General features: G+C 32.2%; 1 protein-coding gene, 1 non-coding gene and 1 pseudogene across 5 annotated transcripts; all 3 read left to right on the top strand.

Annotated features, from left to right (window-relative positions):
• The first annotated feature begins 12913 nt into the window (after nt 1-12913).
• Nucleotides 12914-48273, top strand: LOC117924934 (3-hydroxyisobutyryl-CoA hydrolase 1-like). Of its 4 annotated transcripts, none has more exons than XM_034843675.1 (14): nt 12914-13137; nt 14174-14254; nt 31511-31579; nt 31978-32041; nt 32303-32382; nt 32473-32556; nt 38599-38683; nt 39211-39296; nt 39414-39535; nt 39644-39704; nt 39820-39918; nt 40020-40121; nt 40202-40243; nt 47998-48273. In XM_034843675.1, the coding sequence occupies exons 1-14, from the start codon at nt 13021-13023 to the stop codon at nt 48133-48135; spliced, it is 1230 nt and encodes a 409-aa protein (XP_034699566.1). In that variant the 5' UTR covers nt 12914-13020; the 3' UTR covers nt 48136-48273. The 4 variants fall into 4 exon arrangements, with proteins under 4 accessions (XP_034699566.1, XP_034699569.1, XP_034699567.1 ...); XM_034843678.1 differs by lacking the exon at nt 47998-48273 and adding an exon at nt 41138-41470; XM_034843676.1 differs by lacking the exon at nt 47998-48273 and adding an exon at nt 40346-40732.
• LOC117925767 lies at nt 27377-27483 on the top strand. Its single transcript, XR_004653033.1, has one exon. It is a non-coding gene; the product is annotated as a small nucleolar RNA R71 (small nucleolar RNA).
• A 16264-nt stretch (nt 48274-64537) lies between the features above and the next one.
• Nucleotides 64538-72089, top strand: part of LOC117925382 — a 22378-nt pseudogene continuing 14826 nt past the window's right edge.

Below are 72089 nucleotides of genomic sequence, written 5' to 3' on the forward strand. Positions count from 1 at the left end.
GAGTCTCGCCGATCGAGTGGGGGCGCACGTGAAAAATGCGGGTCCACACTTAAGTATTAGGCACAAATAACACCAAATTGTTAAATCTAAATATCATTATAAATGATTTGTCCATGTGTGACAAAGACCACTGACTGCATACATTTTACATGAGTACATTATTATGGTTGCAACAATAAACAAAATAAAAGGAAGTCATGTTACATCATTTAATAAATGTCATAAAAAATGCAAAAAAACAAAAACAAAAAAAAACAAAAACAAAAATTAAAACCCTATAAAGGATATATATTTGCATGGAGAATAAATATCTAATTCAATAAATTTTAATAAAAATTATTTTTACTTTTCACAAAATTTTTAATGGTGCCTATTGTCTTAGGATTTTCTTTCAAGTTGCTTGTAGATGGGAATGGGCCTAGATAGAATTAAAAGAAAAATAAAAGAATTAAAAGAAAAAAAATGAGAAGTGAGATTTTTAATATTTACTAATATAACCTTGATAGATTTATTAATAAATTAGATTGACTTATAAATTATTTGTCAAGATAGCTTTTACCAAACTTGACATAAAAATATTTTACCTCCATATATTGACTTATAATTTTTCTATCAAGATTGTATTACTATAAATTAAATAAAATTTTAGCAAATTCCACATATGTCATTATTGCCTTTATTTAGATACCTTTACATATGAATATATTAATTTTATATTGACTTATAAATTCTCTGTCAAAGTTGCATCGTCATAAGTCATGGAATAATCACTGGAATTCATATATGTCATTATTTCTTTTAACTAAGTTTTATATGTCATAGTTGCCCATTTAAATAAAAGATATTGACATATACTACTTTAAGTAAAGATAATATATGTTAACAATGACCCTTTTTCTTGTAGTGCCTTATGTATGCGATGCTATGTACTCAACCAGATATTTTCTTTGCAATGGGTATGGTGAGTAGATATCAGTTTAATCCAGGTCCAAAACATTGGACTACTATCAAGCATATACTCAAGTATCTTAGAACAATGAGGGATTATATGCTTGTGCTCTAAAGTGTTGAGAATGTTTAAAGGGTGACATGATGGTTGACAAGATACCTTATGTGAAGAACTTGGTTGATTCATTCACCAAGACATTGACATGAAGAGTCTATATTGGTCACAGGGATAACATAGGTTTTAGATAAGTATCCGGCATGCTTTATAGGTATGATGCTTTGAGGGCTAGTGGGAGATTGTTAGGATAGAGCCCTTAAAAGCATGACATGATGTAATAAATTTGGAATTCATTATTTATTTCATGATGTTCCAATTTCACTTTTATTTATTCTTATTCCATGTATTATGCTTTATGAGTATTCTTGCCTACATGTTTTGCATTGTTTATGACTTAAGTGCATTAGGAGTTGCACAAAAGATCTAATTCATGAGTTCCTTGCAAATAGATTACTTATTCATAGTCGGTTCATGGGCCTAGGCAACTCATTAGAGGTTGTAGTGCACTACCTCCTAATTGGAGGGATGACTAGTCTTGGCTATTGGGATGGGTTTCCCATGATGAGTGCACTAGTGTGTATGGTTGCACATTAGACAGGACCTATGGTGAGTTATGACTTAAGGTTATCAAGTAGTCATGACTCTACCAAGTTGCTTCATTGTATTGTCTCTGAACCTTGAGAGAATATTGAGCTTGTGTTGAAGTTAGTAGTGGCTTTAACCTATGGGTGAGATCGTAAGTTGATCATATATTCCCTATGGATTGGGTCACTGTTGATGGAAGTCGGTAGCAATAAGTATTCTCAATAAAGGCACCATGATATCTCTTGGGATTGAGATGGCGTGTCTTCTTGAGTGATCCTAAAGAGGTGTGTGTTCATGGATACTATGGCCATAGTAGTTCCTTAAGGAAAACTTGACATAAGCTCTTTGAGAGCTAAGATATGTTAAATTGAACATATGGAGAATCTGTAACTCAATGATGGTAGAGGTAGTCTTGAAATTCTAATAGTTTTCACCTTGTTATACTACGGACACCAGTTCATGAGGAGATTGAACACAATGGATAGCAGGACACAGACCCGTGCACTTGGTGTCTCGTTGATATTTACATAGGATATTGGAGTTCAGTTGATTCTTTATAGTGGGATGTTGAATCAACTTTAGAATTGGATTATGAGGGAGACAGTATTCCTTTAGGTCCTAGTAGTCTCCGTTCTAAGCTCATATACCTTGTTGACATGGGTTATGACAGTCGGATTGGCTATAGGTTCACTTTTGTGCATAAGGGTGTTTTGGTAAATAATTAAAGTTGCATAAGGGTAAGTGAACAATGTCTTTGGATTAGGCTAATTGATTAATTAGTAGACCCTATTGAGTTAATTAATCAATTAAAACCCATTTTGGGTTAGATTAAGTGACCCAAGCCTATGTGGGCTCAAGTCACTTAAGCCCACTTAGGAACTCTATAAATACCCTTAAGGGTTAGGGTTTCTATAACTTTTTTCTTCCATCATCCAAGGATATAGAGAGCCATAGCCTCCACCATTTTTTCCTTCCCACCAGAAGTGTGCCAAGATTAAGGTTTGAGTCATCGGGTGGAAGACTTCGGGTTTACGAGACTTCTATGATTTCGATCTTCATCTTCACATGTATATTTGATTCCGGAACATTTGAATATGAGGTATGGTTTTCATTAACACTTTCTGAATCATTTCAAGGTATAAAAATGTTAATTTTTTTTTTCTATGCATAAGATTTAGAGAAAGTCTAGGATAGTTATGCATGTTCCTAACCTGATTCAGACTTGAAAAATGGAGAGATTCGAGTTTTTCCCATCATAATTAATTTGAAACAAGTGATTTAAAAAACAATGCAAGAAACATAACAACAACAACTTAGGCAAATCATCATGTTAAAAAAATTTCAAGATTAGCTTATATTACACATCAATCCATCAAGAATGTGGTTTAAGTTAAATGGTCAAATTTAATCATAATCTCAATTTTGAAACCCATTGCATAAGCATCAATGCATAAGAGAGCCAACATAGAAACAAAAGTATTGATGATCAAGGGAATACGACTTACTGTCTAGTTCTATATTTTGAAGTTTATCACTTAGAAGAGATCTAATCATGCCTTTGGTCAAATTAAAGTACATATCCAGTCAATTTGATCTAAGATTATCTGATTTCTATTTAATACGGCCTTGTTGAGCTACATACAACACAACTTGACTTCCCCTTAATTAGACATCATTTTTCTTTTTTCTTTTTCTTTTGAAAGTGAAGGTATTGTACACCATGATTATTATTGATTTTTCATTTTCTTTTTGTTCATTGTTAACTTTATATCAACTTTGGGGGTGTTTCCAAATGTTGCTAGTGAGTAGCTTATAGTTGAGAGCATGAATCTTGGAAAGAGTATGGGAATCATGCTTAATAAATGATTCAATATTTTACATTGACTACTTCGGGAAACAATTATAACGATTTTAGTCAAATAGGGTATGTGGATAATTAGATTTGAGCATGACAATGGATCCTTCCAAAGAAATCAAAGTCTACTTTATGAGTTAAACTTAAGAAGTCTCCCTCTTGATCAAGCACCAGATGTCACTAAAGTTGAAGTTCCACTATACAAAGACATTTAATTATTATGAATCAAATAAGTAAATAGTGATTAACAAATATCTATGATTCAATCCACATCAAGTCTTGTAGTTCACAAACTCGAGGTATTGCGAATCATCTAATATATCAAGTAAATAAAAAAAAATCATATGCCTAAGCTAATATTAAAAGAAGGCCAAAGGAAACAAATATAAAATAGATAATAAGCTCAAAAAATTTAAGGCCTAAAACTCATGAAGATTAGTCGATTAGGCATATGCCCAGGGATATTATGAGGAACTCAAACTTGAGAGAATCTAGGGGTTTCATTAGAATATCTGCCAATTGATGTTCAATGAGGACAAACTCTAGAGAGACAACATTTTCTTCAACAAGATCCTTAATGAAATGATGACAAATTTCAATATCTTTAGTACGAGAATGAAGAATAGGATTTTTTGAGATATTTATAGCACTAGAGTTCTCACAATGTATGTTCCTGGTCATTTGCTCAATTCCATAGTCTTTTAGCATTTGCTTAATCCACAGGATTTGTGTACAACAACTTCCAACAACAACATATTCAGCTTCAGTAGTAGATAAGGATATAACGTTTTGTTTCTTACTAAGTCAAGCTATAAGACAATCATCAATAACAAAACAAGAACTAGATGTGCTTTTTCTATCTTCAACATTTTTTACCCAGTTAGTATTGAAATATCCATGAATCACAAGAGAAGAATCATAGGGATACCACAAACTATAATCAAGAGTCCCATTTATATAACGTATAATTCTTTTAACAGTAGTTAAGTGTGACTCTTTGGGATTTACTTGGTACCTAGCACAAGCTCCAACACTAAAAGATATGTGAGGACAACTCACTATGAGGTATAATAAGCTTCCTATCATACTTGTATAGAGCTTTTGCTCAACATCTTTTCTAGATGTATCCTTGTTAAGCTTAGTGGTAGTGCTCATAAGTGTCCTAGAGTGTTTAGAGGATTCTAGATCGAATTTCTTAACTAAATCCATAGCATACTTGGATTGATAAAGAAGATTTCATTTTTTAGTTACTTAATTTGTAGTCCTAAGAAGAAGGTTAGTTCACCTACCATGCTTAATTCAAATTTAGTCTTCATTTCCTTGGAAAAACTAAGGGCAAGGTCATTGTAGGTGGCTCAAAAAATAATGTCATCTACATTAGTCTGAACCACCAGCAACTCATCTTTGGACCTATTAATAAACAAGATTCTATCAACTCCTTTTTTTCTCAAACTTTTTCTCTAAAAGATAAGCCATGAGCCTCTTATACCAAGATTTAGGAGCTTCTTTTAATCCGTAAAAGGGTTATCTTTAACCTTTAGACATGATTGGGGAATTTCAGATCCTCAAATCCCTTAGGTTACTCTACATAAAATTCTTCACTCAAAATCCCATTCAGAAAAGCACTCTTGACATCCATTTGATAAAGCTTTATCCTCAAGGAGAACGCTATTACCAAAAGTATCCTAATTGATTCTAATCTAGCTATAAGTGCAAGTGTCTCTTTATAATCAATGTCTCTATCTATGAGTATCCTTAGGCAACCAATCTTGCTTTGTTTGTCATAATGACCCAATTTTCATCTTGCTTGTTATTGAAAATCCATTCTGTACTTATGACATGTTTGTCTTTAAACTTAGGGACTAAGTACCACACACCATTCCTAGTGAATTGATTTAAATCTTCCTAGAGTGCAGTAGTAAAAGATTCATCAGCTAAGGCTTCCTCCACATTCTTTGGCTCTAATTGGGAAGTATAACATACAAGATCCATCTTATTTAATCTTGATTGTATCCTAGTAACCACATGTTCATTGACATTACCTATAACATTTGAGATTGGGTGGTTCTTCAATACTTTGGATCTATGTTTACTCCCTATTTCATCAAATGTGTCATTTAGAGGTACATTTTCATCCTTATTGGGATTGATGTCTCTTTCAAGGATATCTTAAGGTTATCTTTCATGATCTTTGCATTTTTAGGGTTATCCCCAATTTAATCTTAGGTTAAAATTTGCCTCTCAATTATACCCTGATCATATCCAGTATCATTTATAACCACTTTAGAAAATTCTTAGATAATCTGTGAATTTTGATTATAAACCTATAGGCTTTACTAGTAGTAAAGTAGCTTAGAAAGATACCTACATCAGATTTAGTATCAAACTTTCCAAGGTTCTCTCTATCAGGGTATATAACATTCATCGCCAAAAGTCTTAAAAATACTTAAGGTTAGGTTTTCTCCCAGTCAATAATTCATAAGATGTCTTCTTTGTTCTAAGCCTAAGAAAAACACTATTGGTAGTATAATATGCTATATTTATAGCTTCTACGGGTATAATGTATATGAATCATTACCCTAGCCATTTCTTGTAACACTCTATTTTTTCTTTTAGCCACTCCATTTTGTTGAGGAATTCTAGGAACTTAAAACTCATGTTTAATTCCTTTAGACTCACAAAAGAGGTCAACATCCACATTGTCAAACTATCTCCCCCTATCACTCCTAATTCTTACAATTGGATGAGCTATTTCCACTTGTATTCTATTGAATAATGACTTCAAATGTTCAACTGCCCATGATTTCTCTTTAAGAAAACTCACAAAGGAGTATCTTGAAAAATCATCCATAACCACAAGATCATATCTCTTATCACCTCTACTTTTAGTATGCATAAGGCCCACAAGATCCATGTGAAGAAGGCTTAACGGTCTAGTGGTCCTAATTTCCTTAACCCTTTTGTGAGAACTTTTAGTTTATTTACTTTTCATGCACTCTCCACAAATGGGTTTAGGTTCACCATAAGTTTAGGGATACCTTTAACTTTTTCGCTATTCACCAAGTGCACAAGGTCCGTACCTATAGTTTATATGACCTAACCTTTTATGCTAGAGTTTGATAGGATCTAGTTTTGCCTTACTACACACAAGAAGTGTTCTAGAGTTAGGATTTATTGTATAACAATTGTCAACTGTCCTATGTCCTATGATAAGAACCTTTCCCTATTTATTAACTACCTCACATAAGTCTTTGCAAAAATTCACCTTGTGGACTTTGTTGTACATTTGACTAATGCTTAGGAGGTTTTCCTTGAGTTTATTTACTTAGAGAACTCCATCTAACTTAGGACAACCAGGAATAAATATACTTCCCTCCTCTTTAACATGAGTTAAGCTCCCATCCCTAAATGTAATTGTCCTACCATTAAAATCCTTAAGAAATGTGAAAAAGGTTTGTCTCTTGTCATGTATCTAGAGCAGCTACTATCAAAGTACCACTCACCAGAAGTTTTAACTTTAAGAGCATTAAACATAACTTGACATTTAGCCCTATCCTTTCTCAACAAGACTTGTTTAGTCCTAGGTGGTGACTTAGAGGAATTAGGTTGACTTCTAGGCTTCCAATTAGTTTTATTCCCTTTCCGCTTATTCAAGATGTTATTTTTAAGAGAGTTAAAATCATTCATCAGCCTACTTATTTGAGATTCAAACCTTTCTAAAAACCTAGTATAACATTTAAACTAAGAGTGTCCAGTTTTCTTACAATGTGTGCATAGTGATGTCTTTTTAGGAGATTTTGCTTGGTTAGGGGTTACATCTTTACCTTTGACAAACATAGTTTCTCTACTAAAGGGAGTTTCATCTTTGGGGTATCACCATGGGTTTTGCATTTATCAAGTATTTCATTTAGCACTTTAGTTTCAAGGTGAAAATTTTCATTCATAGATAAAGAAGGCTTATTAGTCTTGATCTCTTGAGTCAGAGCATTATTCTTCTCAAGGAGAGAGTGATGTTAAGACTTAAGAAATCTAAATTTTTCATGCAAATTAGTCTTTTCTATATTAAGCATATCGATCTTGTTTTTATGAGCTTCAAGAATATCATGATCTTTTAAATAACTCTTAATTAACTTTTCATGCTCAACAACAAGATTACTCAAGAATTCAACCTTTTGTTCATTAATAAACTCATCATTACTATCACTATCACAATCACAATCATGCATAGATTCCACATATGCAACAAAAGCTAAAATGTCATTCGGATCATACCTTTCATCTTCAAAAGCTATGGAAACACTTTCTTTAGAGTCTGTATCACTCCATGTAGTTTGCATAGACTTTTTGATATCTTTTGGGCTAAGACAATTACTAACATAGTGTCCAGACTTTCATAGTTAAAGCACTCAACTTTCTTACCTTTAGAGGAACCTCTATCCATTTATTTGGACATTTGTTTGTTAGTTCTCTTCCATTTTCCAGATTCTTTGTTTTTGTAAAACCTTTTGTTAAATTTCATGACATTTTTTATTCTTTTAGCCATGTGTGTTGATTCATCCCTAGTTATATCATATGACATTTCAATATCTTTCTCCTTTTTCTCAGAACCTTCTCTAGAGAATGTGATTTCTTTCTAATCACTTAATGATCTTTTACCCTCAAAGGGTTAATAGAGAGGTATTTATAGGCAAAAAGCCTGAAGAGTTTCGGTTTTGGAAGAGTTCCAAATCAATTTATGTGAAAAATGCTCGGTAGAATGTGCATGACCGCTCGAGCCAACTTGCTCACTACTTGAGCGCCCCTAGCGCTTAAGCGGGATGGCTCACTTGAGCGGTCTTGCTCTATTTCAAAAGTCAATTTTAAATCATTTGTAGTTTAAAACAAAATTGATCCTCTTAATACCTCAACAAAGCCTAATTTTTCAGAAGTCAAACCTTATTTGATGTACTTGTGACTTTTCTGTTAGACGAACAAAACTCTTGATCTTTAATGAAGAGCAAGTTACTATCTAAAAAGACTTTTATGGTCAAACATTAAAAGGAATAAATTTGCTAACATATACATAAGACTCAATGTCCTGACAAACTAGACATAATGTGTTGGATTCATCAATGAACAAAAATTGGTCTAGAATAACTCTATTATTTCTATTTCACGTACAATCATTATTTTTTAATTTTTTCACCAGGTAAATAAACTCCAAATTAAACAAGACTTAATATGTTAAATTCATTAACAAGTTTAATAATTTTTAAAAATAATTTGAAATTGAAAAAATTGATCTAATCTTTAAAAAAAAAAAAAATTAGATCATAACCGATATATTATGAGTTATGACTTTACTATTTCTCCTATATACACAACTATATTTTTTGAATTTAGGTAAATAAATTATAAATTAAGACATAATTAATAATTTAAATTCTTTAATGAATTTTATTTTTAAAGAATCATTTTGAATTCAAAAAACCAATTTGATTAATTGCAAATTAAATCAAAATATTCTAAAATATTATATTTATAATTCAGCACTATATGTGTACATGAAATGAAAAACTTGATTCATTTACATGTAAGAAATGTTGAATTTTATCCATTATTCATATAAGGGAAAAGTGGGTTTTGACTCACTAATTTGAAAAAATATAGAAAAAAGAACACCAACTTTTATAAATCAGTTTTATCTTCATCAATTTAAAAATATTTTAAACTACATAAACCTTTTCATAACTCAAATAATTATTTATTGAAATGACCCTTTTATTTGTGATGTTAATAACGCCATTTTTTTATTGTGAGATTTTTTTTTGAGATGAATAAAATAAGAAATTTAAAAAATTAAAAAATACAATTAAAACTAAAAAAACTATAAATCTAAAAATATAAAAATAAAATATTAATTTTAACATAGTTAAAACACTCTGATAGAAAATATAAATATCGAGAAATAGTTGGAAATACAATGGGAGTAAAAAGATGGAGGATTAGGAGAAGACAGAGGATTTACATAATACATGATATAAAATCATTATTAACTAGAGATTAAAAAGATTTCATTTATAACTTGATGATCCTAGTGAATTTTTCCATAATGATTTATATCTCATATTATATAATAAAAAGTTTATAATGTATTTGTTTGTAAAACACTTTTATCAAATAAAAATGATAAATTAATTTTGGATAATTTTATTTAATATTATCAAGTAAAAAGATATTTCAGGAAATAATTATTTAACTCATGAAAAAGTGTATGTATTTTAAAATATTTTAAAATAGATGAAAGTAAAACCGATTTATAAAAGTTGGAGTTCTTTTATATATATATATATTATATATATTTTTATATATATTATATTAAATTAGTGAATCAAAACCCACTTTTTCTTACATTTAAAATTAAATATTTGTAAAAATTATTATTATTCATTTTTAACCAAAATTTACAAAAATATTAATATCTTTATGTTTATAACATATACTATAATAGTATTTCTTTTATAATTATAGGCGTATCCACTATTATAATGTTAATATTCCTTACATATATATATATATTATATATATATATATATATGTAGTATTTTTTTATGATCTGGTGGCAAGGACTCGCTGAGGTTTCTTGGGTTTTTCCTTCCGTTTCCATATCCACTGTTGCTCTGTATCCCTCACGACACCAATAGAGCTTTTCCTTCGTCTTCCATATCCACCTTTGTTCTCTCCATAAATGATGAATAGATTTGGGCTGGGCCAAATATAGAGCTGAAACTGGGCTCTCCCACTGCAGCCTAAAAAGATTGGTACGGATTGGCATTGAAATCAATTATTTTTTGGAAAATAATAAATTCGATGTTTATTTGGATAACAGGGTCCCTAGCCGTAAAGTTTGACTAGGTTGTCGTGATACGACATTGTTGGAAAATTCATTTAAGTTTGTTCTGGTTTCTTAATGGGCCTGAGCTCCCACACTGTCGGCAGCCCAACTCTGCAATTCCCATGGAAGTCCATTTCCTCTATTTCTCTTTATCTTGTGGGCAACACCCATAATATATGTTCACTCTTCGGATCCTCTCCACTTCAAGTTGGTGACCAAAATTTTCATATCCGTGACAAGCCATGTGTCACGTGGTGATTGGAAATTTTAATTCGACTTCTTTATTGTTTAATCCACAAGTTGGTCTCTATATTTTTTCCTTGCATGAAATATAACATCGAGTTCATCCATTGTTCAAAATTTCTAGAATTGTCGTTTCGTCAAGCATATACTCATCTCGAGGTTTTTCAGACATAAAATTTCTAGAATGGTTGCATAAGATCCCATGCCTCACCTAACTGTCACAGGATTTTCTAGTAAATGATTAAGGTGGTGTTTGTTTTTTTGGCTTTTTGTTTAAAACAATTTAGTTTTAGAATTTAGGTGGTTTGTTTTTTTACTTTTTCATAACTTATTATAAACTTTTTACTAAATAGAAAAAACCAAAATATATAGCTTTTTCTAAATAGAAAAAATAATATATTGTTTTTTTTTTACTTTTTAATACTTAATAGAAATAAAATATTACAAAAACAAACAACCTAATATTTAACACTATTAAGCATTAAGGTTCTATTTAAAATTAACTAAAAAAACAAACACCACATAAGTCCGTAACATAACGCTCCCTTGATTAGAGGCATGACCTCAACGGGTAGAGGCCTAGGACCTACCCAACTCATAAGGAACTCATCCCAATGACAGAGAAGTTACTACCACATTTTGCTTTACGTATAGGATTTTGGCGAGGAGGTAAAAACGGTAAACATGCAGTTGATATTTCTATCATATTCAATTCCATCATTAATAACAAGGTGGTGTCCCATATTTAATTCTTGATGCCTTGTTTTGCAAATTATGCTCAAGATGACATCCTCTTCTACTTTCCCTGCAATGCATTTAGAAGCTGTTCGTACAACTATAAATCTTTGGTAGGTGGTACAGTAGTAAATGCTTGCTCCTGTATAAATAAAAATATACATAAAAGGCCTTCTTCTCCTTGTCGGATCCAGAGACTAACCAGGTACGCCCTTTGCATGGATACTGTCATTCCATGGAGGCTTTTCTTTTATTTTATGCTATATATATTAGCTTTACTTTTGGCATAGTAGGCATATATTTTCTACCTGCAGGGAGATCATTAGAGTAACGCCTCATTATATTATCATCCCTACTAAGCCCATTATATTATCATCCCTACTTCTATAATTTTACTTTTGTTTTATTTTAACCCTTAATTTTTTGAAGCAAATTCCATCCTCAACTATGTTCAAATATATACTAAACCTCTATGTGTTAGGAATTTTTGTCCTTTGAATTTTGTTAAGTATCTGAAAACATTTTTTTTTTTTTTTATATTAAAAGAGTTTTCTAGATAACTACTAACTAATGGATTCTAAATTGTGACCCAAGCAAAAGTATAATATTAATTTTGTCATTTACCTCTAATGTTTATCCAACAGGAACTAATTTGTTAAGTGTGAAAATAACTCAAAGTAAGATAAAAAAAGACATGTTAAGCATTCTTTTATTTCTATTTTAGATTTTCTTTTCTATTACTTCTCAAATTTTGGTAAATCACTTTTCCCTCTCATCTCTTTAAAAATCCTAAAAAAGGGGTACCATATGTCCTTAGTTTCCAATGCCATGCATAAATACTTCTTCTTCCTTTTAATTTTAATTTTTTAAAGATATTTCTATTTTGATAAGTTATGACATTATACTTTGATATATATATATATATATATGTGGAGAAATTATTTTCTAAAAATTATCAACATTCATACAAATTATGATGTATGCAATAAAAGTAATTAGCCCTCTTTTTTTTTTTTTTTTTTTTTAAATAAAAAATTCTTAATCTTTATTGCTTTTAAAAATATTTACCCAACTATTATGTAATTATATTAAATTGTAGTTTTAAAAACCATTATCGATGATTGTGGTTTTAACCTTACAGCTAAAACCAAACTTATCAACTGTGGTTTTGATATAAAATAATAATAATAATAACAATAATAATAATAATAATAATAATAATAAAGTGAATGATGATTAGATGAAAAACTAGTTTAATTGGTGGATATTTTTGAAAGTATTCTAGAATTTTTTTTTTTTAAGGAATAGTTTTGTACCAAACTCCAATGAATCATCTTCTTTTCCTCAAATGGCATGGTCTTGCATTTTTCAGATTAGGGATCAAAAGGGAATAATAAATGAGGGGAAGAAGTAGGTGATGGAGCTGTTAATACACACTGCCTGAGTTTCTGCGTTTCATTAAAGACATGTCTCTCCTGTAGCTCTATTTGTTAATTTATTCTATCAAAAGTGAAAATCCAGCCAAAGTAACAAAGAAAACACCATTTAATTTGAGTTTTTGTAGCTTTCTTTTCTCTACCATATGTGCATGCCTTTACCTACTTAATCTTCTGCTTCCACGATTCTCTTGTAGGCAATTCCAGAAACCCTACCAGTCAATGCTATGCCCTGAAACCATCCATTATTGCTCTCGTAAAACAACCATAAATACTCTCGGTTCATATGCTACTAACTCTCATCCTCATTGGTTTGTATCTATCTCATTCTTCCAAGTCATCTAGCTTCTTCCCGTCATCTCTCATGGCTTCCCGCTTCTTGTCCCACCCGGAGCCTAACCAGGTAACTGGTTAATTCTTGTTAATCCATGGAGGGGTTTTTCCTTTTATTTTGCGACGTTATTTCTAATTTTTTTGGGCTTGGTTTTGAAGCAAATTTGTGGTCAACATATAAGAAAACTGTATGGTGTAGAAGGCTGCTGCCTCTAGCATTTTTACGTGGCATGACATAGAAATTAAACAGTTTGTAGAAGAAAGAATGACAGCTGCATGAAGTGGAATTGTTTTTAATTTGGATGTTTTCCTACCTTTCGGTTTTTTCTTAATTGAATAATTAATTAATTTTTTTAAGACAAAGTTATGCAACTTTATTTCTAGGAGATGAAATAAAAGATGCATTGTTTCCCCTTATTTTAAAAGCCTGGATCCTTTTGAGGATAGGTAAGTCTGGTATCAATGCCATGAGGAAAAGAATTCAAATAAGAAATCTGTCCATCCGGTATACATACAGTGGAAGATATCTTAAAAAATTCAACAAATTCAAGAGAGGAAATGATCTGGGCAAGTTTCACCCTTTCCCACTAAAGGACAAAGGTATCTAGCGAACACATGACATGCACATGTAACAGGGTTTTTCTTTCTTTCTTTTCCTTCCTTTTTAAGTTGGGGAGACTAAAATTTTAATATCATTTTGTCGAAATTTATATTTATTTATTTATTTGAAATAATGTTTGTGATAGGATTTCAAAATAAAATTTTATCACAAAAATTTTCTTCAATGAATCTAAAAATAAAAATAAAAAAATAAAAAAGATCCAAATTCTAAGTTTTTAAGTTTACTTCTAGAAAAGTTGGTGGCTTTCTTTATGCTATGTATGTAATAGAAATAGTATATTATATTATATGTTTTTGTCTTCTTCAATTCATTGGACTTCCTTTAACAAACGCAAATAAATAAATTAGAAAGAAAACTTTTGATTCAAAATTAACCCAACAAATTGATTTTAAAGAAATATTATTAAGTAGCCCATAGAGGTTGTATTCATCTTACAAACTTATATTGGCACTTGCTTATCTAATGATATATTTGCAATCTTAAGGTCCTTTTTGAGGAAAGTTCATGTGTCCGAAAGGTGATACTAAATAGACCCCACAAGCTAAACAGTCTCACTTATGAAATGGTATGGTTGTTTTTTTGCATATATTTATGAAATATTTGATGTTGATTAAATTCTTTAATTAAGTTTCATTATCTCATGGATCTTATGTTTTGTATTTGTTTATTTTTTATATCATATTGTTTTTATTCTTCTTGCTAGAATGTACTTATTTTGGAAGTTTAATATTAATTACTTAAGATTTCTTTTCTTTTCCTATATCAATTGATTACTTGCTCAAGTATCATAATGAATTGCCTTTTTGTACTTAATGATATCATTCCTCTTCTTGATTGTGACAAATAATTAATTAAGCTTTTTTATTAATATAGTTTCTTTTTTTGGTTATGCTTTTAATCTCTTGATGTTACAAAGTAAACTTGATTAGTTGGAATTCATCCATAATAATAATAATAATAATTGGAGTGGTGGTAGGATTATGTAGTTAATAATAATAGTTGTAGTTGTTGTAGTACTATATGAATAAATAAATAAAAAGTTAAAACATGTAAGATAAGCTTAATTAAACCAAGTTAATGAAATAAATAAAAAGTAAAATTGTATAGGATAAGCTTAATTAGACCAAGTTTACCTAAATTTTTATTAAAATTATAAAAAAGGAACGATCAATTAGGTGGTGTCGTGTATATAATTCATATCTCATTGTTTTATATTTAAGTTCCATTGCTTTATACCTATTCTATTGTTTTGTTCATTATCCATTTCTTTGTATTTAGTGTCATATGTTTATAACCCCGTTCAATGGACAAAATTTTACCTTATATATTAGGTGTTATTATTTTTAAAGGTAAAAAAACATAAATTATTTTGTAATTATGCTTTTAATTTTTATAAATATTAAATCTTTATAAAATCACAAAAGTTCAGGCTTTACCGCTTTTAGAAGAAAATAAATAATTTTACAATTATGTTTTAATTTTTATAATTATTAAATATTTATATAAATCATTTTACATTTATGCTTTTCATTTGTATAAATATTAAATATGTTCATTTACTCTAATTTTTATTTTTGTTTTTGAAACAAAAAAATAAGAAGTAGAAATTTATTTTAACAATTTTTTTTATGATTTTGTGTGCATGTAAATTTTTTTTCCTTGGTCATATGTAAAATATGTTGTTTGATAAAAAAAAGAATAAGATGTGGGTGAGTTGTATGTTGTTTGTCTTTCCATTTTGAAACTTGTTTTAAAAATTTTGAAATTAAAATTAAAAGCTTGATACCTCTATTATTTTTAATTTTTGTCATGAAATTTAAAAGTAAGAAGTTAAGAAAATTATGATTTTCATAATTATAATATATAAGTACAACTAAAAAGTGATTTACTCTTTGAAATGTTGTTCCAATTCCTTTACATCACTTGAAATAAGACGTTTCTTTGAATGTTCTATTTAACACAAAAAACACATTTCAAACACTATACGTGATATTTTCCTCAAGCCGCCCACTTGTGATATTGGTTCTAGTGTTACATGATTACTTGTCTAAATCTTTATTTCTTGAGGTGGATTTTAGGCTTCTTTGAATCTTGAAAACAACATGGAAAAGGAAAGAGGGTAGGATGAATGTGGATTTTTCTTCTTTGAAAATGATGAAAAATGAAAATGATAAGAAATATAATAGAAAATTAGAATTCTAGGAGAAATTTAATATTGTGAAACTCTCAAGTCTTTATAAAAGGTAAATGATACAATTTATTCATTTAATTTCCTTTCCCATTTTCCTTTTCTATTATCTTTTTATTGTACTTTATTAATTAAGATCTAGGTCTGAGTTATCGATGACATATCGATATCACACATATCGAGAGGGGAACCCATTCCCTCTTATTTGCTAGGGATGTTAGGGTTGAACTCCAACTTCATTATTGTTAAGAATGTATATGAAAATATACATATATACATCCTATACATATCTTTTAAACATTATGACATCATTTATAAATTATAAATATCTTTTATAAATTATAAATATAAATATATATTTTATACTCTATATTATAAATTAATTAAAATAAAATCATTATAAATAAGTTAATTTAAATTATCTTATTATATATTTTGTATATTAATTAAATATAAGACAAATATAAATTTGTAAATAAAAATTATTAATATTTTTAAATAAAAAACTTATCCAAATATTAATGTTCTTTTTAAATATATCTTCAATAAAAAATTCAATACATGTGTTATTACTATTTTATCATTTGTTATTTTATTTTTCAACATTTTGATCTTTCCGATATTTTATGTCAAAATATCTACCAATATTTCTCGATATATCATGATATATTTGTAAAATCAAGTTACCGATATATCTGTCGAAATTGACATTTTCATCCTTGATTGCAAGCCACTTTGTTTATCTCTAGTTGGATAGGTTAGGTAAGGGAGACTCTAATTAATCTATCTTGACTACAATCTCTAGTCTAATTAGGGCTTTCTAAATCTACCACATACATGCACAACTATTTCCCTAACAAGGAACAATAAATGACAAGTCCAAAAAGTAACAATCTATATGCAATTAAATTAAAATTACTAATAATCTACAAAACAAAAAATGAATTGAGAGTAGAATGAATTTACATAGTTGTGATATCAATCACAACCAAATAAATCATCACAAAAGTTCTCTATCACACCTTTTTAAATGCTCTTTTTCATTATGATGCCAAAAGATTTACCATTTTCCAAAATTCCTATGTGATATCCCCAAGTACATGGTTGTGATTGTAGTTTTAAAACCCATGAGCCATGTATTGAATCTTAGGAAGTGGTGAAGGTATAGGGGGAGTTGTACAATTTTAAAAAGTGAATTAAATGTGAAGTGAGGGAAAAAACTATTTGACTGAATTTTTAAGGTGACATTTGGAAGAAATAGAGAAGGTTAGCATTTTCTAGGATTTTGGAAAAATTTTAGAATAAGGCATGCAAAAGTTAATTATACCAAATAGGTTGAGGATTGGTGTTCATTTAAACATTCCCTAGGGTACTGATTCGTCCCCAATTGGTGTACCTTTGATTCAATCCTCAGATGGGAGTTATCAACAAAATTTATAAACCTAAATCACCATATACTAGGGTAGCATAGCTAGCATAGCATAGTGGTTCTAGGATCGTCCACAGAGATGGGTTTTCATTTCACACCTGATATTAGTTTAAAGAATTGGATTGGTGCTTTTTCTTTTACAAGTTAGCTTTAAAAGAAAACATAAAGTTGGTTGAAAAAGAGGTTGGTTTTAAGCTAACCAAAAATAATGACTGAGTTTAATTACAAAGTTAATGTTTCTTGGATTTTCAGGTCACTAGGTTCAGGCTCCTTATACAAAAAGGAAGATTCCGGATCTTTTCCTCGCATTGGGGATTTAACCTATAGTTATCCTCCCAACCGGTGTGTTACAACTGCTTCCCATTAATGGTTTTAATGCTAAATCCCTCTCACTGATGCATCTTGCAATGGCTCGTACCTCTCACCTAGCATTTTCCATTCAAGGTGATCCTTAACCTTGGATTACCCTTCAAAAGCTCACAGGAGATAACTAATGGATATCTCCAAGGAGTCCAAAAGCTTACCAAGTGTTGGCTATTCTAGATAATCCTACATTTAAACCACCTCCCAGAGGCTCGCAAGAGATAACTAATGGATCTCTATGGATTGAGTCTGAAAAGCTTACCAAGTGTTGGCCCAGGTGATTATAAGGGATTTTAAGTTAACAAAAAATATAAAAACCATTAACGGGTCACAACATCTTCAGAGGTTGTTTGGCTAGAAAGAAAAATACAATCAAAATGAGTAGGTAAGGCAAAGCAAAGCTCTGTATATTTCTTACTACAAATGTACAAGTGATCCCCAAGAATGTCTTCCGAGATTCTGAGATAGATATTATAGAAAGAGATATGTTAAGATATATGAAGAGAGATATTTTCAACCCCTCAATTAGATATCTTAAATATCTTAAAAGATCTTTAGCTGATTACAAGGAGAGAATAGATAATTACACAAAATATTTTGAGGTAAAAATCTAAAGGAGTAGGTATAAAATATCTGAAGATTACATGAAAATTTCGCAAGTCAGATATGGAGTTGCGAAAATTTCACAAGAGGAAAAGGAGTTGCAAAATTTTCGCAATGCTAAAAAGGAGTTGCGAAAATTTCGCAAGTGGTGAAAAGTGGCTGCAAAATTTCCTTCTGTCTTGCAAAAATTTCGCAAGTGGTTGCAAAATTCTTCAATGTTAGATTCCTTATCTGGTTCTCTTCCTTGCACACTTGATTGATTTGGCAAAGGCTTTGAAGCTCTCCAAAACTTGGATTCTTCATGTAATTTAGCTTCAATCTTGCTTTGCCATGGATTATACCAATTTCTCCCTCATTCTTGGCTTGTTTTAATGATAAAAAAGCTATCAAAAATATCAAAACTTGCCAAAAACTGATTAGTAACACTTGCAAGGATCCTTAATATGCCAATTGAGTTAAAAGGTAATAAATACTACTCAAAAGTGTTTAAAAGAGTTTATAAGAAGCTATGAAAGAGCACTTTTTGAGTAGTAATCACTCCCCCCAACCGACATATTGCTAGTCCCTTAGCAATGAAGGAAAGAAAAACAAAAATATAATCAGTAAATAATTTACAAAATCATGCTGATCACTCCAAAAAATCATAAGTGGCATGATATAAAGCATACTCTCACATGGAACATTAAAGAGGGAAAACTCAACTTTCAACAAGAGGATATCAAATCTCTTGCCTAATCACAATGTATAAAGAGTAGGCATTATGTAAATTTAAGCAGCAAAAGAATTTCCACTCCCAAAGGTCCAATCCTTACTCTTCCATCAAAATCTAAGTGTTAAGCTTATTAGTTTCTGAATATAGTACTCTGAACTAATCCCCCCTTCTCCAACCTAGTTCTTTTTCAGACTTTAGTTGACTGACCACTTCCAATAGGTTAAGAAGGCACCTCTTTTATTTCACAATTTTTCTTCTTGTAGGTGTGCAATGCTTAGGGTATTGTTTTCTAAAGTGTCCATGTAACGGGGATCCATTGATGACTCCCAACCAATCAAGGTTTAGGGCATCAAGCTTTAAGGATCTTTCGACCACTAACTCCTCAGATTTTACCCCGAACTTTTGAAATTGAAATTTAATACCCAAGCACATACAATATGTTAAACTCCACATATTCACCCTTGTAACGAGCATTAAGGTCGGTGACTCCCAACGAATAAAGGCTTAGGGCACCGGGCTTTAAAGATTTTCACCATATACCCCTCGGACCTTGCTCGGGTTTCAAAGCAAGTATAACACTTTGTTATTTTTCTTTTTTTTTTCAAAGGCTCATTGGCCTTATATTAGGTGTCTCAATAATATTAAAACGAGGTTAAAGGTACCAAGTCTACATTTTCCTAAGTTCAGGAGGTGAAATAGTTTTTCATCTTATAATCGAAACCTAATGTGCACAGTGTGTGGTAAGATTAAAGTGGAAGAAATAGGGTTGAATTCAATAGGAGTTTCAATAATTCATCAACCTCAATAAGCATAATACGACTCTAATATTCAAGTAAAAATGTAGGAATTCAATTTCTCCCATTTCATTTTGAGAATTTTTCCTTAATAACCATGGAAAGTAGAGTAAAAAGCAAAAAAATTTAAAATTAAGCAAAAAGTACTAAATTAACAAAATAACTTAGTATTATTAACAAAACTTCCTTCCTTTACTCTCCCCCCAACCAAGATCAACATTGCCCTCAATGTGGCAAGAACGATTGTCAATAAAAGGAGGAAGTGGTACCTCCTGAGTGACATGGAGTCTGAGTCGTATAGGAGAAACCACATGATTAAAAAAAAAATAAAAGATTAATGAGTAAAGGAGATAGAGAAGAAAATGCCAAGGATAAACCAAAATGATATATATATATATATATATTACTCTGAGAAAGTACAATGAGATGATCATGTAATACATCCAATCCCAGAATATAAAATATCAACACAAGTAATAATGTCTACTAATATATTAAGTAAATAATAAAATAAAGAAATGATCAAGGAGTGGGGTTCTCTGGTGGAGATGATGGCTCAATGGCTGCCTTGTGAGTGGCCTGGGACGAGACATCGACTCTGATGGTCTCCTCAACTGGAGCTTTGGGCTTTGATGGTCCAGGAATATCAGTCTGAGGTGGTGGCAGTCCCAGATGTCGTTGAATCTGACGAAGGATAGCAATATGTTGGTCCTGCTGAGCACGTATGCCTGCCATCTGCCGAAATAGAGCATTGTGAGTAGCGGTTAGTGTCCTGAACAACAGTACCATGGCACAAAAATCCGGGCCAGATATGGTGATAAAGTCCTCTGATGTAGGAAGTGCAGCTGGTGGAATAGGAGGTGTAGCAGGAGGATCAGTAGAGGTGGCCTGAGGCATAGATGGTGCAGCAGGGGCGGATGGAATAGACTCTGTGGGACGCTCGTCCTGTTGTGCCTACTCAGGCTGTATTGGTACCGGAGATGCTGGCCTGAGTGGGGCTGCTTCAGGTGTTGATTCCGTTAGATTCTTACCTGCCAGCTTTGTCCATTGGTCGAGAGTGAAATGCTCTTGACAATGGTGGCGGCGCTCAAGATGGAGCTTAGTAGGATAACCCATATGCTCTAATATATGGCAGAGTAGCCTCGGAAACAGCAATGAGATAGTGTCGGCTCGCTGTAGCTTCTTCCTATGAACTTTCTCCTCAAAGTATAGGAGAACGACCATAATCAAGTGATGTGGCCCAAAATAGAAGCCCTCAGATATCCTGAATAACGCGTCTAGGATGGGTCATTGCCTCTGCACTAGATGCTGAAGAGAGAAAATGTTGGACTGCAACAATAGGTCTACTAGAGCATCCCAGATGGAAGCTCCTTACGTAGAATGAATGAATCTCCAAAAGTCCCTCTTGATAGAATGCGGACCATGTCTCGTTGAGATATAGGAGACCACTGTCTGAAATGTGCTGGATCCTCTAGCTGAAATGGAATATAGAGAGCCTCAGCAATGTGCCTAGCCTCTAAGATACCCTGACACCCGTCTATGCTGAAATGAATGGCTGTGGGACTCTGGGCTCCCTGAGTAGTCATGGACTGATAGAAATCCATCGCCACTCTAGGGTAGAAAAACTCTCTAGGAGTCATCAGGCGCTCGAGATGTTACCTCTGGAGCAATCCAAATGAATCCCGAAGGTCCGACTGCTGTCATATAGCCTCAATGTCGAAATAAAGCTCAGAATGAAATGACCTAGCTCTACAATCTGAATTGCCCTCAATGGGCGGCACAGTAACCGTAGGCCTCTTGATGATGGCTTCTGGAGCAATGCCGGAAGATGTCGAGTATCTGCTGGGCCCTGAGAATTAGGTTGCGCATGCCTAGATGTCTCTCTAGGGCTTGAGGTATTGGCTCTCTTTGGTGGAATGCAGTGTATTGATGGCTCTGGGGGCGGAGAAGTTGGCGGTCTCCGTCTCGAGTATTGACGCTAGGGAGGGCTAGAGGGCACCCCCATCAGACTAGTCTATATGACCCCCTCTGATGTGCGCCATGGTTGAAATGGGTAAGAGGTGGAGGTCTCTTCTTCATCTTGGTGGCCACAGGGCGTGGAACGGCGAGGAAATTGCTTCGCAAGGTGGTAGTGAGCTTTTCGCAACAGAGAATGGCTCGTGCGAAATAAACAGAGGCTTTGGAGGTCTTTAAATAGGATTTTTAAGTGACCTTTAGCTTCCCTCCTAACTGTTGGTAGTTCGCACAAGAGACCATTGGAATTTCGCATGGGTTGTGCAAGGCAAAAATGGGTTGCGAAATTGCTGGTAGCCCTTGCAAAAATTTTTGCAAGTGGATTTGGGTGTTGCGAAATTTTTGCAAGTGACATTTGGTGCTGCGAAATATTTCGGAAGTGACTTTTGGTGTTGCGAAATTTTCGCAAGTGACTTTGGATGTTGTGAAATTTTTGCAAGTGGATTTTTGCCCTGCAAAATTCTCTGTTTTTCTTTTGTTTTGGAATTTCCCTACATTTGGTCAACAAAAATTTAATTAAGTCGCATAATAAAATAAAATTAAAGCAAGAAATTTCAATTTAAAACATATACTAAATCAATAAAACTTGAAATTAAAATTTAAAACAAAAAAAAAAACAAAACAAAAAAATATGGACTTAGTGTCTTTCGACAGACTAAGTCCATCTAACCATTTGTCTTTTCAGGCTTGATATGGTTCAATGAGGTTGATTTCCTCCATGTCTTTAGAAAATGGCTCCAGGAATGGCTTGAGATGTTGGCCATTGACTTTGAAACTCCCGGTACTATTGAGTAGCTCTACTACTCCATTTGAATACACTTGTTGGATAGTAAATGAACCTATCCACCTTGACTTCAACTTTCCTGGGAAGATGTGAAGCTTAGAGTCATAAAGCAAGACTCTTTGTCTCTTCTGGAATTCTTTGTGGGAGACTAACTGATCATGCCACCTTTTCAATCTTTGTTTTGCAATGTTTGAATTGATATAGGCGTCATTTCTCAATTCCTCCATCTCATTAAGGTCTAGAAATCTCTTCATGCCGGCTTTGTTCAAGTCCATGTTGAGCTTCTTGATTGCCCACCAAGCTTTGTATTGCACTTCAACAAGGAGATGACACACTTTGCCATAGACTAGGCAATAAGGAGACATTCCAAGAATGGTCTTGTAAGCTGTTCTGTAAGCCCATAGCGAATCATGAAGCGTAACAGACCAATCTCTACTGCTCGTATTCACCACCTTTATCAATATGTTCTTGATCTCCCGGTTGGCTAACTCAACTTGCCCAGAAGTCTGAGGGTGGTAAGGTGTAGCTACCTTATGCTTCACCTCGTACTTGGCTAAGAGAATTTCGAATGGCTTGTTACAAAAATGAGTACCCTCATAACTGATTATGGCTTTGGGTACTCCAAATCTAGAGAAGATGTTCTTTTTGAGAAATTTGAGAACAAATCCGTGATCATTTCGTTTGCACGGGATTGCTTCAACTCATTTAGAAACATAATCCACTCCCACCAAAATGTAGGAATAGCCAAAGGACATAGGAAAAGGTCCCATGAAGTCAATGCCCCATACATAAAAAAGATCAACTATTAAAATGGGGTTCAAAGGCATCATGTTCTTACGTGTTAATTTCCAAACCTCTGGCATCTGTCATAGCTCCTACAAATGGTGAGGGCATCTTTGAAAAGTGATGGCCAACAAAAACCCGATTGCAATACCTTTATAACTTTCTTCTGAGAAGCAAAGTGGCCTCCACATGTGCTTTCGTGGCAATGACTGAGGATCCCCTGTTGCTCTTGCTCAGGGACGCACTTCCGTATTATTTGATCCGCACAATATTTGAATAGGAATGGCTTTTCCCAATAGTAAGCATGAATTTTTGCAAAAAAATGCTTCTTATATTGTGCTTTCCACTCACTTGGAACTTCTCCGATAACTAGATGGTTAGCAATATGAGCATACCAAGGAGTGGCTTTTATCAACATGAGTGACTCCTCTGGAAAATCATCATTAATTGGCAAACTGTGGGAATTATGTGCAATGGCTAGCCTCGACAGATGGTCGGCTACCACATTCTCCACTTCTTTCTTGTCTTTGATCTGAAGATTGAATTCTTGAAGCAAGAGAATCCATCTAATCAACCTTGCTTTTGCATCTTGTTTAGTCAACAAATATTTCAAGGCCGAGTGGTCAGTGAAAACCACAATGAAAGACCATACTAAGTAAGCGCGGAATTTGTCTAAGGCAAAAACTATAACCAACAATTATTTCTCTGTGGTTGTGTAGTTTCTTTGTGCCTCATTGAATGTTTTGCTTGCATAGTAGATCACATAGGGCTTTCCATCTTCTCTTTGCCCAAGAACAGCTCTTATAGCAAAGTCACTGGCATCGCACATCACTTCAAAGGGCAATTGCCAGTTGGGAGCTCTCATTATTGGAGCGGTTGTCAGCAATAACTTCAATTCTTCAAAACTCCGTTGACATCGATCATTCCATACAAATTTAGCATCCTTTACCAATAGCTCACAAAGCGGTCTTGCAAGTTTAGAGAAATCTTTGATAAACCTCCTATAGAACCCAGCGTGGCCAAGGAATTGCCTTACTCCTTTGACAGTTGTTGGCGATGGTAACTTGACAATCAGTTCAACTTTTGCTTTGTCCACTTCAATGCCTTGGCTAAAGATAATATACCCAAGGATGATCCCTTGGGGTACCATGAAATGGCATTTCTCCCAGTTAAGCACCAAGTTTTTCTCAATGCATCGATTCAACACAGCTTCGAAGTTGACTAAGCATTCGTCAAATGCACTTCCATATACAGTGATATTGTCCATAAAGACTTCTATAATACACTCCACCATATCACTAAAAATACTTAACATGCATCTTTGGAATGTTTACGGTGCATTGCATAAGCCGAAAGACATTCTTCTGTATGCATAAGTTCCGAATGGACAGGTGAAAGTGGTCTTCTCCTTGTTTTCAATAGTAATTTCTATTTGAAAATACCCGGAGTAGCCATCCAAGAAACAGTAGAATGGATGGCTTGAGATCCTCTCAAGCACTTGATCAATAAATGGCAACGAGAAGTGGTCCGTCTTTGTTACAGCTTTCAGCTTTCTATAATCAATACATACCCTCCAACCTGAAGTGAGGCGTGTAAAAACTTCCTCTCCCTTATCATTTTGCACCACTGGGATTCCTGATTTCTTTGGTATGACTTGCCTAGGACTCACCCATGGGCTATCTGATATGGGGTAGATAATACCGGTCTGAAGTAGCTTAAGCACTTCAGCTCGCACCACCTCTTGCATGTGAGGGTTCAACCTTCTCTAAGGTTGACGAACTGGCTTAGCTTCTTCTTCCATGTATATATGATGAGTACAGACTAAAGGGCTGATCCTTTTTAGATCAGAAATTTTCCACCCTATCGCCTTCTTGCATTTCCTGAGGATTTCAAGTAGACAATCCTCCTGAGTAGTGGTAAGAGATGAAGAAATGACAACAGGGCTCTGCTTGTTCTCCTCCAGGTATGCATACTTCAACTCTGTGGGTAATGGCTTCAGAATAAGCTTTGGGGGCTCCTCCTTAACAACTTCTTGTGTCTTTTCCTCATTGAATAAAGGGAGAATTTCTTTCCTCATCTTCCAAGGAGGTAAAGTAGCAAGCACATCTAAGGGTTCAGGTAACCCTTCATCAAGATCCCCAAAACTCTCGTTCAAATCTTCTAGCATCTTCTGATCACAATGCTCCTCCATTAAGTTATCAATCATGCACACCTCTTCTGGTCCTTCTTCTTATCCCGGATGGAATTGTTTATTACACATATAGAAGATATTGAGCTCCAACATCATGTTGCCAAATGTAAGCTGCATGACTCCATTCCTACAATTGATGATAGCATTTGAAGTAGCTAGGAATGGTCTTCCAAGTATGATAGGAATAGAGTTAGTTCCTTTGGCGACCAGGTCTGTATCAAGAACAACAAAATCTACTAGGTAGTAGAACTTGTCAACTTGAATTAGGACATCTTCAATCATACCTCTTGGAATTTTCACAGATCTATCTGCTAGAGATAGAGTGATTGATGTTGGTTTCAACTTTCCCAGTCCCAATTGCTTATAGACAGAGTAGGGTAGCAAATTCACACTTGCTCCCAAGTCCAACAAAGCTTTCTCCACACACATCTCTTAAATCATTACTGATATGGTAGGACAACCCGGATCTTTGTATTTGACTAGAGACTTGCACTGTATAATGGAACTTACTTGCTCAGTTAAGAAGTCTTTCTTACTCACATTCAACCCTCTTTTTATAGTGCATAAGTCCTTTAGGAATTTTGCATAAGTCGGAACTTGTTTGATCATGTCTAGCAGAGGGATGTTAACTTTCACTTGCCTCAACACTTCAAGAATTTCTGATGCGTTGTTGATTCCCTTTTTACCATGCAAAGCCTTGGGGAATGGTGATGCAAAGCCTTGGGGAATGGTGGAGGCATGTGCTTCTTTATTGTTTCTTCTTGGTTGATGGTCCTCTTCGGTTTTTCATTCACAGTAGCTTCAAGGTCCTCCTTCTTTGTACTATTCCTTTTCCTCTTTCCTTTGATTTCCTCTCTCTTCTCTTTCTCTGCTTCACTCTCTGATTCTTGTTCTGGCTTGGATGTAGGCAGATCAACCTCTTTACCATTCCTTAGAGTGATCACTGCTTTGACTTCCCTTATCTGAGAAGATTCTCCCTCCTGAGCCTCCACTTCATGGATACCCTTGGGATTTTGATGAGGTTGAGAAGGAAAATTTCCTTTCTCTTGCATTGTGTTGAGATTAGTAAGCCTTGAGATCTGGTACTAGAGATTATCTATCTTTTGAGATAGATCATTCACCCTTCCATCCATCATTCTGTCTCGATTGGCAATTTCTTGCCTGAGTTAATCATTGATGGATTTATGGTCTCCAACAAAATCTCCCACGACTTTGCTAAGATTCACAATGGCTTGTTCAAGACTTAAGGCTTGCGGGGGTGCTTGGCCAGGTTGCGTGTACTGAGGTGCCCTTGGCTTCCAAGAGAAATTTGGATGGTTCCTCCAATTTGAATTGTAGGTGTTGCCATATGAAGCATTGTTATTGGGCTTTAATTGTCCAATAACATTTGCTTGATACCCAAACATTTCTCTCACAGCTGGCATCATAGGACACTCCTCCACCAAGTGCTCAAAAGATTGACAAATTGAACACGACTTAGCTTGCACTAGTGTGTCTAAAATGGCCTACACTTCGCTTATCCTTGTCACTTCAAGTTCCTCCAATCTTCTAGCCATAGCTGCAAATTTTGCTTTCATATCGGTGTCTTTGTTCAAAGTATACATCCCAACCTTAGCATTAGAAGCATTTGGTTGAGAATTCATTCTTCCCATTTCTCTAGCATTCGACTCATCCCATCATCTTGAAACTTCAGCCACATAACTCAAGAAATCCATGGCTTTCTCCAGATTCTTACTCATGAAGTCTCCTCCGCACATCGTTTCTAAGAGTTGCTTCATTGAGGAAGACATACCGTCGTAAAAATAGCTCACCAATAGCCATGTATCAAAGCCATGGTGAGGACAAGCATTGATAGCTTCCATGTATCTCTCCCAACATTCATAGAATTTCTCATTCTGCTTAGTTGAGAAGTTTGAGATTTGCTTTTTCAAGTCGTTGGTCCTATGAGTCGGGAAAAATTTCTTGAGGAATTCAGCTTGCAAATCAGTCCAAGATCGGATACTCCTTGGCCTTAAAGAATTAAGCCAAACCTTGGCCTTGTCCTTTAAAGTGAAAGAAAATAACTTAAGACTCATCAAGTCGATTGAAGCTCCTCCTTCTCAGAAAGTATTACAAACGTCTTCAAATTCCTTGATATGCTAGTAGGGATTCTCACTTTCTATCCCATGAAAAGTAGGTAGAAGTGGAACAATATGTGGTCGGATCACTAGCTGCTCTATAGGTGGCACTATACATGATGGTGCACTCATACGAGGTGGATGCATGCCGTCCCTCATGGATCGATATGCGTTGATATTTTCTTCTGGAGCATGTTGACTATGCTGATCTTTAGGTATAGCTTCCATGACTTCCACTTCCAATTCCAAACTCTATTTCGTGAGGATTTTTTATTTTCATAAGTCTTCCCTCACTGTCTCGTATCCAATATGGCATGCGCAACTAGCAATATCTGAAACAAAAATAAAAACAAAGAAAACAAAAGAAAAACAATTCTAACACAAAAAAAAAAATTACGGTTAACTAAAATCTAATTAAAGGATAAATGAAAAATAGAAAAAAAAAATAATAAAGAGTTAGTAAAAGAAAAGAAAATTCACCAAACTTGTGATGAAAATCACAACTGTTCTGAAAAAATCATATCACTGTGAAGTGGCACCATCCCCGACAACGATGCCATTTGATTCGTCCCCAATTGGTGTACCTTTGATTCAGTCCTCAGACAGGAGTTATCAACAAAATTTATAAACCTAAATCACCATATACTAGGGTAGCATAGCTAGCATAGCATAGTGGTTCTAGGATCGTCCACAGAGATGGGTTTTCATTTCACACCTGATATTAGTTTAAAGAATTGGATTGGTGTTTTTTCTTTTACAAGTTAGCTTTAAAAGAAAACATAGAGTTGGTTGAAAAAGGGGTTGGTTTTAAGCTAACCAAAAATAATGACTGAGTTTAATTACAAAGAAAAGGTTTCTTGGATTTTCATGTCACTAGGTTCAGGCTTCTTATACAAAAAAGAAGATTTCAGATCTTTTCCTCACATTGGGGATTTAACCTATAGTTATCCTCCTAATCGGTGTGTTACAACTGCTTCCCATTAATGGTTTCAATGCTAAATCCCTCTCACTGATGCAACTTGCAATGGCTCGTACCTCTCACCTAGCATTTTCCATTCAAGGTGATCCTTAACCTTGGATTACCCTTCAAAAGCTCGTAGGAAATAACTAATGGATTCTCTAGGGAGTCTAAAAGCTTATAAGTGTTGGCTATTCTAAATAATCCTACCTTTAAACCACCTCCCAGAGGCTCGCAAGAGATAACTAATGGATCTCTATGGATTGAGTCCGAAAAGCTTACCAAGTGTTGGCCCATGTGATTATAAGGGATTTTAAGTTAACTAAAAATATAAAAACCATTAACAGGTCACAACTTCCTCTTCATTAAAAACTGAAACAAGGAAAACTTCCATTTTTGTATCCGGGTCCCTTACCTAGCTTTCTTCAATCCAAGAAACTAAAAGCCTAGCCACTCATCCTCTGAGAAAATGTACTCAGAGGTTGTTTGGCTAGAAAGAAAAATACAATCAAAATGAGTAGGTAAGGCAGAACAAAGCTCTGTATATTTCTTACTACAAATGTACAAGTGATCCCCAAGAATGTCTTCTGAGATTTTGAGATAGATATTACAAAAAGAGATATGTTAAGATATATAAAGAGAGATATTTTCATCCCCTCAATTAGATATCTTAAATATCTTAAAAGATCTTTAGCCGATTACAAGGAGAGAATAGATAATTACACAAAATATCTTGAGGTAAAAATCTAACGGAGTCGGTGCAAAATATCTGAAGATTACATGAAGATTTTGCAAGAGGAAAAGGAGTTATGAAATTTTCGCAATGCTAAAAAGGAGTTGCGAAAATTTCGCAAGTGAAAAAGGAGTTGCGAAAATTTCGCAAGTGAAAAAGGAAGTTGCGAAAATTTCGCAAGTGGTGAAAAGTGGCTACAAAATTTCCTTCTATCTTGCGAAAATTTCACAAGTGGTTACGAAATTCTTCAGTGTTAGATTCCTTATCTGATTCTCTAGTGTTAGATTCCTTCTCTGATTCTCTTCCTTGCACACTTGATTGATTTGGCAAAGGCTTTGAAGCTCTCCAAAACTTGGATTCTTCATGTAATTTAGCTTCAATCTTGCTTTGCCATGGATTATACCAAGTTTTCCCTCATTCTTGGCTTGTTTTAATGATAAAAAAGCTATAAAAAATATCAAAACTTGCCAAAAACTGATTAGTAACACTTGCAAGGATCCTTAATATGCCAATTGAGTTAAAAGGTAATAAATACTACTCAAAAGTGTTTAAAAGAATTTTTAAGAAGCTAAAAAAGAGCACTTTTTGAGTAGTAATCAGGTACAAATGTACACTCTTCTATTACTACACTTGTAAACACCAAAAGATGCTCTACTTGGATGGTTTTCAATAAAAAAAAAAAACTAAATACTTCTCTTTGTAAAAGCCTCAAGATTGCAACATTTGTCATTTTTTCATATTAAGACTCTCTCATATTTCTTTTTTACCAAAACTTAGACTTATAGGTCCAATAGGGGGAATATTGATGTGAAATGATCCAAAACCACTAAGAACTTAAAATCCTACAAAAGCAACCCTTAAACCTTAATTTCTAAGGCAAGTGACTTTGAATTTTCTTGTTTGAAAATAGGGACCCAAGTTGCAAAAGAATGTTTTACAATCAACCTATAAGAGGTGTGTTCAATACCTTAGGAAAGTGTCTATGGACTCTTTCTCATTGGCTCATAAAACTACTTACTAACTATTATCAGAAATATGGAAAATCATAAATAAAATATTGAAACCAATAGTGCCATTAATAACCCTGAAAATTGTACCAAAGATGTATAAATTTGTACAAGGTAAGTTAGAGTACTTAGAGCCAACAAAAACACATTTAAGTTAATAAAAGATAAACAAATGCTAATAGAATTGATAGATTATAAGGAAATTAATAGTTGGAAGCTTGAAGAAGTTTAACTCCTTTGGGGCACGAAAAAAATCTCTTCTTAGTTGCAAAATAGGCCTATATTACTCCTCAATTGTTTCCGTATGTATTTGGCTAGGTGGAGGTAGAATGAAATAGCTTACTGGATCCAAGAATAGAGGAGAAAAAGCAAAAGGATGTGAACTTAAGCAAAATCAAGAGAGATAATAGCTAGGACAACATGTCACTTTGATTGCCACCTAACATGGAAGTGTCTAAGGTAGGGTGCCCCCTACTAAGTGACATGGACCATAAATGTTGCCTTACTATGTCACCCAAAATGCTAGTGTTGACTTCCTTATATGTTTTAATAAATCTCCTTGCTTGCCTTACTTGTTTGATATACCTTAAGGTATTTCTTTGAGCTCTTTTATTCACAACTATAAATTCACAATGGAAAAGTGAGAGAACTAACTAGGCAAAATTAATTGGTGTTGGGAAGTATGTTTGATATGAAAAGGAGCTAAGTATATGATTTAGACAAAAAAATTATGCAATATATGATTTCAATTAGCATGTTGAGAAAATGACTCCTATGCACATAAAATGTGGTGAATGAATCATCAATTCATAATGATGAGAAACTATTGACCTATGGAGTTTCTTCACCTTGTATCTATTAATGGAGTTAATTTTCGACTATTTTGTAAGATTTTGAAGAAGTTTTTGCTTTCATAGCATCATAATTTTCATTTTATGTGTAAAGATAAAAGGTATTAATTTACTTTTTTTCATATTGAGGATGTATATTCTTTGGAACATCTTGATCTTTCTACCGCTCTCTTTTTGCACATGCATGTACATTCTTTTTCTTATGCATTTATGCATATTATGTGGATAAATGGGATGTTGAATTACCAATGATACTATTAACGGATGGTTTTATTGAATATTATTTTATGTGCAGATTTCTCAAATTTTAAGGAATTTGGAAGTGTATGAGAAGGATCCCATTGTCAAACTTTTGATTTTAAAGGTAAAAAAGAACTATATCAAGAAATATTTAATCTACACTTCGATGAAACTAAAGGCATGCTATAACATGTGATAGTGAATGAATACTAAGAATTTAGAATAGATTTTCTTAACTTATTACAAATGCAACATTTTTTGTGTAGTAAATTAGTATGCTTATGTTAGGAACTTAACAAAAATCTTTAATTCTTTAGTGAAAATAAAAAGCAATGCTCATTATTAGTCAAACACTTAGGTAACAATTTGGATTCATTTTAGCAAATTGTCTAACATAATAAAATCTTACTATTCTCTAACATATAGTAAAATCATATTATGGGTCTAACACATGCATGGCTAATTAATTTTTTATTTTTAAATTTATTTAATAGTATCTTCTCATAAAATTTTCCTTTATAGGGACAAGGAAAGACATTTTGCGCTGGTGGAGATGTTGTAGGAATGGTTCTTTCTATAAATGAAGGTGAGATTTTTCATTTTCTTTCTTATATTATTCTCAGCTTCTTCATCATCTAATTTTTATTCATATTCTTTAATAATATAGGTGAGGCATATATTGTTGCTTATTACTCTAACTCTTGAACATACTCTCATTTCCTGCAAGTGAAATAGAGACAACAAAACAATGACAAAGTGCGACTTTTAATATGAAGATTGTATTCTTTTTTTAATTGAGGTGTCAATGGATATATGTTATTTTCTAATATATTTCTCAAATGAATAGGACATTGGAGCTTTGGTGCAAGCTTCTACAAGAAACAACTCACCTTAGACTATTTACTTGCAACATCTACAAAACCTTTGGTGAGACTTTATATACATATACATATAGGTGATAAACAACAATATTTTATCTCCTTGCAACATTGTGTTGATCTATTTGTTTCCTTGAAGGTTTCACTTATTAATGGAATTGTAATGGGTGGAGGTGCTGGATTGTCCATGAATTCAATGTTTCGGGTTGTCACTGAGAACACTGTATTTATCTACCCCCTTCTTATTATTCTTTAATACCTCTCTAATTAATATTATCTTGTAACAATATGTTATTTTGTGAAATCTACTTCCATGTTTTACTTTTATTAATTCATTGTTGTAATCCTTTTTCATTTTTCTTCTTTTTTTCTTTTTTTGTTTCCATGAAGTAGGTGTCTATCAATTAAATTTTCCTTATCAATTGTTTAGATAAACTATTCACTATCAAGTTTCTTCCTATCTTAGTCACTAGGTAGTTTCTAAATATGGCAATTATTCTTATATGCAATTAGAATGATTTCCATGATTATAATCAAACAAAATGGTGTAAACCAAAATCTACAATAGGTATAGGTTTGCTTACAAATAAAATAAAATAGACATTTCTTTACTATGTTAAGAAAAGAATTATTTTTTCCGTTTAGTTGAATTTATGTTCATATTGTTGTGGAATTTTGTTCACATATATTCAATATCTTCAATTAAAGTGAAAATTAATAACAAATGTAAAAAATTGAGAAAAAGAAAGAAAGAACTTTAATGTGGCTTGAAACATAAGAGTAGTCTTTTTGTAGAAAAAAAAAAGAAAGAAGTTGAAAATATAAATAAGTGAAACTCTTACCAATTACACTCTAGCAATTCAAGCTATCACACCTAAATCCTTAGAATTGAAGTATGTTCAAACCATTAAATGTACTTTTTTACAATGTTTTGAACAAAGGTTAGAAAAAGTCAAATAATAACTCAAGTACCAATAAAGTTTTAGTTTGAATCATGAGTATAATTATCAAGAAACATTGACTCATAGGACTTAGTAGCATTATCTAAGTCATAGATTAACTACATAGAGTTTTTGTCTAGCGTTAGGTTTTTTCTTAATATTCTCTAGCTTGAAGACTTAATTTTCTACTAACAAGAGAATACTCCAAAGTTATTATGTGAACTTCACTAAGTATTGGGTAACAACAAACCATCTTTAATTTGTTGAATGAACTCTCTTGTATGAGTTTCTTTATTTTGATATACTTGGTTTACATATTTGATACATTATCATTAGTAAATCTTTTGTAGTAGGATTTGACCCTTTTCCATTATTTCTCCTACAAAGTGATACTTAGTCTTTATGTTCAGTGTTCTTGAGTAAAATATTGGGCTTTTAGCTAGACATATCACATTTTGACTATTGCAATGTATCACAATTACCTTTTATGGTACTTGAAATTACTAAGCAAGTATCATAATTACTTGGTACTTGAAATTGCTAAGCAACCCCTATAACCAAATAACTTCTTCATTGCATGTTTCTATGACTTCCTTATACTTCTATTATAAATAATACAAATTTTGATTGTAATTTACACATCCAACTAAAGCATCATCTACTATTAAGAACACGTGATTAGTAGTAGAATTTTTTAATACCTTTTTTTATATATATTTTTAGGTTTTTAAATCTCGATATCTTGCATAGTCTCATTGACAGTTCCAACCAACTATAGATCTTGACAACTATAAAATAATAAACACTTTGAGGTACCTTTCAAACAATGAAGAGTCTATTGCATGTCATAGAAAACACTAAGCTTCCTATTACAAATGAACATTGTACTTCATACAAATAATGTATCTTCTCCACTTCTATGTTCTCAGAGATTGTTTTAAAGATGACTTGCAAGTAGTAGGGAACAAAGTATTGACTAGTTCAATATCTTCTTTATTGAAGTAAGGTTAGAATCTATAAATATAACATTTTTGTTTTATCCAAAATTTCCTTTTCTTTTTATCCTTGAATATTCTCATCCTAAGAATTTGATTAGAAACTCTTAAATCCTTTATTTCAAAAATTTTAGTCACAATGACTTTCATATTTGTATTTTCATTAACAATTAACAAGTCATCTATACATATAATAAAACTATAAAGCTAACACTATGATAACTATAAAAAGTAGACACGATGGCTAGAATCACATATTTGGAATCCTAAGCTCATACAAGACTTAAATCGATTATAAAAACACCTCAATGCCTTCTCTAATTCATATGGAATACTAAGTTTATAAGACTCAAAACCAAAGCCTTCTTCTTCTTCTTTAGACACAATAGCCAAATCATATATCTAAAATCCTAGGCTCATAAAGGATTGAGATGACTTTTGAAAACACCATAATGTCTCCTTTAAACCATCTTGAATCTTAAGCTCATAAAGGACTCAGCTCTCAACCAAATTCTTCTTTTTCTTCTTCTTTTTCAAACTATATGGAATCCTAAACTCATAAAGGACTCAAATCATAATCAAATTCTTCCTTTTCTTCCTTATATTTAAGATTACCATGGAAAAATGCAGTTTTTATATCTAGTTACTTGAGTTCCAAATCAAGTACAACTACAAAACTCAACATAATATATACTTAGTACCCAAACTACATAAAAATGCAATTTTTACATCTACTTGCTTAAAATTCAAATCAAGTGCAGTTATCAAACCCAACAAATAACACATGGTACCCAAACTATGGAAAAATACAATTTTACATTTGGCTACTTAAGTTTCAAATCAAATGCAGGTACTAAACACAACAAAATACAAATAGTATCCAAACTTGTTAAAGGATAAAGTTTATCTAAGTAATGCTTGATTCTTTGAGAATAAATTTTTACTATAAAGTAAGCTTCATATATTTTCATATTTCCATTAGTATTTTTTTCAACTTAATTTTAAACCCATTTGAACAAATATCCGTCTACTCTATTGATAATTGAATCAAGTCATGCATCTTGTTTTGATACAAAGCCTTCATGGCCTCTTCCATAAACACTTTCCACTAGTTAGCATCTTTAGAATGATAAGACTCTTTACATGAATAAAGTTCACACTTTTTTTTTCCTATGCAAACAAAAGATGTCATAAATTATTTTAATTACCCTTTATAATTTTGATGATTCAATATGGTATTATCTCAATCAATGGTAATTAAAATAGTTTATTATATTTAGTAATTATTCCATTATTTTTAATTTTTTAGAAAATATGTTATTGCTTTTAATTTGTTATTATGTCAAATTAATATTTAAATTTATCATAATTAAATATGTTGTCATATAAACCTCTTAAGGGTATTTTTGTGCAATTTTCATTCCTAAAGAAAGAATGAGATTCTTTAGGCAAATCTAAGGAAAACCATTCTCCACTTTGAAGAACAATTCCTCAAAATTAGATGGGTTTCACACTTTTTTTTTTTTTAATTCCAAGTTTTAGTAAGTGCAAGAATGAAAAGAAATGAAACAATTCCCTTTTATTTGATTCCTTAGAAATATAGTAAATTTGTCATGAGAGAAATTGACTTTATGGTGCTTTCCATAGAGCTAGTGTTCACAAAATTATGAATTAATAAACTTTAAATCATGAAGTAAATTTCTATCAAGTAGTGCCTAAATCCCTACTTGCTCACGTGATCCAAATGCCTATGCCAAATTGACTCTATCATATCATTAACAATTATAACTTGCCAACCATGGTATTTTTTATTTTTTATTTTTTTGTAGATAAAAATCTTGAACTAATTACGTCTTGCAATCATTGACGCTCCCTTGGTTATTTTCAATTACTTCTTTTCACTAGAAAATTATCAACCATCTTCACCAATTTTTTTCAATGATAAAATAAACTCTTCCCTAGATTCATTATGTGTTTTGCCTACTAAATTGAATGCATGGAACCATCAACATTATAATTGAAACATCTCTAAGTCCCACTATTTTGCATTACTTATCATCAACCATGTAAATAATAGCACCACATAAATGGTAAGTATGTGACTAACCACTACCTAGTGTCATATGGAATGCTATAGTGGAATCCAAAACTCTTTAATGTTGCATATTTCTTCTAGGATTACAAATAGTGCCTCTATTTCTTCAAATGAATCTTCAACTTTAACAAGCTTTACCCTTAGATTTCATGTTTGTATATTATTTTTAGAATTACCTTGATTAGTTTTCCTTAATCTGAAGTCTTTTCTCATATGCTCATGTTTTGTATGATTCCAATACTTCCCTTTACTCTTGCATTTTGAATTGGATCCATTTGGTTCTTTCCTAGCACCATAACCCCCTTCTCTATATGTTTGTTTTGTGCTACCATCTGCATCACCTAAAGAATTTCTTAATTTTATATGTGACTATTTTGTGAGCAGCATTGATATTACAAATTCATAAGAGAGATTTGTGTCTTTAATGATGACCATGATCAAAATACCTAGTGATTCCAACCTTGACCAAAGTAGAAGATCAATAACTCTTACATTTTTATTAATCATAGTTATGTTGAACTCATTCGACTGTTCTTGCTAATAGGACTCTCCATCCTAGAGACGTGGAATTTTTCATGGTGAAATCATTAATTTGATATGGATTTTCCATTGTATAAATTGTGAAAATTTCTTGTCTTTATTCATGGTTTCTTTTTATATGTTCAACAAAACAACCTTATCTAGTGGAATCTACCATGGCCAACTATCGTTCTCATAAAAATCTTCATTTGTAATCTCCACTAGTTTGTCTTCTTTCCTTTAGGAGCTTTTTTTTCTTTCTAACAAATACTTGCATCTTCAACTCCCATGTTAGGTAATTGGAATCGTTGAATTTTGGTATCTTAGACTTTATGGAGCCCAATCCTTTCATCTTGACTTGTTCAGTATTAGAAAGCATTGATCTTATATGTTAAATTTTCAATATTGGTTCCAAAACCAATAGTTGAATAAGTTTGATTGCACATAATGCATATATTAATGTTAGTGAAAATAAAATCAAATAAAAAAAATAGAAAAAGAGAGATAAAAACACAAATTTAAGGGCAACCAACAATATGCCTACACATACAAGGCACAAAGTGATATTATTTTGTTTACTAGAAAACAAGAGAAAAAAGAATTATAGATAATTGATACACTTGCTAATTGATCTTTTTGCTAGTATAGTGTCTTTCACGCAAAATCTTAGAATTGAACTATATTTAAAACCCTTAGTGCAACTCTTTTATTGTATTTTAAACAAGGATATAATAGTCTTATAATAATTCAAAAACTAATAAAATTTAGTTTTGTTGAGGAGTTGAGTTATTCTTGATATATGTATTTTCTTGATATATATATTTTTTAAGGAGATTGATTTTCCCTTCCATATATTTAGTTGAACTTTTACATTTATAAGTAGAAGAACCATTATTTTTTTAAAATAAAATTATATATTTGAATTTAATATTTATTATATTTTTCCCTTTTATTTTGACTTGAGTTGCATTCTCTTCCACATCCTCTTGAGGAATATGAATTACTTGTTATTTTTATTGAAAATAAAAACCACCTCAATATCTATTTCCTTGGGCCTGACCATGTCCAAGACTATGTCTACAATCGTTTTGGCTTCTTTGGTTCTCATAAAGAACTTGTTCCAATTTTCTTAGTCCTTCCTTTTTATACGAGTTTGTAATGATCCCATAAGTGAATAAATGGATATAATTTTTTTTCTCTTCAACAACCATAACAATATAATTATAATTAAATATAAAGATCCAAACATATTTTTGTTAAACGAAATATTTAAGGAGATACACAAAATCAAGCCCATAAAAGGCAGGAAGACACTCATCAATATTTTCATAAATCTAGAGAAATCAAATATTAATAATATTTGATTTTTATAATATTTGGAAATCAAATATTAACAATATTTGGAAAGTATCCTAAAATGAAGAGAATCAAATATGAGAGGAGTGAGGGATGTAATCCTGGTCTCTTCAAATTATTTCATGCTAGCAAAAAATAAGTAAACTTCATACTATGTGAATTGATCTTTAAGTAGCATGCATACTTTAACTTATGATTTCTTAATTAATTTGAGTTACAATTACTTCTTGTTTGGTTTAAAAGTAGAGTCGGATTGGAACTAGTGTCCTACGTACTATCAAATATATGTGCTCTTAGTCTTTTGAGAATATATCAAAATATTGGTAGCACTAATTCAATGGTTTCTTGAATTTGTGTAGGTATTTGCTATGCCAAAAGGACAAATAGGACTTTTCCCAGATGTCGGTGCATCATATTTCCTTTCTAGGCTCCCAGGATATTTTGGTAAAGTTATCAATTCTTCTTATAACTTTATAACATTTCAGCATAGTTTTTGCATCAAAAAATTTGGTATGTAGTTCCCATTCCCTTTCCCCCTTTTAGATAAATAGAATTTTATATGCATATAATTAATACATTTGAATTTTGTCAAACATATTGTAGAAACTATTATCTTATGTCTAATCTTTTAAGATTAACAAGGGAATGGTGAAATAAGTGAATTATTTAACTTCTATAATTTAGTAATATATATGGTCTAGACACCCTTTTCTAACTTAGGTTAAATTATTGATTAAAAGTAACATGTAAGAATATTAAATAGAGAAATAGACAAATTTTGAAGTGCTAAAAAAGAAAGAAAAAAAAAAGATAGAAATAACCAACTAGAACTTGCTTTTTTTTAAAACCTTCCTTGGTCTAGCTTCTTTGTAGTGAAATTTAAATAATATCTTAAGCTACTACATGATACATTAGTTAGGTTCATGTGGTTTTGTCTCATTTTCCTTTAATTTGTGTTAATCGATGTGAAGGAGAATATTTAGGACTTACTGGTGCACGACTAGATGGAAAGGAGATGCTTGCTTGTGGTCTTGCTACCCATTTTGTCCTCTCAAAGGTACTTTCTCTCAAAGATAATTCAAAGTTATCATAAAAGGTACTTTCTAAATGAAATTCACATAAATGAATAAATGGTAAGATTTAAAAAATTTTCGCATATTCTTTGTTGTTACAGGATCTTCTTCTACTGGAAAATTCACTATCTGAGGTGGCTTCTTCAGATGCATCAACCATTTCTAGAGTTATCAGTGGATTCTCGAGCAAAATATCCTTAAAGAAAGAAAGCGCCTATAGGAGGTGATTCTCATGCAAATTGATTATATGAATTCCTAAGCATTTTTATTGAGTTACAACACTGCATATGTCACCCATGACTTTTAGTGACTTCGATGCATTGATAAATAGATTGGAGACAATCAACAAATGTTTCTCAAGGAGGACAGTTGAAGAAATCCTATCAATGCTGGTGACTATGATTGAAAAATTGTTTCTTTGATTATGTATTCTATATTTTGTAAAACAAAAGCAGCAATGTTGACTATGATATTTGTCATAATTAATTAGAATTTCACTTGTTTTAGGAAAATGAGGCTGCAAATGGAGATAACAAGTGGATAATCCAAGCAATAAGTTCCATGAAGTCAGCTTCTCCGACAAGCCTTAAAATTTTTCTTAAATTGGTAAGAACATTATAAATGCTTATTCATTTTCGAAGGAAAGTTCCTTAGTTAACAATGTAATTCTACTCTATTAATAAAATATTTATTTGATTCATATTTAGATTAGAGAAGGGCGAACAAAAGAACTTAAAGATTGTCTAATCCAAGACTATACAATCGCTTGTCACATGTTTCAAAGGACATTCAATCCTGATTTCATTGAGGTATCTAGATTGGATAGCTTATGTTTGTTTTTAGCTATTTTGATACCTATTACTCATATGGCAAGAACCTATGCATTCAGGGTTCAAGAGCAAAATTATTTGAGAAAGGCCAACAACCTAAGGTACTTATAATGCCATCTCTTCATGAAAAATAATTGGCAGCATTCATATTCTTATCATGAGACTCTTATTATCCTTTTATTTTTCTTTCATTGTGCAAATAGAGACTTTACTCATTTCTAAGGGAAAAGAAACAACTTATATTCGAGTTAGGAGAACAGGGGTGCAACTACACAACTGTCCATCAGGTCTCGATCCCATGACAAAAGCCCTCGATTTGTCCAATCTTCCCCTTCAGCCAAAATCTTTGTAGAAAATAACTTGAGTGCCTTAAAATAACCTAAGAGGGGATTCAATGGGTTCCATCAATTATCTGAGGCACACTTTTGCATGCTGTTTATTTCACCTTTAGAGGAAGGAAGACTATTTTTATAGCTTCTTTTGCTACCTGCTAATTTTACAAGCAATATCTAATGTAGAAAAAGATGATATGAATTTTTTGTCCATCTAATGGTCACATGCCACAACAGCAATGATAAAGGGGAACATAAAACTGATACTAATTTCCCTATAAAAGAACTGTATGCCACAATGTTAGCAAACTGCAGTTGAACACAATGCAACCTATTATGTATTTATGCTCTGTATTTTCCATATAATTCTTTTGCATGTACTCCAAAATAAAACAAGAAATAGACTGGGAGTAAGTATTTTGAATAAGAGTAATGCTGCTTTTTATAAATGATTCCCTGCATCTTTGGTTCTGTAAAATTATAAAGCATGCCCTTATTATCGTAGGAGAAACCATCTAAAACCCATTTGGAGTGAGTATAAGTTTTCATTGAATAAGCTTGATAAAGTATTTCGGTTATATGATACATGGGAAAGTATTATTTAGTAATAGTATGCAATGTCTGTTATCACCCCACGTCGTCTCCACGTTCACCACCATGAAGGGGTGATCCTGAAGTGGTCCAACACCCACGTCCTCCACCATGATCGCACTTTTTCCACTGCGTTTAAAGAGGGTGTGGCAAATCTGCCGAAACGTGGTATGATGGGAGGCCACGGTTATATATTTCTCATGGTCCCGAACTCGATATCTGCGTCTTCATTATTCAATAATACACCATCCATAGTAGATCATCAGAGTTTGGAAACCAAAGGTTGAACCGATTCCAGCAACTTGATCCGATGGCTGGAGGTAAGTCCAAGTCTTTTACAGATTGAATTCATGTTGTAAGTGTTCATTGAATTGAATATATCATGTATGAAATCTTACATTTGGTATCAGAGCCATGAAAACCTTGCCTCTGCCTTGTATCTATTTTGCACCAGAATTGTTTAGTTAATGTTTCATTTTCTGGTTAAAAAATACAATCATACAGTATGCTTGATAGGAATATCCGTTTTATGATTAAAATACCCATGCTTGCCGACACCACAAATGATGGATCATTGCTACTGCCACTGTAGTATAATTTTAATAAAGTCGGCTCTGGATGGTCAACCTCCACCCAATCTATGAGCCATAACTTGAAAGAACCCATTTGCCAAACTTGGAGACCGACTTCTCCAATTATCTCCAATGAAAGCCTCTGTCCGGCGACTTTCCGACAGAAATCCTGCATCATTTTCGAAGTGGGTCTGCCTCCGGTACACCCATTTCCAAAGGTGACCATGATAAGGGCTAAGGAAGCAATCTGGTGGGTGTTTAAGAGGCCATTGTGACTGTGAGTCATGCAAAGCTTTCCCGGAGCGCTGCTAGGCTGTTTTGCGGCTAAAGCATGGTGCTGCCTGTGAGGAGAGGCGCTGTCTATCTGGTGCATTTAGTCTCCACCGTCATTGCCTCAGTTCAGCCATGGTCGGACATGGACTAGTGGCGGTGGATTTTGGTGCCGGAAAAAACAGGCAGCAGTGGCGTTCATCCGCTGGTGATGCAAGCTGCTTGAAAGGCACTGCGTGGGGCTGTTCTTGCATGTGTTGTAGGTGGCTCCATAGCTAGCTGATAATGATGCAATCCATGTGAGTGGCGGCGAGTACGTGGCTACCGGTGATGAAGTAGTCCACGGGGTGGCGGAAAATTAGGATGGTGGGTTTTCGTTGCAGTTGATAATAATAATAAATAAATAAATAAATAAATAAACTAGAGAGAAATTGGGTTCTACTAAGTTTTTGGGCCTTGGAATAAGTGACTTTTGGGCCTATGAAGCTTATTGCATGGCAGTGGCCCATTTTACTGAATTAAGGGGCTTTAAGTGTTGGGCTTTAAAAATTGGGTCAATTTAGGTTCTTATGGCCCGGTTTAAATTATTTATGATTGGGCTTGTAAACTTATTGTGAAATTTGGGCCAATTTAGGCAATTATGACCTGTTTGAAATAATTTTATTGGGTTTAGGCACCCATTTATTATTCGAAACCTTTTAAATTATTCTAAATTATATGTGATTTTATACATGCAAATTAAATTATTTATTTTAATTTATATGCTTGTATGTGTAAAAATGTAGCCTAAATTTGAGTTAGATAAATTAAAAGTTGTAGCTTTTAATGCATGCAATTGTTGCCTAAAAATTTAGTTAGATATATTAAAATTATATCATATAGTTTTAATGTCTAGTGAAACCATATGATTTTTTAAATAATTAAGGAATAGCCACAACATCCTTAATTATATAAAAATTATATATTAAGTAAATAAGGATCACATTATGGACATTAATTGTAATTAATTATATAAATATGATGATTTTACCCCACAGGTTTTTCATTATGTTTATATAATTAATTAGGATAAAATATTAAAATTATTTTTTCCTAATTTACCCACAGGAGTTAGGAATAATTAATTTAATAGGTTTATCATAAATATTATAGACAAAAAAAAAAAATATCAAACTATATTCATAATAAATTTCATAATTCAATAAAGTAGTTTGATAAAGTCTATCATAAAGATAATTAATTTGATTGAATTAAAGATTTAGCCCACAGGCAATTTTTAATAAAATTAGATTCAATTTTAAGCATGTTCTACATTGGTAAAACATGAATTTATATTAAAGCCTCAATTTTTTTTTTTTTTTTAATAAGCTTGTAATCCTTTTGTGCAGTTTTACCTAGCATATTTGATATTCGTTGTGAGGTTCCCGAACTTAGAGGAGATAACTTTAAGATATGGAAGGAGAGAATTCTTCTTCAATTAGGGTGCATGGACATAGATTATGCTATAAGAAAATATGAACCACATAAGATCATTGATACCAGCACACCTGAACAAATTTTATTGTACGAACGCCGGGAGAAATCTAATCGCCTTAGCGTGATGTACATTAAGACAAAAATCAGTGCTGGTATACGTGGTTCAATCGAGCAACATGAGAATGTCCGTGAATTGCTAAAGGCTATTGACGAGCAATTCGTCACTTCAGACAAAGCCTTGGCAAGCACCCTGATTATGAAGTTCACATCCTTGAAGCTCACCGGTATAAGAGGTGTGCGCGAACACATCATGGAGATGAGGGACATAGTGGCTCAATTGAAGAAACTCGAGGTAGAAATGTCTGAATCTTTCTTGGTGCACTTTATCCTTAACACTCTTCCACCTCAGTATGGACCTTTCAAAATCTCTTACAACACACATAAGGATAAGTGGTCTATCAATGAATTGATGACCATGTGTGTTCAAGAGGAAGGAAGGTTATTGATAGAACAGGGAGAAAGTGCCATGCTGGTGACGCAAACGAAAGGAAAGAAAGGAAAATCTCAAGCTAGTCAGAAAGGGAAGCAACAAATTCCTCCCAAATCTGACATTAAGAAAGACGAAAAGTGTTTTTTCTGTAAAAAGAAAGGACACGTGAAGAAGAAATGTCTAAAATTTCAGAATTGGCTTGAGAAGAAGGGTAACCCTACCTCATTTGTTTGCTATGAATCTAATATGGTTAATGTAAACACCAACACATGGTAGATTGATTTTGGATCTACAATCCACATTTCAAATTCCTTGCAGGGTATGCAAAACCTAAGGAAGCCAGTGACAAGTGAGCAATTCATCTTATCCGGAAACAAGATGGGCTCGCATGTGGAAGCAATAGGGACATGTTATTTAACTTTATATGGTGGTTTTATTTTGGACTTGCAAAGGACCTTTTATGTACCAAGTTTCTCACGAAACTTGATTTCAGTTTCTAGACTTGTACCGTTTGGATATTCCTTTCATTTTTCAGAAACATCTTTCAGTTTGATTTATAAATCTGATTGTGTTGGGAATGGTATCTTGTCTGATGGTCTTTATTGTATATTCTTACAAAATGATACCGCTCATAATTCATTACATGTCCAAACTGGCATTAAGAGATGTGTTGTAAAAGAGGATTCCTCTACATTATGGCACCGGAGATTAGGTCATATCTCCATAGATAGAATCAAAAGATTGGTGAATGATGGGGTACTTAGTACTCTAGATTTTACTGACTTTGAGACTTGTGTGGACTGCATTAAGGGTAAGCAGACCAATAAGTCAAAGAAAGGTGCTACTAGGAGTTCCACCATACTAGAGATCATACATACTGATATATGTAGTCTTGACATGGACTCTCATGGTCAGAAATACTTCATCTCTTTCATAGATGATTTCTCACGATACATGTATCTCTACATACTTCATAATAAACATGAAGCTTTAGATGCCTTTAAAGTCTTCAAGGCAGAAGTAGAGAAACAATATGGTAAACAAATTAAGATTGTGAGATCAGATAGAGGTGGAGAATATTATGGTAGATACTTGGAAGATGGACAATCACCTGGGCCATTTGCGAAGTTTCTTCAAGAGCATGGGATTGTTGCCCAATACACCATGCCTGGTTCTCCAGACCAAAATGGTGTAGCAGAAAGAAGAAACCGAACTTTATTGGACATGGTGAGGAGTATGCTTAGTAGCTCAAAACTTCCTAAATTCTTGTGGACTGAAGCACTTAAGACAGCAGTGTATATATTAAACCGAGTTCCAACCAAGGCTGTCCCAAAAACGCCATTTGAGTTATTGAAAGGTTGGAAACCGAGTTTGCGACATATGCGCGTCTGGGGATGCTCGTCTGAAGTGAGAATTTATAATCCACAGGAGAAGAAACTGGACCCAAGGACTATTAGTGGGTATTTCATTGGATATGCTGAAAAGTCCAAGGGGTACAGATTTTATTGTCCATCTAACAACACTAGGATTGTGGAATCAAGAAATGCTAAATTTCTTGAATATGACTTGGTCGGTGGGAGCGATCAATTTAGAAACATAGTTTCTGATATTGATCATACAGAGTCTCAACCTTCCACTTCAAGCGATAGATTGTTTATTGTTCATAACACCCCTCAAGTACAAACGGGTGTTGAACGAACAATCGATGAAGTTCAACCAGTCATTGAAGTTCCACAAGTTGTTGACAACATTCCAATAGACCAAGTTGATCAGGAGTTGCCTAACACTTCTGAACAACAAGTTGAACCTCATACTTCCTCGGAAGATATTGGTGCAACCTTAAGAAGGTCTGCTCGAACTAAGAGGTCAGCAATTCCTAGTGATTATGTAGTGTATCTACAAGAATGTGACTACAATATAGGAGCTGAAAATGATCCCGAATCTTTTTCACAAGCCATGAGTTGTAAAGAATCAGAATTGTGGTACAATGCCATGAAGGATGAGATGAGTTCCATGAAGTGCAACGATGTTTGGGACCTTGTTGAGTTGCCTAATGGTGCAAAAACCATTGGTTGTAAATGGGTTTTTAAGACAAAGAAAGACTCATTAGGCAACATTGAGAGATACAAGGCCAGACTTGTTGCAAAGGGGTTCACTCAGAAAGAAGGAATCGATTACACGGAAACTTTTTCTCCTGTATCTAAGAAAGATTCCTTATGCATTATATTGGCATTAGTAGCCCACTTTGATTTGGAATTGCAACAAATGGATGTGAAAACAACATTTCTTAATGGAGAGTTAGAGGAGGAGGTTTACATGAAACAACCTGAAGGATTCCCCTCTAGTGATGGTGAGCAATTGGTTTGTAAGCTTAAGAAATCCATATACGGTTTGAAACAAGCATCCCGCCAATGGTATTTAAAATTCCATAACATAATTTCTTCATTTGGTTTTGTTGAAAATGTTATGGATCAATGCATATACCTTAAGGTTAGTGGGAGTAAAGTTTGTTTTCTTGTTTTATACGTGGATGACATCTTACTTGCAACCAATGATAAGGGTTTACTTCATGAGGTGAAACAATTCCTCTCTAAAAATTTTGACATGAAGGATATGGGCGAGGCATCTTATGTCATTGGCATTAAGATCCATAGAGACAGATTCAAAGGTATCTTAGGTTTGTCTCAAGAAACCTATATCAATAAAGTTTTAGAGAGATTTCAGATGAAGAATTGTTCACCTAGTGTTTCTCCTATAGTGAAGGGTGATAGGTTCAATCTGGACCAATGCCCGAAAAATGATCTTGAGAGGGAATAGATGAAGAACATTCCATATGCTTCTGCAATCGGAAGTTTGATGTATGCTCAGGTCTGCACAAGGCCTGACATTGCATTTGCTGTTGGAATGTTAGGACGATATCAGAGTAACCCAGGTATAGACCACTGGAAAGCTGCAAAGAAAGTGATGACATATCTCCAAGGAACCAAAGATTACAAGCTTATGTACAGACGGACAAGCAATTTAGAGGTTGCTGGCTACTTAGATTCAGACTTTGCTGGCTATGTTGATTCACGTAAATCAAGGATCATGTAATGAACATGGGACTTAGTTCTCTTATGTAGTTTTTATTGTACAAACTCTTATTATGATGTTTTCTCATATTGATGTGCACCTTTATTTAATTTTGAGAAAATTTAACTTCATTGGACCAAGAATGAACATAGGGTTTATTCATTAAGTAATATTGCCACATAAAGTAAAATGTTAAGAAATGAATACATTGTAATACATGGAAGATAACACTCGTTATATAGAGGACTTATCGCCATGATTCAAGTATTTGTTACTTAATACGGATAATTGATGGATTAAGATAGGACATTAAGTTAAAGGTGTGGACCAAGTGGGAGAATGTTATCACCCCATGTCGTCTCCACGTTCACCACCATGAAGGGGTGATCCTGAAGTGGTCCAACACCCACGTCCTCCACCATGATCGCACTTTTTCCGCTGCGTTTAAAGAGGGTGTGGCAAATCTACAGAAACGTGGTATGATGGGAGGCCACGGTTATATATTTCTCATGGTCCCAAACTCGATATCTGTGTCTTCATTATTCAGTAATACACCATCCATAGCAGATCATCAGAGTTTGGAAACCAAAGGTTGAACCGATTCCAGCAACTTGATCCGATGGCTGGAGGTAAGTCCAAGTCTTTTACAGATTGAATTCATGTTGTAAGTGTTCATTGAATTGAATATATCATGTATGAAATCTTACATTGTCAACCAGATTTTAACATGTCAGATAGCATTCATGTACATCTTCATCCAAAATAAAGGTCAGAAGGAGGTGGTATATGTGTAGGATTGATGGCTAGGAGGAGAAAATCTCCACTTGGATAACACTATTTCCTCTATCTCTCTTTCTTTCTTTCTCTCTCTCTACACTTCAAAGATATTTTTATCTATGACCTTGTCATTCTAAGTTAACCAAACATTCTTCCAAGATGAGGCCTTTATTATACCATAGGGAAAATCTATATATTTTTATTTAGAATCATCTTTGTTTGTACTGCTTGAAAGTAACATTCTTCTAGCCTGTTCTTTGCCTGATTTCTGACAGTGGGAGCCTTCAAAACTGGAGCTGGTTCGTGATGATTTCGTGAATCAGTATTTTGAAAAAGTTGATGATGCTGATTGGGAATATCTGCAACTTCCTGCTAGATCAAACCTTGCCAAAACATGGGAATCAAAACTCTAGCTGGATTGTGAAAGATGGTAAAAGAGTATAAGGAGCTATAACTCCGATTAGCATTTATAATTTAATTGTATCACATTATTAAGCTACTAGACTGTTTCATCATGTGATGGGATTTGCAATTTATTTATATGGTTTTCTCAACTGAAAAAAGTTCCCATGGCTTTGCTAATTTCCATCTATATGTATTTCCTAGACGGCTCAATGGGCAGGCTTTATGCAGTGTACACAATTGACCACAGCATATCATTTAGGCTGCTACCGTGATAAACATTCTGCTACAAAGGGAACTGAAGGTTGGGCCAACAAACCACAGAAATGCTGGTTTCAATCTGTTTATATGAGATTTGATGAGAACTGAAGGGGATCAAAACGAGAACTGAAAACCAAAGAGGACTGGACAGGATTGATATGAGAACCAAATGCGATCTATCTGTTGATGCTATTTGATAGAGATCCAGAAATCACCACCCTTTGAGTCAACTGAAAACTAGAAACTCAGCCCTCAATGGAATCCAAACATTCACACCTAAAGCATAACTCAAAGTGTGAATTGACCCAAACATTTATCTTATAACTGAAAGATACCAATTACCAAATTCTTATTCAAAGCAGTAAAATAAAATTCCATAATACTCAAATTTCAACTTCAAAACTAACATATTAACCAAAATGTTATTGTCTAAACAACTTTAAACTTAACAATTCAAATAGTCATTAGATTCTAACTTCTAAACAATATCAAAAAAATAAAGGTTAAACCAAAGTCCTAACCATGACAAAATCTCACCCTCACAGTCACTCCTTGCCTGAATTGAGAGTACTTGAAAATTGTCAACAAAAGGGAATGGGCCTAAAGCCCAATAAGGAATATTAATACAGTTTTATGGATCAAACATTTTCAATTATGAATACAAATAAGAGATACAATGTATAATTCTTTTCATAAAAACTTTTGAGTTTAAACATGCTAATACATTTAAAACTTTTCAACAAAACATTTTCATATTAAATCCAAAGCAAATACATTCAAAACATTTTTACTTTGGGTATCAAAATCAAATGGTGCCCAGTTAGGTGTGACTTTACAATTGAGTGGATAGTTTCAAATTTGTTCATTTTAAGGTGGACAAAACAAAATACTACACATACTAGTAACCTTTAACCAAACCTTAGAGGTTGGCATTCAAAACAATTACATTCCCTACTTAGAAATGTAAAGGTTAATAATTATAATCCGTTGACTAGAGTAAAAAATGTTAAAAATTATAACCTGTTAACTAGGACCAAACAAATCAAAGTCAAAACACTTTATTTCATTAATTCAAACTTACAAAACAAAAAAATCATATCTCTACAATTTTTTTTTCTATTATAAACAAAGGAAAATATTATAACATATTTTTCATGCAAAAATTATATTTGATCCATGCATAGAAATAAAAATAACATTTTTCATAATTCAAAATAACACATAAAAAGAAATATTTTCTTTTACAAAATTTGTATTAATTTCCTTTACATTAAAGAAGTACTAAAAACCTTAAAGAAATTAATCCTGAAGAGTCTACTCTTCACCTAACATAACAAAAAAAAAAAGTTATTAATATTTATCAAAAAATTATAAGTTTGATAATCCTAAGAATTTCTTATATTAATATTATTATTATCTTTAATATTATTTTCAACTTCCTAATCAATAATAATTTAATTAGTGAGATTCCAAAAACTCATATTCCTTCCAAATTCTCTCTCTCTCTCTCTCTCCATATATATATATATATATATATATATATATAACTATTTTCCCAATTTGTTTTAAACAATATATAACAAGTTTAGTTAAACTGTAATTTTATTTCATTTATTAAGTTCTATTTGATTTATTAACTTGATATCAAATCCTACTCCTAAATGCTTCTATACTTTTATACTTTAATATTAAATGATAACCACTTGTTTTTTTTTCCACATAGCACACACATATCCATTGCCATGTACTTGTTTTTTGCCCTTCATTTTTTTCTTATTTTCCTACACAACACCTAGGTCATCTCATTCTTTCTTTCATTTTTCCCCTTTTTCCTCATGCCTGTGGCAATGCATGTTGTACCCTGTTTTTTTTCTTTTTACTATCTATAATTCCCAAGCCATTCCTTGGCTCTTTTTCCTTCCTTTAACCGTTGATTTTTTTTTTTTTATTTACTTTTCCAATCTAAAGCCACACAACTACAATTTTTTTTCCACTCTCAACCTCCACGTACGTCTAAGCAACATAAGTAATACTATTTTTTGAAAAAAAAATGATCTTTAGGGTTAAAATATTAACTTTTAGGTTTGGATGTTCTCAAACCTTGAATCTAAGTGTTGAAGAATCAAATGGATATCATCGGAAGTCTCATAGACCCAAGATCTTCTGCTCGATAGCTCTTCATTAATCTTGGTACACTTTCGGTGGAGATGAAAAGATGGTGGAGGCTATGACTCTCTTTCTCTCTCGAGGTGGAAGACAAACTCTATGAAAAAGTTGTGAAAAACCTAACCCCTAAGAGGGTATTTATAGGGTTCCTTAATGGGCTTAAGTGACTCGAGCCTACTCAAGGCTTCGATCACTTAATCTAACCCAAAACGAGTCCTAATTAATTAATTAACCCAACAAAGCCTGCCAATTAATCAACTAGCCTAATCTAGTGACCTTATTCACTTACGTTTGTACAACTTGCATAGTTACCAAAATGTGCTTACACCCTAGATTGATTAATTAATTAGTCTAGAGTGTGCTAATTGATTAATTGATAGGCCCTATTGGCTAAATTAATCAATTAATAAGAATAGTCAAATCTCACTAAAAGAAATAACCTAGCACTAGTCAAACATTTGACTTCTAATGCCTAGGTCATATTAATCTATATAGGGTCCAAAGATCTTTCAGTCTATGAATCCTATATATATGGTAAAATGACCAAGAGACCCTTTTATTTTTAAAGGACTTGGAACCAAGGAATGTTTGGAGTTAGTACATACTTATGTATATGAACCTTTTTGTGTTTATATATAGAAGGTATGGGTATTTGATCATTTTATTGATAAATACTCTAGTTTTGGATATGTATTTAGGAAATCTGATGCCTTGGATAAATTCATTGAATTTAAGGCAGAATCGAATAACCTATTGGGTAAACATATGAAGACACTTCAATCAGATTGAGGTAGTTACTTTAGTAGGTTTGATTCTTTCCAAATGAAGCATGAGATCTTATCTAAATTGTGTGCACTAAGGACTCCATAGCAAAATGGAGTAATGGAAATAAGATATTGAACTTTGATAGACAAGTGAGATTAGTGATTGGTTTCTCACTACTTCCCATATTCTTTGGGGATATATCTTAAAGATTGTGTAATACCTTTTTTTTTTTCTAAGGAGGTGTATCAGTTTATAGGATATCCAAGAGGATTTCAGGATTATTACTTTGTAATCAATATTATTAGAAGATGTTTGTTGTTACAAATACCAAATTTTTTATGAAGACTACATGATATGTAATAATGCAAGCAATGATATAGATTGGAGAATACTAGAAGATAATCCCACCATACACAAGATACTATGGATCCAATACCAACCATTCCCATTTCTAATACACCAATGCCTTGTCGTAGTGGGAGGATTGTTAAACAACCAGACCAATTCAAGTATTTGGGAAAGTCTTTCGAGGCCATTCTAAAGGAACATGAGATCGATCCCATAGATTATGATAAAGCAATGAGTGATGTGGATGCACATCTTTGGAAAAAAGCTATGGAGGCAAAGTTAGAATCCTTGTGATTCTAATGTAGTCTAGGTTCCTATAGAAGCACCTGAAGGAATAAAATCCATAGGTGTAAGTTGGTCTACAAGAGGAAGAAAGGAGTAAATGAAAAAGTTGATATTTATGTGGCTAGGTTGTAGCTAAAGGTTATAGTTTAAAACATTGTTTCGAATATAGGAGACCTTTTCACCAGTAGCCATATTTAGATCCATCAGAGTACTCCTACTTATTACGGTGTATCTCATTTATGAGATATTGCAATAGGATGTCAAGGTAGTGTTCTTAAATGATTATCTTGATACTACCATCTATATAATTTAACTAGATATTTTCATAGCAAAAGGCCTTGTGAGTACAAGAAATTTCAGGGAAACATGGTGGTGCTCTAGGATCTTGTAGGTAAATGAAAATCTACTCATTGGTAATGATGTAGGGTTATTGTCCTCAGTTAAAATATGGTTTTCTACTCAATTCCAGATGAAAGATATGAGAGAAGCATAGTATATTCTTAGGATTAAGGTCTTTAAGAACCACAAGAATAGAAAACTAGCGTTAGGTCAAGCTACCTACATAGATGAGCTTTTGGTCAAGTATGTGATGCAAGATTCCAAGAAAGGTTTATTACCTTTTAGGCATGAAAATTCCTCTTTCTCAGGATCAATGTCCTAAAACACCTAAGGAGAAAGAGCGCATATAGTCAATACCCTATGCCTCTACAGTGGGTAGCCTTATGTATGCGATGCTATGTACTCGACCAGATATTTGCTTTGCAATGGGTATGGTGAGTAGATATCAGTTTAATCTAGGTCTAAAACACTAGACTACTGTCAAGCATATACTCAAGTATCTTAGAACAATGAGGGATTATGTGCTTGTGCTCCAAAGTGTTAAGATAGTTTAAAGGGTGACATGATGGTTGGCAAGATACCTTATGTGAAGAACTTGGTTGATCCGTTCACTAAGACATTGACATGAAGAGTCTATGTTGGTCACAGGGATAACATAGGTTTTAGATAAGTATTTGGCATGCTTTATAGGCATGATGCTTTGAGGGCTAGTGGGAGATTGTTAGGATAGAGTCCTTAAAAGCATGACATGATGTAATAAATTTGGAATTCATTATTTATTTAATGATATTCCAGTTTCACTTTTATTTATTCTTATTCCATGTATTATCCTTTATGAGCATTCTTGCCTACATGTTTTGCATTGTTTGTGACATAAGTGCATTAGGAGTTGCACAAAAGATCTAAGTCAATAGTTCCTTACAAATAGATGACTTGTTCACAGTCAGTTCATGGGCCTAGGCAACTCATTAGAGGCTGTAGTGTACTACCTCCTAATTAGAGGGATGACTGGTCTTGGATATTGGGATGGGTTTCCTATGGTGAGTGCACTAGTGTGTATGGTTGCACATTAGACAAGACCTATGGTGAGTTATGACTTAAAGCTATCAAGTAGTCATGACTCTACCAAGTTGCTTCATTGTATTGTTTATTAATCTTGAGAGAATATTGATCTTGTGTTGAAGTTAGTGGTGGCTTTGACCTATGGGTGAGATCATAAGCTGATCATAAATTCCCTATGGATTGGGTCACTGTTGATGGAAGTTGGTAGCAATAAGTATTGTTAATAAAGGCACCATGATATCTCTTAGGATTGAGATAGTGTGTCCTTTTGAGTGATCCTAATAAGGTGTGTTCATGGAAACTATGGCCATAGTAGTTCTTTAAGGTGAACTTGACATAGACTCTTTGAGAGCTAAGATATGTTAATTGAACACATAATAGGAGAATCTATAACTCAAGGATGGTAGAGGTAGTCTTGAAAGACTGATAGCAGGTCACGAACCTAAGCACTTGGTGTCTTGTTATTTATATAGGATATTAGAGTACAATTGATTCTCTATTGTGGGATGTTGAATCAACATTATAATTGGATTATGAGGGAGACAATATTCCTGTAGGTCCTAGTAGTCCTTACTCTGAGCTCATATACCTTGTTGACATGGGTTATGAGGGTTGGATTGGCTATAGGTTCACTTTTGTGCATAAAGGTGTTTTGGTAATTACGCAAGTTTGCATAGGGGTAAGTGAACAAGGTCTTTGGATTAGATTAACTAATTAATTAGTAGGCCCTATTGGGTTAATTAATCAATTAGAACCCATTTTAGGCTAGATTAAGTGACCCAAACTTATGTGGGCTCAAGTCACTTAAGCCCACTTAGGAACCCTATAAATACCTCCTAGGGGTTAGGATTTCTATAGCTTTTTTCTTCCACCATCCAAGGAGATAGAGAGCCATAGCCTCCACCCTCTTTTCCGTCCCACCAAAAGTGTGCCAAGATTAAGGTTCAAGTCATCAGGCGGAAGACTTTGGGTTTACGAGACTTCTATGATTTTGATCTTCATCTTCACCACGTAGATTTGATTCCGAAACATCTGAATCTAAGGTATGGTTTTCATTAGCACTTTCTAAATCCTTTCAAGGTATAAAAATGTTATTTTTCCATTATGCATAGGATTTAGAGAAAGTCTAGGATAGTTATGCATGTTCCTAACTTGATCCAGACTTGAAAAACGGAGAGATTCGGGTTTTTCCCATCATAATTAATTTGAAACAAGTGATTTAAAAAACAACACAAGAAACATAACATCAACAACTTAGGCAAATCATCATGTTAAAAAACTTTCAAGATTAGCTTACTCGGTAATAAATCAAGTGAGCTACTATAAATATTACACATCAATCCATTAAGAATGCGATTTAAGTTCAATGGTCAGATTTAATCATAATCTCAGCTTCGAAACCCATTGCATAAGCATCAATGTATAAGAGAGCCAACATAGAAACAAAAGTATTGGTGATCAATGGAATATGACTTACTATCTACTTATATATTTTGAAATTTATCACTTAGAAGAGATCCAATCATGCCTTTGGTCAAATTAAAGTACACATCCAATCAATTTGATCTAAGATTGTTGAATTTCTATTTAATGTGGCCTTATTGAGACACAACTTGACTTCCCCTTAATTAGACATAATTTTTTTTTTTTTTGAAAGTTGAGGCATTGAACACCATGATTAATATTGATTTTTCATTTTCTTTTCATTCATTGTTGCCTTTGTATCAACTTTGGGGGTGTTTCCAAATGTTGCAAGTGAGTAGCTTATAGTTGAGAGCATGAATCTTAGAAAGAGTATGGGAATCATGCTTAATCAATGATTCAATATTTTACATTGACTACTTCGGGAAACAATTATAATGATCTTAGTCAAATAGGGTATGTGGATAATAAGATTTGAGCATGACAATGGATCCTTCCAAAGAAATCAAAGTCTACTTTATGAGTTAAGCTTAAGAAGTCTCTTTCTTGATCAAGCACAAGATGTCACTAAAGTTGAAGTTCCACTATACAAAGACATTTAATTATCAAGAATCAAATATGTCAATAGTGATTAAAAAATATCTAAGATTCAATCCACATCAAGTCTTGTGGTTCACAAACTCGAGGCATTACGAATCATGCTAATATTCAAGTAAATAAAAAAAATCATATGCCCAAGCTAATATTAAAAGAAGGCCAAAGGAAACAAATAGAAAATAGACAATAAGTTCAAAACCTTTAAGTCCTAAAACTCATGAACATTAATCGATTAGGCATATGCCCAGGGATTTTATGAGGAACTCAAACATAAGAGAATTTAGGGGTTTGGTTAGAATATCTGCCAATTGATGTTCAATGAGGACAAACTCTAGAGAGACAACCTTTTCTTCAATAAGATCCCTAATGAAATGATGATGAATTTCAATGTGTTTAGTATGAGAATGAAGAATAGGATTTTTTTTTTTTTTTTTTGAGATATTTATAGCACTAAAGTTGTCACAATGTATGTTCATGGTCATTTGCTCAATTCCATAGTCTTTTAGCATTTGCTTCATCCACAGAATTGTGTACAACAAATTCCAACAATAACATATTCAGCTTCAATAGTAGATAAGGATATAAAGTTTTGTTTCTTACTAAGTCAAGCCATAAGACAATCACCAATAAAGAAAAAAAAACTAGATGTGTTTTTTCTATCTTCAACATTTACGACCCAGTAAGTGTTGAAATATCTAGTAATCACAAGAGAAGAATCATAGGGATACGACAAACTATAATCAAGAGTCTCATTTATGTAACGTATAATTCTTTTAACAGTAGTTAAGTATGACTCTTTGGGATTTGCTTGGTACCTAGCACAAGCTCCAACACTAAAAGATATGTGAGGACAACTCACTATGAGGTATAATAAGCTTCCTATCATACTCCTATAGAGCTTTTGCTCAACATCTTTTCCAGATGTATCCTTGCTAAGCTTAGTGCTAGTGCTCATAGGCGTCCTAGAGTGTTTAGAGGATTCTAGACTAAATTTCTTAACTAACTCCCTAGCATACTTGGATTGACAAAGAAGATTTCACTTTTTAGTTACCTAATTTGTAGTCCTAGGAAGAAGGTTAGTTCACCTACCATGCTTATTTCAAATTTAGTCTTCATTTCCTTGGCAAAACTAAGGGGAAGGTCATTATATGTGGCTCTAAAAATAATGTCATCTACATTAATCTGAGCCACTAGCAACTCATCTTTAGACCTATTAATAAATAAAATTCTATCAACTCTTTTTTCTCAAATTTTTTTCTTTAAAAGATAGGCCATGAGCCTCTTATACCAAGCTCTAGGAGCTTGTTTTAATCCATAAAAGGGTTATCTTTAACCTATAGACATGATTGGGGAATTTCAGATCCTCAAATACCTTAAGTTACTCTACATAAAATTCTTCACTCAGAATCCCATTCAGAAAAGCACTCTTGACATCCATTTGGTAAAGTTTTATCCTCAATGAGAATGTTATTGCCAAAAGTATCCTAATTGATTCTAATCTAGCTATAAGTGAAAATCTTTCTTTGTTTGTCATAATGACCCAATTTTCGTCTTGTTTGTTCTTGAAAATCCATTCTGTACCTATGACATGTTTGTCTTTAGACTTAGGGACTAAGTACCACACATCATTCCTAGTGAATTGATTTAACTCTTCCTAGAGTTCAGTAGTAAAAGATTCATCACCTAAGGCTTCCTCCACATTCTTTGGCTCTAATTGGGAGGTATAACATACAAGATCCATCTCATTTAATCTTGATTGTATCCTAGTAACCACACGTTCATTGACATTATCTATAACATTTGAGATTGGGTGGTTCTTCAGTACTTTGGATCTATGTTTACTCTATGTTTCATCAAATTTGTCACTTAGAGGTACATTTTCATCCTTATTGGGATTGATGTCTCTTTCAAGGATATCGTTAGGGTTATCTTTCATGATCTTTTCATTTTTAGGGTTATCCCCAATTTAATCTTGGGTTAAAATTTGACTCTTAGTTATACCCTGATCATAACCAGTATCATTTATAACCACATTAGAAGATTCTTGGATAATATGTGAATTTTGGTTATAAACCCATAGGCTTTACTAGTAGTAAAGTAGCTGAGAAAGATACTTACATCAATTTAGTATCAAGCTTTCCAAGGTTCTCCCTATTAGGGTATATAACGTTCATTGCCAAAAGTCTTAAAAATACTTAAGGTTAGGTTTTCTCCCATTCGATAATTCATAATATATCTCTTTGTTCTAGGCCTAAGAAAAACACTATTGGTAGTATAACATGTTATATTTATAGCTTCTACCCAAAATTGCATAGGGGTATAATGCATATGAATCATTACCCTAGCCATTTCTTGTAACACTCTATTTTTTCTTTTAGCCACTCCATTTTGTTGAGGAGTTCTAGGAGTTGAAAACTCATGTTTAATTCTTTAGACTCACAAAAGAGTCAACATCCACATTGTCAAACTCTCTCCCCCTATTGCTCCTAATTCTTACAATTGGATGAGCTATTTCCACTTGTATTCTATTGAATAGTGACTTCAAATGTTCAATTGCCCATGATTTCTCTCTAAGAAAACTCACAAAGAAGTATCTTGAAAAATCATCCATAACCACAAGGACATATCTCTTATCACCTCTACTTTTAGTATGCATAGGGCCCACTAGATCCATGTGAAGAAGGCCTAATAGTCTAGTGGTCCTAATTTCTTTAACTCTTTTATGAGAACTTTTAGTTTTTTTACTTTTCATGAACTCTTCACAAATGGGTTTAGGTTCACCACAAGTTTAGGGATACCTCTAACTTTTTCGCTATTCACCAAGTGCACAAGGTCCCTACTTATAGTTTATATGACCTAACCTTCTATGCCAGAGTTTGATAAGATCTAGCTTTACCTTACTACACACAAGAGGTGTTCTAGAGTTAGGATTTATTGCATAACAATTGTCAACTGTCCTATGTCCTATGATAAGGACCATTTCCTATTTATTAACTACGTCACATAAGTCATTGAAAAAATTCACATTTGGCTAATGCTTAGGAGGTTTTCCTTGAGTTTATCTGCTTAGAGAACTCCATCTAACTTAGGACAACTAGGGATAAATATACTTCACTTACCTTTAACATGAGCTAAGCTCTCATCCCTAAATGTAATTGTCTTACCATTATAATCCTTAAGAGATGTTAAAAAGGTTTGTCTCTTGTCATGTATCTAGAGCAACCATTATCAAAGTACCACTCATTATAAGATTTAACTTTAAGAGCATTAAACACAACTTGGCATTTAGCCCTATCATTTCTCAACAAGACTTGTTTAGTCCTTGGTGGTGACTTAGAGTAATTAGGTTGACTTCTAGGCTTCTGATTAGTTTTATTTCCTTTCCCATTATTCAAGATGTTTTTTTAAAGGAGTTAAAATAATTCATCAGCCTACTTATTTGAGATTCAAACCTTTCTAAAAACCTAGTATAACATCTAAACTGAGAGTGCCCAGTTTTCTTACAATGTGTGCATAGTGATGTCTTTTTAGGAGATTTTGCTTGGTTAGGGGTTACATATTTACCTTTAACAAACATAGTTTCTCTATCAAAGGGAGTTTCATCTTTGTTAATATACCCCAAACCTCTTTTATCACCATGGGTTTTGCATTTATCAAGTATTTCATTAAGCACTTTAGTTTCAAGGTGAAAATTTTTATTCATAGATAAAGAAGGCTTATTACTCTTGATCTCTTGAGTGAGAGCTTTATTCTTGTAAAGGAGAGAGTGATGTTCAGACTTAAGAAATCTATTTTTTTTTCATGCAAATTAGTCTTTTCTATATTAAGCATGTCAATCTTGTTTTTATGACCTTCAAGAATATCATGATCTTTTAAATAACTCTTAATTAACTTTTCATGCTCAACAACAAGATTACTTAAGAATTCAACCTTTTGTTCATTAATAAATTCATCATCACTATCACTATCACAATCACTATTATGCATAGATTCCATAGATGTAGCAAAAGCTAAAATGTCATTGGGATCATACCTTGCATCTTCAGAAGCTATGAAACACTTTCTTCAAAGTCTGTATCACTCCATGTAGCCTGCATAGACTTTTTGATATCTTTTGGGCTAAGACAATTACTAACATAGTGTCCTAGACCTTCATAGTTAAAGCACTCAACTTTCTTACCTTTAGAGGAACCTCTATCCATTTCTTTGGACATTTGTTCATTAGTTCTCTTCCATTTTCCAGATTCTTTGTTTTTGTAAAGCCTTTTGTTAAATTTCATGACCTTTTTTTTATTTTTTTAGCCATGTGTGTTGATTCATCCCTAGTTATATCATATGACATTTCAATATCTTTATCATCTTTCTCATAACCCTCTCTAGAGAATGTGATTTCCTTCTAATCACTTTATGATCTTTTACCCTCAAGGGGTTAATAGAGAGGTATTTATAGGCAAAAATCCTGAAGAGTTTTGGTTTTGGAAAAGTTCCAAATCAATTTATGTGAAAAATGCTCGATAGAATATGTATGACCGCTCGAGCCAACTTACCCACTACTTGAGTGCCTCGAGCGCTTGAGCGGGATGGCTCACTTGAGCGGTCCTAAGCGCTTGAGTGCTCCAGGCCACTTGAGCGGTCCTGCTCTATTTCAAAAGTCAATTTTAAATAATTTGTAGTTCAAAACAAAACTGATCCTCTTAATACCTCAACAAAGCCTAATTTTCCAGAAGCCAAACCTTTTTTGATGTACTTGTGACTTATCTGTTAGACGAACAACAACTTTTAATCTTCAATGGAGAGCAAGTCACTATCTAAAAAAACTTTTATGGTCAAACATTAAAAGGAATAAATTTGCTAACATATAGCCTCAATGTCCTGACAAACTAGACATAATGCACTGGATTCATTAACGAGTCTAGTAATTTTTAGAAATAAATTAAAACTCAAATAATAATAATCAATACCTAAAGTTTATGAACAAAAATTGGTCTAGAATAACTCTATTATTTCTATTTTACATACAATCATTATTTTTTTAATTTTTTCACTAGGTAAATAAACTCCAAATTAAACAATACATAATATTTTAAATTGATTAACAAGTTTAATAATTTTTAAAAATAATTTGAAACTCAAATAATAAACTCATTAATACTAGAAACTTATGGATAAAAAATGGTTCATAATGAATTTTTTTTTTTTTGTACATAATTATATTTTTATTAATTTTCTTACTATAAAAATGAACTTCAAATAAAATAACACTTTGTATCAAATTTATTAATGAGTTTAACAATTTTTAAAAATAATTTGAAATTGAAAAAATTGATCTAATCATTAAAAAAAAATATTAGATCAAAACCGATATATTATGAATTATGACTTTACTATTTCTCCTATATACACAACTATATTTTTTGAATTTAGGTAAATAAATTATAAATTAAGACAAAATTAATAATTTAATTTCTTTGATGAATTTTTAATTTTTAAGAATCATTTTGAATTCAAAAAACCATTTTGATTAATTACAAATTAAATCAAAATATTCTAAAATATTATGTTCATAATTTAGTACTAATGTGTACATGAAATGAAAAACTTGATTCATTTACATGTAAAAAATGTTGAATTTTATCTATTATTCATACAAGGGAAAAGTGGGTTTGTACTCACTAATTTGAAAAAATATAGAAAAAAGAACCTCGACTTTTATAAATCAGTTTTATCTTTACCAATTTAAAAATATTTTAAACTACATGCACTTTTTCATAACTGAAATAATTATTTATTGAAATGACCCTTTTATTTGTGATGTTAATAACACCATTTTTTTTATCCTGAGAATTGATTTGAGATGAATAAAATAAGAAATTAAAAAAATTAAAAATACAATTAAAACTAAAAAAAAACTATAAATCTAAAAATATAAAAATAAAATATTAATTTTAACTTAGTTAAAGCACTCTAATAGAAAATATAAATATCGAGAAATAGTTGGAAATACAATGGGAGTAAAAAGATGGAGGATTTATATAATACATGATATAAATTCATTATCAACTAGAGATTAAAAAGATTTCATTTATCACTTGACGATCCTAGTGAATTTTTCCATAATGATTTATATCTCATATTATATAATAAAAAGTTTATAATGTATTTGTTTGTAAAAAATTTTTATCAAATAAAAATGATAAATTAATTTCGGATAATTTTATTTAATATTATAAAGTAAAATGATATTTCAGGAAATAATTATTTAACTTATGAAAAAGTACATGTATTTTGAAATATTTTTAAATAGATGAAAGTAAAACTAATTTATAAAAGTTGGAGTTCTTTTATATATATATTTCAAATTAGTGAATCAAAACCCACTTTTCCTTATATTTAAAATTAAATATTCGTAAAAATTATTATTATTCATTTTTAACCAAAATTTACAAAAATGTTAATATCCTTATGTTTATAACATATACTATAATAGTATATTTTTTTTTATAAAAAATATAATTTATGGTTTTATTATAATATTAGTATTCATATTTTACTAAGACCTATTTATTTTTAAATTTTTAATAAGACTTGAATTAAATTTAATTTATTGTGGACCCCGCATTTCGGCTCATGCGTTTCCTACTCGATGGTGAGCTCGATTTTTGTTTGAAAAATTGATTTTATTTGATTATGAAAACTGACTTGGAGTCGCCACTTATTTTTGTTTTATTTTTAAAAAGGGTAAACAAAATAAGAAAGAAAAACCCTAAGTGAGACTCCTTATTTTGGAAAAGACGGTCTGCGAAAAACCGGATCGGGCTCGGGGGTCAGGTTACTTATTGGGAAGGTACGGTGAGGACCATAGCACCCCTCTAAGTCCCTAAAGTCGGGTCTCTACTAATAAAATGAAGCTGATGTGACAATTGATGAGTAAATCAATGAATATCCTGAATGATCATGCACATGTGAGAATCTAAACATGCATATAGAAAATGACTCGAGCGGGTGTGGATGCGTACCTGAGCAGTGATCCATAAAGCGCTATCAAGAAGAGAAGGTTAGTGCACAATTTAGGAATAATCGCATGTATGTCAAAGAGTAGGGTAAATCAATCATGTATGATAATCAAAGCAAGCGATCAATCAATCAATCATAAAATCACCCATGCTGGGCCCCCACCAAAGCCCGTTTATTTAGCATGACTTGATGTCACAGATTCCATTATTCTGGAATTATGAAAAAATCGTTCACGCTTATTAAAATCAAGAGGAGCGGAAGATCGTTTGAAAACCAGAGTGGAATTAAAACTATTTGAGAGAAAATTAGACTTTTGAAATTTAATTAAAAAAATTGGGATCTTGAATATCACTAGAAAATTTGGAGTTTTGGAGTTTTGGAGTTCATTTGAAGATCAGACTTTCAGAAACTAAATGTGAGAATGAGAATTTTTAGAAAATTAAATTTGAACGAGATTGGAAACTTGAAAAAAATTTGAGAGTTCAGGATTTTAAATAAGAGGATGAGTGAATAAGTAAAAGAAATAGAATAACAACGATGGTGAAATAATAAAGATTAGATAAATAATTGCGAAAGATGGATTTTTAGAGACTCGAAGATGTGAATTTAGAGTTTGAAAACTTAAGAATTTATTTGGAGATGGGATCTTTGGTATATGAATAACTGAATAAGTAAATGAACGGGATAATAATAATAACGAAAATAATCATTAAACAGCTGAATGTGAATAGTGGAATTTTTGAGATTGAAAATTAAATTCGGAAAATGGAATTTTGAAAAATTGAACTTTAATTATTGGAATGTGTAAAATAAATGAATGGAATAATAATAATAATAATAATAATAATAATAATGAGAATAATATTTAAACGAATGAACATGAATAGTGAAATATTTGAGATTGAAAATTAAATTCAACAGTAAGATTTTTCAAGAATTGAACTTTAATGATTTGAATTTTTAAAATAAATAAATAAATAAATAAATATAGAATAATAATGCTAATTAACGGAAATAACATTTAAACGAACAAAAAATGAATAGTGGAATTTTTTATATTGAATATTAAATTAGGACGTTAGATTTTTTTAAGAATTGGACTTTGATGATTTGAATTTTTAAATGAAATAATTAAATAAATATGGGATAATAATAATAATAATAATAAATAATATTTAAACAGATGGAAGTGAATAGCTGAATATTAGAGATTAAAAATTAATTTAGGAAGTCAGATTTTTGAAGAATTGAATTTTGATGACTGGAATTTTTTAAAGAAATAAATTAGTACGGAATAATAATAATAATAACAAGAATAATATCTAAACGGATGAATGTCAATAATCGAATATTTGAGATTGAAAATTAATTTAGGAATCGAGTTTTTGAAGGATTGAACTTTTATGAATTTTTTTTTTAAAAAAAGAAATAAATAAATAATTATGGAATGATAATAATAATATACAATATCTAAAATTAAATTCGTAATTGTAGGATTTTCGGAAAATTAAATTTAAAAATTCGGATCTTGGAGAACTAAAGTTAAAATTAGAACCTTAAAAAAAAAAGAAAAAAAATACTTTGAAGATTGAACTTTGAAGAATTAAATTTAAGGAATTGAGTTTCGAGAATTAGAGTTTGGCAAACTTAGTTTAAAATCGGGTTTTAGAAGATTTTTTCGAAAATGGTAATAATAATAATTCTTTTTTGTTTAAAAAAAAACATGAATAAGTGAATAAATTAAAACTTTAAAATTTTAGGGGATTTTTAAAGGATCGTTTGAGAATATTTAAAACAAACAGGGAGATTTTTTTTTAAAGAAAATGGAAAGAATTTAAAGTGCCAGTTTCTTCACGTGTCAACAAAACCCATTTCTTTTTCTTTTATCAATCAATTCCATTGCTGTAGCCCAACTTCCATGCCTCTCTTATCCATTTCTACCCTCTGCCTCAAGCACATGATTTTCTCTACTCCACTCTCATCTCTTCTGCCACCTCATAAATCCACCAGCTGCTGCCATTCCTCGGCCTTCTCGTTCCAGTCATGGCGCTGTCTCCACCGCGCACCACCATTAGTGGCAGCCCGCTGCTGCTGTCCATGGCCCCATGCATGCATGATTTCTAGGCACGCAGGTAAGTGTCTTCGGGGGTCCCAATGGGGTTGGGCACGACATGGGTATGGGGGTGGCAATGGAGGATGGTGAGTAGGGGAATGAGCATGGAGACGGGTGTGGTTTTTCCGGTGAAATTCAGTGGTGGGCAGCGGGTTTTAATGAGTGCTGAAATGGTGGAGATTAGAGAAAGAGAGGAAGTGATTGAGCCAACACAATCACTTGATGTTTCGACATTCTTAGTAGATAATTAATCTATGGCTCCAAAAAGCCTTAGAGAAAAAAAAACTATGCCACACCGGGCCACCTTTTGGAGGCCACCATAAACAATGGAGAAAGACAAACAAGGATGGAGACAAAGTAAGAACTAAAAATAAATAACAATGGAAAGAAAGAAAAAAAACAAGCTGATATGATGCGGAGACTCATTTTCAGGCGACGTTCACGGATACAGGTGGGATTATCAGAAATATTTTCAGGCATCAAATACAATGAAACAGAAAAAAATAAAAATCCAAACACACCAAAGTGAAGAAGATGAAAAAAAAACCATGGTACCGTCAATGCAACTTATAAATCAGTTAAATATGCTTTCTGATTCGCACCTGGAAGTCCTTGACGTCTTTACTGTGCTTCTGCTCCCGGGAGTCTCGAAGACCCCTCTTGTTCCTCTTCCTTTCTTCTTGATCCCCCAGGTCTCCTCCTTTTCTCAAGCTATTTGAAAACTCTTAAAAAAAAAACACAGCTCTCCATCTCCTTCCTACTCACCCTCCAGGACAGGCTCCCCCTCTCTGTGACTTGCTCTCTCCAGAAAACCTTCTCTCTTTCCCTCCAGACAATCTTTTTTTTCTCCGCCGTTGCCTGCCCCCCTCTCCTTCCTGGCAAACCCAGCTTTTTCTCGGTCAAAAACTCCTCCCGCAAGTCATGGACCTGCTCTCATGTTCATCTCTCAGCAGGTATGGGCCCTTCAAACTCCAGCATGGCCTCTACCATGCCCATGCTGCCAATCTTTTTCAGGAGAAGAGGGCCCCCACTACTGCCCGGTATACCAACCTTAAAGGGGTTCTACATGGAGTTTATATAGGTTTGAGTTTCATAAATATAATAAATAATTGACTGTTGTTTGTATAGGATTTTTGTTTTTTTTTTTCTCAAAATAAATTTAATAAATAAACATAATATTTCATATCAGGAGAAAAAATTATAAAGATTATATATATAGGAACTTCTTTAACCTTTTAAACTCATTTTAAAATCGAGTGGGCCCTTTGAACCCAAAGTAGACCATATTTACACAGTTACATGCAGGTTTTTATTATAGAAACGTAAACCCAATTTTGCTCAAGTTCTCTAGATCCAATTGATTGAGTTTTCATTAATTTAAAAAAAAAATTAATAGATAAAGAAATCAAAATTCCTTTTCATTGACCAATAAAACCATATGAATCTAAATTAATCATCAACAAAAATTACATAGAAATGGAAACCCTAATCTAAATCTAAAGGGGGAGATCATTGAAAGATCTTAATTCTTCAATCAAATTAAATTTCCATTAAATTTTGATATTTTTGGAAATAAAAATCATATTTTCTTTCTACCATCCATAAAAATTACATAGAAATAGAAACAATGATTTCAATCTAAAGGGGCATATCCTCAAAGATCATAATGTATCTTCTCAAGAGAAGATTGTGAGATTTTATTCTTTTGTCCATTTGACAATTAACACTTTGTGGACTTGGTTACCAATGAGTAACATTAATGACTTTTTTTTCCTTCAACAAAGATATCAAGTTTGAATTATGATTTCCAAGCCATTGATGCCAAATTAAAGAGGAGCCACCTTTCTTTATTGCAATCAAAGCCTCCAAAGATTTTCTATCCCTGCTATCCTTTCTTATATCCCTTTTCTACAATCATTTGGTTTTGGTTTTTAACAATAAAACCAAAAGATATGAACATCACCAATACAAGATATTAGCAAGTTATTTCTATTTCCAAAATAAATCACATCACTCTCATTATAAGAGTTAGTGGGTATTTGGTAAACCCAACTTGATAACTTAAAATGGATTAAGAACTTAACTTAAGTCATTAAGTAAATTAAGTATGTTTGTTAAAATAAATTAATAGTTATAACTTAAATTCAAAAACAACTTTAAATAATAGTTAAAAATAATTAATTTATTCTTAAACTTATATTTTTATTTTACGTTGTTATCTCATTTGTTCTAATTACCTCAACAATTTCTTTTACTACTTCATGACCTCGATTGTTATTGAACATCTTTTACCCTAATTATAATATATGAGAATAAATATATTAATTTGATGATTTAAAATAAATTTTAAGCTAATTTTATCAAATAACCTTAATACTTAAAAGTAAGAATTAAGTAGTAAATTTTAAATTAACAACTTAAGTATAATTTGACTTAAAATCAACTTAAATTATCAAGTAATAAATATTAAGTTTTACCAAACACTCCTTCATGTATGATAATTTACTTATATCATTTTCACATGTGAGGTAGCTCCATAATCAACATAAGAGTAGCAAGTTGTTGAGGAAAATCTTTTGATTGATATGAGTCATCAAACCTCATACAAGCATTTCGGGTTAGTTATATAATTATACAAGGATGTCATTTTAGGAAATAATTATCTGACTTGTGAAAAAATGCATATATTTTAAAATATTTTTAAATTGATGTAAATAAAACTGATTTATAAAAGTTGGGGTTCATTTTTCTAAATTTTTTCAAATCAATGAGTCAAAACTCATTTTTCATTGAAAACAATTTTTTGATTTTTGATAACTAAATATGTTTTTCTATTTTTTTTTTCCTTTGAAAAGCAAATATCTATTTTTAAAAACAATTACCGAATACAACCTAAGGGTTGTGGTGTACACTTGCCTTGAATCCTTTGTACATTTTTTCCTCGTAGAGTGCCTCCATTTGAACATTTGGGTGGTCAAAGGATCAATGTATTGGCAATCACTTAATTAATTTTTCCAATCAGTTATTGATGTCATACAGAGGAGTTGTATCATCATGGGATTGAAATTAATTCAATTGAATACATGATTGTGACTATGTCCAAGGTCAATAAATACCAATCTACATAAAACATTAAGGAAAATTATTTTCTTATGTTTGGTTATACATAGAAAATATCAAAGAAAATAAAAATAAATTTTAATTAATTAAAAACTGATATATTTTTAAATGATTTAATCTTTATATAAAAGAGTTAAAACAAGTAAAATGAATTTGATGTAGTATATAAAAATAATTTATTAATTTTAAATCTATTTTTTTTCTTTCTATTTTTCCTTTTTATTTTCTTTTCCTTGTATTTGGGAACCAAACATGACATATATGTGTAAGTATATTTTCACAAAGAAGGAAAGTCAAACCCACATGCATCTAAACTATTTATGCCAAAATTAGGAGTTGTTTACCATTTGAAACCCTTCATGCATAATTAAGTTGTTGATTTACTTAAAGACATTGGTCAAATTTAAGTTTCTTCTCCTTCAAAAGAATTAGCATGTGTTAAGTGTAGATAGAGCTGGTAAGGAATGCAATCACACCTTCATAAGTAACTTCTTTCATGATAAAAGAGAAAAAGGTTTGGAAAAATGTGATTCACATTAATTCCTATCTTGATAATTAAACTGTTGAATTCTTACAAAGTTAATTAATCATGTTTAAGACAAATAGTTATGTATAGCATGCATAAAAATTTCTCTATGAATATATGACATGAATTTAAGCTAAAGTTTTTTATATTAATAGTAACACATTATAAAATTTCATGAAGAGTTCTCTTGTATATATCCAACCTTATTCATAATAATATATATAAGCTTATCATTTGTATGTTGTTTTTTTTTTCTTGAATTAATTGGTTAAAAGGGATGGAATAATATCCATATTTGTGAATTTAACCTCTCTCGTGTTTTTGCTTGAAGAGTAACTCATTTTTGAATTAAATGTCCTTAACTATTTCAAGTATTTAAATGTAATTTTATGTTTATAAGACTCAATTTCTCAAATATTAAAATCAAATCAACTACTGATCAAACTAAAAACATTTTAGTTGACTTTAAAACCCAACCAAATTTTAATTTTTAAAAACTTTTCAAATTCAAATTTAATTTTATTTTCCAGGAAACCCAGTAATGACTATATGGATTTGGTTCTCTACAAGGACATCTTTTCTACTTTTCAAATCCACATTTTTAATTTTAAATGAAAACACAAGTTGTGAACATGATTACTTGCTCATAATTTATGTAGACAAAGGAGTCAAAGACCACTTTTAATTATCCATAGGAATTCACAAATTTCCTTGATGAAGATTCCTTTTATCGAGTGTCATCTATATCAAATATCAATCATGATTGACCATTCTACCTTTCCCACTGTTTACAAACAGCCGAGATTATATACCATCTCAGGCAATCACTTGATAGATGTTATTGGGATCCATATTTCGCATGTTGGACCACAGCTCTAAGAAGAAAAGGAATATGGACAGATGACATAGTTGTGTAGAATGGATATGGTTCCCTATAGGTGGCATTAGGAGCACTTTCCATATCACATATATAATTTGGTGAAGTAAGATTCACTGTCCCAACTTTTCTGCCTAAAAAAAATTTTAATTTTAATTTTAATTTGTTTTTTTTAAACATGGGCTAGAAAAGCTTGCCATACAAATTTTATGAGAAAATAAGGGTTTGTTTTGTAACGAAAACAATTCTGAAAAATAGTTTTTAGAGTAGATAGAACAAATGTTTGTTTGGAAATCTAAAATGTTTTTAATCCATTTTTAATATTTTTAAATATGTTTTAAAAATAATTTTTATATCCATTTTTTTATTTTTAATCAATTTTTGTATAATTATTTCTTAAAATAGTCCTTATAAAACAAGTGAAAATAACATAAAATAACTAAAAAATGTTATATGAAAAACACAATGTTTTCCTTTTTTAAGAATAAAAAACAAAAAACAACTTTTAATTGTTAAATGTGTTTTCTATGTTTTTTATTCTGGAGAATAGAAAATTGTTCTTAAAAACAGTTACTAAACAAGCCCTCAGTAGCTAGCTCTTCCACTTTTTACAGGACTGATAAAATTGAACAAGAAAGTATTTAAAAAAAAGATAATAAGGAATATGATTTCTAATGTTTGCTTAATCATATATATATATATATATATATATATATATATATATATATATATATATTAAAATTCAAGTTAATTTTAAAAATTATTTATTTTAAAATTATTTAATTTTTAAATGAAAGAAGAAAATCAGATAAAATAAATTTGAAGAAATTAGTATGTCTAAATCAAAATTTACACTTTTTTCCTTTATTTCCTTTTCCTTACATTATTTTTTTTTTTTTAAAAAAACAAAATATTAATGTTACATTTTCTCTCAAATTTTCTAAAAAAACAAACATAGTGTGCATGTTCAATATTGCTTGATCTAGTGTCCTTTGAGAGGTTTGAAGTGATCAATCTATTCAGCCTTCTTGTTCTCATATGAAGGTCTTTGGAGTTTGGACTTAGATATGCATTGTTCTAAACTACCTTAGCCTATACTAGAAAGAGAATTTGGAAAAAAACAAAAAAAAGTTGCATTAAAATTTTCCCCTTTCCTTTGGTTGAGCATCACCCACTGAAATGAAAATCATTTGCTTTCCTAAGTTTTTTTTTCCTTAGAGCATTGTGTATGCATAGAACATATTAATTGGAGCCAAAATATGTGCTCTAATGGCACATATTTGATATGATTTGTGCACCAAAGGACACTCAAATCACCTAACTTGACCTAAATCGATGCTAAGGCCCTAACCATAAGTTTAACTTGTATTTTAGAGATTTATCTTAGGTTCAAGGGAAGAAAAGGGTGCAAGCTGAATTACTTCAGATTTTGAAAGATCAAGAAAGGGTTAAATAAGGAAATGAGCGACTCAAGACTCATGGACCATGAGCAAAGGCAAGATGATGATATCATGAGTTTGAAAGATGATAAATGAGCATTATGGAGTAAGAAAGAAGGTAATAAAACATGGGAAATGAGGCATAAAGTAAGATTCAACTGCATGGAAATTTAGAACTCAAAATCTGGTGGCAACATATACTCTAACTTTGAGATGAAAATTTTGGAGTACTTAACAGAGTCTATTTTAGACATACTATATATTTTTTCGAACCTTGGGAAGTTAGGAGTCCAACGCTTCAAACATTGACCAAATTGGAGTTGAAATGAAGAAGTTATGGTTATTTGAAGACAACTACGCAAAGTTGAAAGACAATTTTGAAATTCAACTTATGAATTCAAAATCCAACTTATGAATTCGAAATCCAATTTGAAATGACCCCAATTTCAAATTCACCCACTACCACTTTGATGTTTCGCCTCCTCTACCTCAGGAATTACATCTAGGGTACTCCACCCACCCTAAGTGGACCCCACATGACTATAAATCATCATTTTATTATTTTTAAATTATTTTTAGGTAATTATTTTGTAATAAGTGGCTAATGAGAGTGTGCCACATGTTAGGTTATTGATGATATTATATGAACTCTCTTAGTTCTAGGGTTTAGAAATCTTGGATCTTTTTTTGAAGAATTTGACATTGAAGATGGAAGGAGACGAGAACTTTGGTTTGTTTTTTGTTTTTTGTTTTTGTTTTTTTTTTTTTCCTTCTTTATTGAATATGTTGTTTTTAGTTTCTTTTGATTCAAATTATAGATTTTTACCCTATTATGGATTGTGAATGTGACATCACCCCCATGAGACGCTAAAAAGCCAACTTGGGGCTTGAAGTATGAAAACCTAAGGGCTAGGAAACCTATAGGGACAATGGGTAAATTATTATAACAATGAGATTAATTATTGGTTGGGTGACAATTTATCAATTTTTTTATCCTATCCATATGAGTTAGTTTAGGGAATGATACGGTAGGTTATTACCCGATATTAGTGATTCTTGGTAACTCTTGATCATTAGTTATCCTTATTTTTCCTATCATTATTTGCCCCAAAACAAAGCTATAAGAGTAGGAAGGGTAAAAAAGCTAAATCTTAAACCGATAATCAATCTCATTCATTTGATGGTTTTAGGAATTTGTTTTAAAAAGGAAAAATTAGGCTTTGGATGCAATTTTGAGTTATAGAATTCAAGTTGATCGCAAGCGACCAAGGATCCCAAAACCCTAAGACTATATTACTTAAAAAAAACCTTTTTCTCTCTAATTTCTATACCCTAAGTTGGATTGTGGAAAACCCCAAACTTGAATCAATCCAATTTAAAATCAATATTCATTTTGTTATTAATTTAATTTCTTTTACTTAGTTTCACATTATTCACATATCGTTTTCCCCTTTAAAATTCAAACAAAAGTCATTCATTTACCCTAGTATTGACTAATCCTATAAGCTAGTCCTTGAGGACAATACCCAAAATACTACAAAAGCCGTAATAGTTTTTTCTTTGATCTTTCTTAGCCAAAACTACTACATATTAGACTTAAGTATTTTGGTACAATAGAGAAGTTCGATCAC

The sequence above is a fragment of the Vitis riparia genome, chromosome 11 (assembly GCF_004353265.1).
Source record: "Vitis riparia cultivar Riparia Gloire de Montpellier isolate 1030 chromosome 11, EGFV_Vit.rip_1.0, whole genome shotgun sequence".
Lineage (NCBI taxonomy): Eukaryota > Viridiplantae > Streptophyta > Magnoliopsida > Vitales > Vitaceae > Vitis > Vitis riparia.

Bases quoted from the DNA above. Each gene is read 5' to 3' on its own strand.
- LOC117924934 (XM_034843675.1), top strand. From the start codon at position 13,021: ATGCTACTAACTCTCATCCTCATTGGTTTGTATCTATCTCATTCTTCC. The intron at 32,557-38,598 runs GTATTTATCTAC...GAATTTGTGTAG, and splicing joins GGGTTGTCACTGAGAACACT to GTATTTGCTATGCCAAAAGG. The intron at 40,122-40,201 runs GTATCTAGATTG...CTATGCATTCAG, and splicing joins TCAATCCTGATTTCATTGAG to GGTTCAAGAGCAAAATTATT.